The 72,089-nt window shown below is 37.7% G+C and overlaps 3 protein-coding genes and 2 pseudogenes across 3 annotated transcripts; 1 reads left to right on the forward strand and 4 right to left on the reverse strand.

Annotated features, from left to right (window-relative positions):
- The first annotated feature begins 6,028 nt into the window (after positions 1–6,028).
- On the forward strand, positions 6,029–6,998 carry LOC101670458 (annotated as a pseudogene).
- A 3,277-nt stretch (positions 6,999–10,275) lies between these two features.
- Positions 10,276–10,839, reverse strand: LOC101692636 (annotated as a pseudogene).
- Positions 10,840–26,368: 15,529 nt separating this feature from the next.
- LOC101670157 (olfactory receptor 11H7) lies at positions 26,369–27,349 on the reverse strand. Its single transcript, XM_004782197.3, has one exon. The coding sequence runs from the start codon at positions 27,311–27,313 to the stop codon at positions 26,369–26,371; it is 945 nt and encodes a 314-aa protein (XP_004782254.1). The 5' UTR covers positions 27,314–27,349.
- A 5,466-nt stretch (positions 27,350–32,815) lies between these two features.
- On the reverse strand, positions 32,816–46,669 carry LOC101694624 (olfactory receptor 11H6). Its single transcript, XM_013050818.2, has 3 exons — positions 46,634–46,669; positions 36,381–36,453; positions 32,816–33,816 (listed from the first exon to the last, which is right to left on the reverse strand). The coding sequence occupies exons 1-3, from the start codon at positions 46,667–46,669 to the stop codon at positions 32,816–32,818; spliced, it is 1,110 nt and encodes a 369-aa protein (XP_012906272.2).
- Positions 46,670–52,502: 5,833 nt separating this feature from the next.
- On the reverse strand, positions 52,503–53,444 carry LOC101692366 (olfactory receptor 11G2-like). Its single transcript, XM_004782190.3, has one exon. The coding sequence runs from the start codon at positions 53,427–53,429 to the stop codon at positions 52,503–52,505; it is 927 nt and encodes a 308-aa protein (XP_004782247.2). The 5' UTR covers positions 53,430–53,444.
- Between the last annotated feature and the right edge of the window lie 18,645 nt (positions 53,445–72,089).

A 72,089-nucleotide genomic window follows, 5' to 3' on the forward strand; every position in this document is an offset into this window, starting at 1 on the left:
TTTTTTATTGATTCTGTTGCTGGGTGAAATGGGGAGACCATGGGCTCTGGGGCATTGACCCAGCCCATCCCCAGAGATGTCACCAAAGGTTCTTGGTCTTGTCTTGAGAAAGAATTCAAGGACATGCACACAAAACAGTGGATAAGCAACACAAGAGGCAAGGTTTATTAGAGCAAAAAAGTACTCTCTTGAGATATGAGAATGGGCAAATGAGGGGTGGAATATGTATACTCGGGAGGTTTGGTTTCTATTTTTTATTGACAGTTGTTAAGTAGTGGGTGGAATAGTCATTACCTGGGGCAGGGATGCAGGGTTTTGTGGTTTTTCTCCTTAATTTGGTCAGGGGTTTCCTTTTATGGCACTTGGCATCTTGGCCCTGCCTGGTTTGATCTGGCTTTTTGTGGGGTGCTGCCAGGACAGGTCCCTGACTCTCCTGAGAGCTAGCCATAACTTCCTTGTGGCTGGCCTCTAGGTATCCTGCTAGAACCTAGCTTTTTTCTACATAGATAATTTTCTACCTAGATAATCATGTCATTTGTGAAAAACAATAGTTTTATGTCTTCCTTCCCAATCTGTATACACTTTCTTTTCTTGTCTTATTGCATTGACAAGGACTTCCAGTACAACGCTGAAAAGAAGTGGTGAGAGGGGATGTCTTTGCTTTGTATCTGATCTTAATAGAAAACTAAGTTTCTAATGATTAAGTATGATGTTAGCTATTATAGCTTTCTTTCTTGTGTAAGCGTTCTTTCTTTTCTTTCTTTTTTTTTTTTTTTGAAGATTTTATTTATTTATTTGACAGAGAGAGATATCACAAATGGGCAGAGAGGCAGGTAGAGAGAGAGGGGGAAGCAGGCTCCCTGCTAAGCAGAGAGCCCGATGTGGGGGTCAATCCCAGGACCCTGAGATCATGACCTGAGCTGAAGGCAGAGGCTTTAACCCACTGAGCCACCCAGGCGCCCTTGTGTAAGCTTTCTTAAACGTAGGTTTTCTGATACAATTATATCTAAATCTAAATATTCATTTAGATTTAAAGCTTTTGTTTGCATATTTTGTTTGTTTAGTGGAAAAGGCAGAGTATAAATATACATATATATATATGCATGAATTTTTTCTTTCATATATGTAAGAAATTACAAAACAGAATAACAAATATTTCTTCCAGAGAAAATTTTGCATGAAGTTTAATGTAAAAGAAAGGAAAAGGGGAAAACTATCATCTGTTGAATATTTACACATAGTAAGTATTTTACATACATTTTAAAAAAGAGTTTATTTTTTTAATTGGCAGAGGGAGACACAGTGAGAGAGGGAATGCAAGCAGGGGGAGTGGGAGAGGGAGAAGCAGGCTTCCCGCCGAGCAGGGAGCCTGATGCAGGGCTCCATCCCAGGACTCTGGGATCAGGACCCCAGCCAAAGGCAGATGCTTAACAACTGAGCCACCCAGGCACCCTTTTATATACATTATTATTTTTAGTTTTCACAACTGTATCAGGATAGAAGCTAGTATATTTATAGTTAAATATCTGGGGCTTAATGAGGTTAAATAATATACAAAGGATCATATAGTTGAGTATATGACAGAGCTATAATACAAAGAGAGGTCAATCTGAGATATGATCCAATGCTCTTTATATACGGTACTCATATTAATGAATTTAGCATTCTCTTTCAATAGTAATTAGGACCATTTAGTCCCCAATAAATAAGATTTCATTTACTATTTACCTTTCTTATTACTATTATATCACTATTCATTAAAATAAAATGGGGGAATATTTTTTAATGAGTGTGTATTTAACAAGTCTATTTCTTATGAAGAAAATGCAAATCAAAACCACAGTGATGAATAGTCTCATACTTGTTAGAATGGCTAGCAAAAAGACAAGAAATAACAAATGCTGGTGAGAATGTGAAGAAAGAGAAACTTTGTACACTGTTGTGGGAATGTAAATTAGTACAGCCACCATGGACAACAGTACGGAGTTTCCTCAAACAAAAAAATTAATAAGAGAACTACCATATAATCCAGCAATTCCACTTCTGGGTACATATCTAATGGAAATGAAATCAGTATCTATAAGAGATATCTGCACCCCCATGTAAGTGCATCATAATTTACAAGGGCCAGGAAGTGGAAACAACCTAAATGTCCATCAGTGTCTGAAAGGATAAAGAAAACACTGTGTGTATGTAGTAGTGGAATATTATTCAGCCATAACAAGATGGAAATCTTGTCATTTGCAACAACATGGATGAACCTTGAGGGCATTATTCTAAGCAAAACAAATCAGACTGAAAGATAAATATCCTATAACCTCACTTCTATGTGGGACCCCAAATAAAATCAAAACAAAAAAAATCCTGAAACCAAGCTCATAGATACAGAAAAAATACTGATGGTTGCCAGAGGCGAGGGATGGGGGTTGGTGAAATAGGTGAAGGGGACCAAAAGGTTCAAATGTTGAGTTATATAATAAATAAGTCCTGGGATGTAATATACAGCATGGTGACTATTGTTAATAATACTGTATTGCATATTTGGAAACTGCTAGGTAAGAGAGTAGATCTTAAAAGTTCTTACCACAAGGGGTACCTGGGTGGCTCAGTTGTTAAGCATCTGCCTTTTGTTCAGGTCATGATCCCAGGGTCCTCGGGTCGAGCCCTACATCGAGCCCCACATCAGGCTCCCTGCTCTGTAGGAAGCCTGCTTCTCCCTTCTCCCACTCTCCCTGTTTGTGTTCCCTTTCTTGCTGTGTCTCTCTCTGTCAACTAAATAAAAATATAAAAAAAAAAAAAGTTCTTACCACAAGGAAAATATTTTGTAATTATGTATGGTGATAGATGTTAATTAGACTTATTGTAGTGATCATTTTGCAATATATATAAGTATCAAATCATTGTATTCTACACCTGAAGCTAAAATAATGTAGTATGTCAACAACACCCAAAGAAATAAAGAAAGAGAAAAAAGGGGACCCAAAGTTTCAGACACTTCTTTTAATGTCTTGCTTAAAAGAAGCCAGAAAATTTCAGCATTCATATCTGCTTCTTCAGACATCTGCTAAAAATAGTTTGAAATACTTTCAAGGACTAGAATGGGAGGTATCTCTAGAACTTTGGCATTTCATCACATACCCTGTTGTCTCTGCTCCTGAGACCTGTCAAACATGAAATGGAATTTACTTATCAGTGTCCTGCTAGAAATACAGACCTGGTTTGGAGAGCCCGTTACCAGAAAAAGGGAATAACACTCTTCAAGCCATGGAGTGAGACAACAGGAATGAGAATGAGAACTTTTTTTAAAAAAAGATTTTATTTGTTTATTTGACAGACAGAGATCACAAGCAGTCAGAGAGGCAGGCAGAGAGAGAGGAGGAAGCAGGCTCCCCGTGGAGCAGAAAGCCCGACTCAGGACTCGATCCCAGGACACTGGGATCATGACTGGAGCCGAAGGCAGAGGCTTTAACCCACTGAGCTACCCAGGTACCCCGAGAATGAGAACTTTGATGTCATAACTGATATTGACAGATAAGACTGTAAAACTCAAAAAATGACTCAAATATTCAAATAAAACTGAATAAAAAAGAATAAGAAGATAAACAAAAATCTTGCATTTCAGCTAAGCTGGTGATGCTATAGAAATTGCACCATCATAGAAGTAATCTGTTTATACAACAAAGTAAGTAACTGTGTGCTCTAAGAATAGCACGAGAATATCTGATCACCATGGGGAAACTGGAGTCACAAAGGCCAATCAAGGGGCTCTTGAGGGAATATATCTTAGGGATATAACTAACAGTCCTTTCTTATAAATTCTCACTTTTGGAATTCACAGGAGACTATATCCCCTAGGAGGAATCAGATACAGATTTCACAGAAACATAGATAATTCTCTTGTTGTGCAACAAATATGCCAATTTTGCTCTAAATTAGTATTGTGTGTCCAGCAAAGCAAGCACCCTCTCTGGGCTGCTCTCTACCAAGGATGCCATGCCCTCCATCATGCCTCCTTCTGCTGTAGATAAAAAAGAAGATTCAAGTCACACCTGCCAAATCTGTAAGGAGGTAGGTTCAGAAGACCTACAAGTATAGGACAGTTCTTAGATGTGCCTTTTAGCTCTGCCTTCTTTTATGTGATTGTGGAAAAAGCAGCACCTCCCACTACATGAAGAATGTAAGGAGGTTCATCTTTATAACTGAGAGGGCTGGAAGTCAGGGAAGTGAGAGAGGTGAGGATGAGGAAGTATGAAAAGTCTGTCCTTATTAACCCGAAGTGCATCCAGTCAGAACCAGATTTGTGGGGGAAATAGCATGTGAGTGAAGTGACATCTGGAAAGGACTGACAAAGTGGCTGTGCAGAGCAGGGCAGAAAAAGCTTCAGCTCTCTCTGACTTTAGCCGTGTTCGGCTCTGCCACAGAGCAGATGATCAGGTTATCTCGAGGAGGGAGAACATGACTGAATACTCCAGGGTGGTGGGTTCACTCCCACATGGCTTACAAAGCCTTGTAAGTCTCATACAAAATGACCAACAAATACTTCCTCCTTTTACATCTCTTTCCCCATGGTTTCTTTGGCTTCTGCCTTTCTCTGAATTCCTGCTACAGAAGAATTAACTCACAGTTTGGTTTTGCCAAACATGATCTAGTCATAAAGAGGAGACTTACAGTGAAGTGTGATGTGAAAAATTCTGAATGACTCCAATGCTTTATGTCACTAATTGCAATAATCAAAATCATCCTCAAAGCTATAGGCATTACACAACCTGGAAAGTAATGCATTTTATAACTCATACATAAACATTCTCAGCCAGAATATTTTTATTAAAGGCAACTGGATCTCTATTCTGCATTATATTTTATGAATAAATATCACTCAATCATGTCACTTGGGTCATTCAGGCCCAAATGATGACTGCCCCTCATTAATGGAAGGGATCCTAAAATAAATTAATAAGACCAAACTACTAACAACAGAATTGTAGGCAATTTCATAGGCTTTGTTTTGTTTTTCTTACCATGCAACTCACACAACATCTAAGTCTCAGACAAGCAAGTTTTCACAAAGATTCTCCTTCAACTTCCCACAACAACACTAATCTTCCACAGCTAGAGTAGGAGGGGTGTGACAAAGGGGGTGAAGAAGTGGAAGGGGACTCTTTGTCCAGAGGGACAGTTTATGGCTCTCAGCACTGTTCTTGGTTCCCAGAGACCTCTGCTTAGGAGTATCTGATGTTTGTGAGCCTCTGCATCTATCCATAACCAGAAGGACAGAGGCCTTCTAGGACACTGAGTGACACTTTAGGCAAAACCCTCAAAAATCCTTAAATAATAGACCAGATACATTGCTCAGGTTTTCTACCTATAAGTAGAGATTTAACCTAGACCAAGGTTTTACAGAAGTATTTTAATTCAGCAGGTAGAAGATGGAACTGATATGAAAGCCATTTTATGTAGGTGTCTGGGAGTTCAAATTTTCATTGAGTTAACAAACCACAATGAACACTGAAGAATAGATGGTACGTGTGATGCCTTTTGTCCAGCTGTTCAGATGACCTTAAGACACCAACACTGATCCAGAATAACAGTGAAATGCATAAAGATTTGTGTGTTGTTACCTTTATCCCTTTTCTGATGCCTAACATTTGTGTCTCTAATTCCAAAGATTTAAGTAATTGAAATTCTGTATCCACTAACAAGGGTCTATATCTCTTAATTTATAGATAGAAATACTTGAATTTTATACCTAGCTACATTTGTGAGTACTGTCATTTACCTTCTCCAAGCTGCTTCTCACAGAACATGAGGAAATTCTGAAAGAGAAATGAGAGAATATAAAGATTCAAAGTCTGATCATACCAAGAACTCTCCGAAGTTCATAGTCTTCAGCAGTATAGTTATCTTATTATCTAATGGAATAACAGAATCTAAGGGAGCTAGGGATCTCCACAAAGGAAATAATCTTGACGATGAAAGAATAAGACCATCTTTGTCATTGTCACTTTTCTTCTCCACCCCTTAGGAAGCCATGAATAGGTCAGGAGTCAGCACAGTGACTGAATTCATACTTCTGAGTTTTCCATGCTCCAGGGAGGTTCAGGTCATCCTCTTCATGCTGTTCTTGGTGTCCTACATCCTGACCTGATGGGGAATGGGGCCATTGTCTGTGCAGTGAAGCTGGATTGCAGGCTTCACACTCCATGTACATTCTGGGGGCCAACTTTTCATTCCTGGAGATCTGTTACATCAACACAACTATTCCCAATATATTAAAGAACTTTCTATCTGAGACCAAAACCATCTCTTCCACAGCTTGTTTTTTCCAGTTCTACTTCTTCTTCTCCATGGGCACCACTGAGACCTTCTTACTGCCCCTTATCGCTTTTGATCATTACCTGGCCATCTGCCAGCCTCTCCATTATCCTGTCATTATGAACAACCATCTCTGCATGAACCTGGTGGCCCTGTGCTGGGTCACAGCTTTCCTCTGCTATCCGATCCCTATCTATTTTATCACACAACTCCCTTTTTGTGGCCCCAACACCATTGACCACTTTGTACGTGACCCTGGGCCTCTTCTCGCCCTGTCCTGCATCCCTGTGCCTGGAATTGAGATTTTCTGTTCTAGATTGAGCTCTCTTATTATATTCATCACTTTTTTCTTCGTCCTTGGGTCCTATACCCTGGTTCTCAGAGCAGTGTTGTGTGTCCCTTCAGTAGCTGGCCGATGTAAGGCCTTCTCTACCTGTGGTTCCCACCTGGCTGTGGTGTCTCTATTCTATGGATCCATCATGGTGATGTACATTAGCCCAACCTCTGGAGATCCAGGTGGGATACAGAAGATTGTAACCTTGTTGTACTCATTGGTGACCCCACCTATAAACTCACTGATCCTCAGTCTCCAGAATAAGGACATGAAAGCTGCCTTGAGGAAAACTCATATGTGCACAGGAATTAGTCAAGGCAAATGCAAACTCATGAGTGGAAAAAAACCATAAAACTTTTCCTCATTTCTTTCTAAATAAGTGGTCTTCATTTGTACCTAGGGATGCAGACTCAGAGTAGGTCTCTATTCATTTGTGTCTAGAGATGCAGACTGAAATTCATCTATTTATGCCTAGTTAAATATAGGAGAATAGTATGCCCAATTAAACAAGATCTTGCCTTCAAATCAGGGCTTGATAGATGGTTACTTGAATTAAGTGACCTGGGTGTCTTAACTTTGGACTATCCTACCCTCACCTCCAATAACTACTTGCTTGTTATCTGTGGTCATTTATATAGTCCTTAATCTCATAATTTTTTTTTGACTTTTAATACCTGAATCCATTCTTAACACTTAATTTTTCTAGTCAAATGATCTCTACTTCTAGTAAAAGAGCACTCACCTTTTTGCTCATGTTAAAGGAAACTAGTGCCAATCTATAAGTCATAACTGAACCAAATTTTTAAATTTAATTGACTTCTAAAAGACTAAGCATGTGATTATTGATTTCTGCTTAGGTCATGATCTCAGTCTCCTGGGATCAGGCCCCCTGCTAGGCTCTGTGCTTAGTGTGGAGTCTATTTGAGGATCCTCCCTACCTCACCGTCCTTTCTCTCTCTCAAATAAATAAATCTTAAGAAAAAGCAAAGGTTAGGTCTTAGGAGCATTGCAATTTGCGTTAGTTTCATTTGAAGGAAGGTTGAGTTGAAGGTCAGCCCAGAAGAGGTGAAAGTAGACAGAACAAAAGCCAGCAATTCTAAGAGACTGAGGTGAAGATAACAGATGAATCTCATGACAGTTCCAGGTGATTTGGCCCAACTCTTTGATCAAATAATCAGTTGGCATCTGGGGCTGGTACATTTAATCCATCCATTTATTTACCTCTAGGATATTTTTCCTTTGTGAAACTTATGTATTTATGAGAGAGATAGTCAATAAACAGATAAACACAAAGATCTATAATATCAAAGATACTAAGTTATATAAAAGGAAAAATGGAGTATACAAAAATTGCAGTGGTAGGATAAGACATAATTTAGATCAGATGGTCAGAGAGAGTTTTTGTGAGGTGATATTTTAAACTAAGGGAATACACTATGCAGAAACCTACGGGACTTAAATTCCACATAAGTACCGGTATATTATGGAGTTTTCAAAGACAATAAAGGTTACTTTTGGCCATGGTACATGAGGTTGGAGACATAGTCAGTATTAGATATATAGAAGGTTGAGGTCAATGAAGAGTATTTTATCTGAATTCTGGGGAGGCCTGCTCAATAGTATACACTAAAGATAAGGCTTAATAAAATTTCTAATTAAGTAAAGATCCCATCTCAATAAAAAATCATACTCTAAGCAATTCTTAACTTAGGACTACTTATTTACCAAAATGTTTAATTAAAAATGCATTTATTGGGGTGCCTCATGGCTCATGTGATGGAGCATGTGACTCTTGATCTTGGGGTTGTAATATGCAGTCCCATTTAAGTTTAGAAATTACTTAAATATAAAATCTTTTGGGGCACTTGGGTGGCAGTGGGTTAAGTCTCTGTCTTCGGCTCAGGTCATGATCTCAGGGTCCTGGGATTGAGCCCTGCATCAGGCTTTCTGCTCAGCAGGGAGCCTGCTTCCCCCTCTCTCTCTGCCTGCCTCTCTGCCTACTTGTGATCTCTCTGTCAAATAAATAGATTAAAAAAAAAGTTAAAAAAATCTTTTAAAAAATTTATTTAATATATTCCTCTTTGTTCCACCAAGGATTTGATGTATCAACAAAATTGTACAAAAGGAAGGAAGAGAAATATTAAGTTAAAAAGAAAAGAATGAAGAGCCTGGGTGATGCAGTTGGTTGAGCATCTGACTCTTGGTTTTTGGGTCAAGTCGAGATCTCAGTGTCGTGGGATTGGGCCCTGTGTTGGGTTATTTGCCCAGTCCTGAGTTTATTTAGGACCCTCCCTGCCCCTTCACACTGGTTTCTCTCTAGCTCTCAAATAAATCTTTAAAAAACTAAAAACAAAAGAATAAAATGAAGATTTGTGACTCATAAGACCTTGTATTGGTAAAAAGTCAAGTCTCCAGTTATGAATTTCCTTTAAAACAAATTTTACACCTCTCTATTTAAATTGTATTAGATAATATAGTTAAATACCCCAGTTGGTACATAAAAATCAAAGTAATACATAATATACCTGTAAATATGAAACTATATTCCAACTAACACCCATCCTGAGAAAAGTTCTTAGCAAACTGGGGATAGACAGAAACAACTTCTTTGATCTGTAGACATTTTCAAAGATCTGTATCTAAAATCATACTTGTGGAAATGAATGATTTTCCTCTAAAATCAGGAATAAGACAAGATGTCTGCTCTCACCACTTCTATTCAAGTGCTAGTGTAGTTAGGTTAAAGGAAAAAATGGCATCTAGATTGACAGAAATAAGATTGTCTTTCATCAGATATGAAATGATTATGTAGAAATTTGGTGAAATCTGCAAAAAAAGGCTACTAGAAGTATTACATAAGTTTTTTCAAGATTTCAAGATACAAGGTACATAAAGGAAAATTCATTACTTCTATATGCAATTACAAGTAACAATCAGAAGTTGATTAAAAATGCCATTTACAAATCACAGAAACATTAAATAGAGATAAGTCTGATAAAAAAATGTGAAAGACATATGATGAAAACTACAAAACTTTGCCAAAGAAAAATGAAGATGTTAATAAATGTAAATATATAACTTGTTCATGGGTTGAAAACTCTCTATATATTTTAAATTTTAGTTGATACACAATGTTATATAGGTTTTAGGTGTAGAACATAGTGATTCAGCAGCTCTATACATTGTGCTATTCTCACCACAAGTGTAGCTGTCTGTCTGTCATGATATGACACTATTACAATACCATTGACTATCTTCCCTAAAGTGTATTTTTTATTCCTGTGATTTATTAATTCCATAACTGGAAGCCTGTATCTTGCATTCCTTTTCACTCTTCATTTTGCCCAATCTCCCTCCCTTCTGGCAAACATCAGTTTGTTCTCTGTATAGGTGTGATTCTGCTTTTTGTTTGTTTATTCATTTGTTTTTTAGATTCCACATATAAATGAAATCATATGGTGTTTGTCTTTTTCTGTCTGACTTGTTTCACTTAGCATTATACTTTCTAGGTCCATCCATGTTCTCCCAAATGACAAGATCTCTCCTTTTTATGTCTACATAATACTCTGTTTTATGTATATACTAATTCTTCTGTTTTTATTTTTATTTGCATTTATTCTGTGCAGAATTTACTCCTGGGCCATAAGTTTTTGTTTCTTCAGTTTCTTCTGGGATATCTTTCTCTTTTGTGCAACCTCCTTTTTTGTTTTAGGAATAATCTGCTCTTTTGCAGTAAGGATCATCTCAGTGTGGCAGGGAGAGCTTATGTATGGATTAATATGACCATGAGCCCTCCATGAGCCTTGTAAGTTCTGTGCTTCAACTTGGGGGCTTTGTTCACCTGGATATGCTCAATGAACGGAGAATCGACATATAAACCCTTAAGTTCAGCATTACTCTCTCCATTTTTAAGCATGTGCAGTAAAAATTCAACACTCTTCTTGGGCCACTGACCCTTTGTCCAGCCCCACTGTCTGGCCTGGGCACTCCTACCAACTCCAGTTGGTAGTGACAGAATGGCACACACTGCTTCTGCAAAATGACATCTTTCAGATACTTGGTGGATTTTTGTATGTGTATACCCTTGATGGCTTGGGAGTTTGATGTGTGGTGTTAAAGTGAACACATATATTTGAACCTCTTGATTTGCATGATTTTGTAGGGTTTTCTGGATCAAGCAAATAGGGAACCATTTTCAGAGGTCACCTCAGGCCACTTAGGAGAAGAGGAAGAGCAGTGGCTCCTGGGAGTATGCTGATTCTTCTTTATTCAATGGACATTTGAATTGCTTCCATATCTTGGCTAGTATAAATACTGCAAAAAATATAGAGGCACATACACATTTTAGTATTATTTTCATTCACTGGGTAAATGCCCAGCAATGGAATTATTGAATCATGTGGTCTTTCTTTTTTTTTCTTTTTTCTTTTTTGAGGAAACTCCATACTCTTTTTCACAGTGGCTGCACCAGTTTGCATTGCCACCACTTGTGCTCTGCAAAGGTTTTTTATTATGACGTAGTTGCAATAGTTTAATTTAGCTTTTGTTTCCCTTGCCAGAGGAGACATATTTAGAAAAATATTGCTAAGGTCGATGTCAAAGAAATTACTGGCTGTTTTCTTCTAGGAATTTTATATTTTCCCATCTCACACTTAGGTCTTTAATCCATTTTGAGTTTATTTTTGTGTGTAGTGTAAGAAAATCGTCCATTTTGTTCTTTTGCTCTTGGTTGTTTAGATTTCCAAACATCCTTTGTTGAAGATACTGTCTTTTCCCCATCATATATTCTTGCCTCTTTTGTTGTATATTAATTGACCATAAAATTGTGGCTTTATTTCTGGAATCCATTCTGTTCTGTTATGTGTCTATTTTTCTGCCAGTACCATACTGTTTTAATTACTAGCTTTGTAGGATATACTGAAATCTGGAATTGTGGTACCTCCAGCTTTGTTCTTTTCAAGATTGTTTTGGCTAGTTGAGGTATTTTGTGGTTTTATACAAATTTTAGTATTGTGTGTTCTAATTCTGTGAAAAATGTTTTTTTGTATTTTGATGGGAATTGCTTTGAATCTGTAGATTGTTTTGGATAGGGTGGACATTTTGACAATATTGGTTCTTCCAGTACATAAGCATGGAATATCTTCCCATTTGTTTGTATCATCATTAATTTCTTTAATCATTTTGTAGTTTAGGAGTGCAGGTCTTTTACCTCCTTGGTTAAGTTTATTCTTGGGTATTTTATTCCTTTTGGTACACTTTTATTTATTTATTTATTTATTTAGATTTGGTACACTTTTAAATAGGATTGTTTTAACTGCTCTTTCTGCTACCCCATTATTTGTGTATGGAAATGCCGCAGATCTGTGTATTAATTTTGTATCTTGTGAATTTACTGAGTCCATTTATCATGATCCAATGTTTTTTTCTTTCTGTGATTAATATGATGTATCACAATGATTGATTTGTAAATATTGAACCATCCTTGCATCCCTAGAAAAAATTCTACTTGATTATGGTGAGTGATTTTTAAAATTTAACTTGATTTAATTTAATTTTTATTTATTATTATTTTGGGGAGGGCAGAGGGAGAGAGAGAATCTTATGCAGGCTCCACATCAAATGCAAGCTCCACATGGGGCTTGATCTCACGACCCTGAGATCATAACCTGAGCTGAAATCAAGAGTTAGACACTTAACTTAGACATCCAGCGCCCCCCCGACCAAAGCAGTTATTAAATTGCTTATTTTCTCTTCTTTTTGAATGTGGATCTTAACAAAAAGAAAGGGAAAGCTGGAAGTTCCCCCAAGACCAGCAGGTCCACACGGGATTCCACTGTCTTGCTGGTGAGGACTTCAGAAGCATTTGTTGTAACCACCAGATTTCCATGACCCCCCACTCCCTGATGGAGGACCTCTTCTGAATTGCCTCTGATGCTTACATTGATTCATTTGACCAGGTCTTCTCCCACATTTTTAAAATGACAGTCTTATTTGTGGTCCTGCTGAGTCCAGATTAAGCAACCATGGTTTTAGCAGTGTATTGCTCTCTCTCTCTCTCTCTCTGATGTGCTCTGGGAGAGACTTGAGTGCACATTTTACTCTAGGCAAGACACTTTCGACAGAGCAAATGACATTTCTTTGAAATGCCAGGGAGAAAGTGAGTGGTGCTGGTGTTGTGACTTGGAACTTCCACAGAGTACATTGCTATAATCTCACACAAAAGTGGGTCTTAGGAGCTACGTACTTTCTAAATACTTTCAGGGATTTTCTGGTTCTCAGAGGGTTTTTTGGAAGGAAAAAATTTCAAAATTTCAGTGTTATTGAGGAACAATTGACAAATAAAAGTGTAAGATATTTAAAGTATACGTCATGGTGATCTGATCTGTGTGTGGTGAAAGGATTCGTTCCACCTAGTTAAACATAAGTATCACCTCACTTTACAGCTTTCTTATTTTTTGTGAGTACATTTAAATCCTACTACAGTAAATTTCAAGTGCACAATACAGTTTAGCAATTATATACTGCACTATACCTTAGATTCTCAAACCTTATTCATCTTATAGCTGAAGTTTGTACCCTTTTTAAAAATTTTAAAAATTTAATCTCAGTGTAAAAGAATTAATTGTTTATGCACCACACCCAGTGCTCCATAATACCCACCACCTGGCTCCCCCAACCTCCCACCTCCCACCCCTTCATAACCATCAGATTGTTTTTTAGAGTCCATAGTCTCTCATGGTTCATCTCCCCTTCCCCCTCCTCTCCTTACTCTTACTCCTCTCCTTACCCCTCCCCCTCCTCCAATTTCCCTCAATTCCCTTCTCCTCTTCATCTCCCCATGTCCTCCATGTTATTTCTTATGCTCCACAAATAAGTGAAACCATATGATAATTGACTCTCTCTGCTTGGCTTATTTCACTCATCATAATCTCTTCCAGTCCCGTCCATGTTGCTACAAAAGGTGGGTATTCATCCTTACTGATGGAGGCATAATACTCTATAGTATATATGGACCACATCTTCCTTATCCATTCATCCGTTGAAGGGTATATTGGTTCTTTCCACAGTTTGGCGAATGTGGCCATTGCTGCCATGAACAGTGGGGTACAGATGGCCCTTCTTTTCGCTACATCTGTATCTTTGGGGTAAATGCCCAGTAGTGTAATTGAGGGTCATAGGGAAGCTCTATATTTAATTTCTTAAGGAATCTCCACACTGTTGTCCAAATTGGCTACACCAACTTGGATTCCCACCAACGTGTGTTGAAGTTTGTACCCTTTTATCAAACTCCCTATTTTCTCTACTGTCCCTAGCCCCAGACAACCACCATTCTACTGTTTTTGCAAGTTTGAAACTTTTTTAAAAAATAGATTCCATGTATAAGTGACACCAGACAGTATTTGTCTTTCTCTGTCTGACTTATTTCATAATGCTGTCAAAGGTTCATCTATGCTGTTGCAAATGGCAGAATTTCCTTCTTTCTCATGGCTGAGTAATATTCTATTATAAATGTGTACTACACCTTCTTTATATATTCATTCACTGAGGGATACTATACTTCTGTGTCCTGACTATTGTGAATAATCCTGCAATGAACATGGGGATGCAGACATCTCTTTGAGATACTGTTTCATTTCCTATGGGTATATTCCCAGGAATAGAATTACTGGATCATATGGTAGTTATATTTTTAGTTTTTTTTTTCAAAGATTTTATTCACTTATTTGACAGACAGAGATCACAAGTAGGGAGAGAGAGGGAAGCAGGCTCCTTGCTGAGCAGAGAGCCCAATGTGGGGCTCGATTCCAGGACCCCGGGATCATGACCCGAGCTGAAGGCAGAGGCTTTAACCCACTGAGCCACCCAGGTGCCCTATATTTTTAGTTTTTTGAGGAACCTCCATTTTGTTATCCACAGTGGCTGCACCACTTTGCAATCTGACCAACAGTGCATGAGGGTTTTCTCCACATCCTTGCCAACACTTATTTCTTGTTTTTTTTTAAAAAAAAAATTAACATAGAATGTATTACTTGTTTTGGGGGACAGGTCAGTGATTCTTCAGTCTTAACACAATTCTCAGCACTTACCATAGCACATGCCCTCCTTGATGTCCATCACCCAGCCACCCCATCCATCCCACTGCCCTCCACTTCAGCAACCCTCAGTTTGTTTCCCAATATTAAAAGTCTGTTATGATTTGTCTCCTTCTCTGGTTTCATCTTATTTCATTTTTCCCTCCCTTCCACTATGACCCTCTGTCTTTCTTCTTAAATTCCACATATCAATGAGAGAAGATGATAATTGTCTTTCTCTGACTGACTTATTTTGCCCAGCATATTACCCTCTCATTCCAGTCATGTCATTGCAAATGGCAAGATTTCATTTTTTGATGGCTGCATAATATTCCATTGTATATATATACCACATCTTCTTTATCCATTCATCTGTTGTTGGACATATAGGTTCCTTCCATAGTTTGGCTATTGTGGACATTGCTGCTGTATACATTCGGGTGCACATGCCCCTTTGGATCACTACGTTTGTATCTTTAGGGTAAATACCCAGTAGTGCAATTTCTGGGTCATAGGGTAGCTTTATTTTCAACTTTTTGAGGAACCTCCATGCTGTTTTCCAGAGTGTTGCACCAGCTTGTATTCCCACCAACAGTGTAGGAGAGTTCCCCTTTCTCTGCATCCTTGCCAGCATCTGTCATTTTTGGACTTGTTAATTTTAGCCATTCTAACTGGTGTGAGGTGGTATCTCATTGTGGTTTTGATTTGTATTTCCCTGATGCCAAGTGATGTGGATCTGTGCATTGATTTTATATCCTGACACTTTCCTGAATTCTTGTATGAGTTCTAGCAGTTTTGGGGTGGAGTGTTTTGGGTTTTCCTCAAAAACAATCATATCATCTGCAAAGAGTGAGTTTGACTTCTTACTTGTCATTTTGGATGCCTTTTGTTTCTTTTTGTTGTCTGGTTGCTGAAGCTAGGTCTTCTAGTGTTATGCCTAGTAGCAGTGGTGATAGTGGACAGCTGTGCCGTGTTCCTTACCTTAGCAGAAAAACTCTGTTTTCCCCATCGAGAATGATATTTGCTGTGGGTTTTTCATAGATGGCTTTGATGATATTGAGGTATGTATCCTCTATGCCTACACTGATGAATTTTGATCATGGATGCTATACTTTGTCAAATGCTTTTTCTGCATCTATTGAGAGTATCATATAGTTCTTGTTCTTTCTTTTATTAATGTATTATATTGCACTGATTGATTTGCAAATGTTGATCCAAACTTGCAGCTCAGGAATAAATCCCACTTGGTCATGGTAAATAATCCTTTTAATGTACTGTTGGATCCTATTGGCTGGTATTTTGGTGAGAATTTTTGTATCCATGTCCATCAGGGATATTTGTCTATAATTCTCCTTTTTGATGGGGTCTTTGTTGATTTTGGGATCAAGGTAATGCTGGCCTCATAGAAAGAGTTTGGAAGTTTTCCTTCCATTTCTATTTTTTGGAACAGTTTTAGGAGAACATTCAGGAGTTATTATTCAGAAGAATACAAACATTCTCTGAATGTTTGGTAGAATTCCCCTTGGAAGCTGTCCTGCCCTGGGCTCTTGTTGGGAGATTTTGATGACTGCTTCAATTTCTTTACTGGAAATGGGTCTGTTCAGGTTTTCTATTTCTTTCTGGTTTGGTTTTGGTAGTTTGTATGTTTCTATGGATGCATCCATTTCTTCCAGATTGGCTAATTTGTTGGCATATAGTTGCTCATTATATGTTCTTAGAATTGTTTCTATTTCTTTAGTGTTAGTTGTGATAGCTCCTCTTTCATTCATGATTTTATTAATTTGGGCCCTTTCTCTTTTTGATAAGTCTGGCCAGGGGTTTATCAATCTTATTAATTCTTTCAAAGGATCAGCTCCCAGTTTCATTGATGTGTTCTACTGTTCTTTGGTTTCTATTTCATTTATTTCTCTTCTCCTGCTGGGTTTAGGCCTTCTTTGCTCTTCTTTCTCTAGGTCCTTTAGGTGTAGGGTTAGGTTGTGTACTTGAGACCTTGCTTCTTAAGAATGTATTGCTTGTATTCTATATACTTTCCTCTCAGATTTGCCTTTGCTGTGTCCCAAAGATTTTGGACAGTGGTGTTTTCATTATTGTTTGTTTCCGTGATTATTTAAAATTCTTCTTTAATTTCCTGGTTGACCCATTCATTCTTTAGTAGGATGCTCTTTAGCCTCCATGTATTTGAGTTCTTTCCAACTTTCCTCTTTGATTGAGTTCTAGCTTTAGAGCACTGTGGTGTGAGAATATGCAGGGAATAATCCCAGTCTTTTGGTACCAGTTGAGACCTGATTTGTGACCCAGGGTGTGATCTGTTCTGGAGAATGTTCCATGTGCACTAGAGAAGAATGCGTATTCTGTTGCTTTGGGATGGAATGTTCTGAACATATATGTGATGTCCATCTGGTCCAGTGTGTCATTTAAAGTCTTTATTTCCTTGTTGATCTTTCACTTAGATGATCTGTCCATTTCAGTGAGGGTGGGGGTGGTAAAGTTGCTACTATTACTGTATTATTATTATTATTTAAAATTTTTTATTTCTTTTCTTTTTTTATTTAAATTATTTATTTTCAGAAAAGCAGTATTCATTATTATTATTTTAAATTATTTATTTCTTTTCAACGTAACAGTATTCATTGTTTTTGCACCATATCCAGTGCTCCATGCAATCTGTGCCCTCCCTAATACCCACCACCTGGTTCCCCCAACCTCCCCACCCCCCCCCCCCGCCCCTTCAAAACTCTCAGGTTGTTTTTCAGAGTCCATAGTCTCTCATGGTTCACCTCCCCTTCCAGTTTCCCTCAACTTCCTTCTCCTCTCCATCTCCCCTTGTCCTCCATGTTATTTGTTATGCTTCACAAATAAGTGAAGCCATATGATAATTGACTCTTATTATTTTTTATGTGTTTCTTTGATTTTGTTATTAATTGGTTTATATAATTGGGTGCTCCTATGTTAGAGGCATAGATACTTAAAATTGTTAGATCTTCTTGTTGGACAGAACCTTTGAGTATGATATAGTGTCCTTCCTCATCTCTTATTATAGTCTTTGGCTTAAAATCTAATTGATCTGATATAAGGATTGCCACCCAAGCTTTCTTTTGATGTTCACTAGAATGGTAAATTGTTTTCCACCCCCTCACTTTAAATCTGGAGGTGTCTTTGGGTCTAAACTGAGTTTCTTGTAGACAGTATATTTATGTTTTTTTTTTTATCCATTCTGATATGCTGTGTCTTTTAATTGGGGCATTTAGCCCATTTACATTCAAGGTAATTATTGAGAGATATGAATTTAGTGCCATTGTGGTGCCTGTAAAGTGACTCTTAATATATATTGTCTCTGTTCCTTTCTGATGTACTACTTTTAGGCTCTCTCTTTGCTTAGAGGACCCTTTTCAGTATTTCCTGTAGGACTGGTTTGGTGTTTGCAAAATCTTTTAATATTTCTTTGTCCTGGAAGCTTTTTCTATCTCCTTCTATTTTCAATGAAAACTTAGCTGGATATAGTAATCTTGCTGCACATTTTTCTCATTTAGTGCTCTGAATATATCTTTCCAGTCCTTTCTGGTCTACCAGGTCTCTGTGGATAGGTCTACTGCCAATCTATTATTTCTACCATTGTAGGTTACAGATCTCTTGTCCCGAGATGCTTTCAGGATTTTCTCTTTGTCTCAGATTTCTAAGTTTTATTATTAGATGACAGGGTGCGGACCTATTTTTATTGATTTTAATTGGGGTTCTCTGTGCCTCCTGGATAATGATGCCCGTTTCCTTTCCCAAAATTAGGTAATTTCTCCATGATAATTTGCTCCAATAGAACTTCTTCCCCCTCTCTCTTTCTTCTTCTGGGATCCCAGTTATTCTAATATTATTTTGTTTTATGGAGTCACTTATCTCTTGAGTTCTCTCTTTGTGATCCAGTAGTTCTTTATCTCTTTTTTTCTCAGCTTTTTTTTTTCTCAATCATTTAGTCTTCTATATCACTAATTCTCTCTTCTGCCTCATTTATCCTAACCCCATTTATCCTAGTAAAAACCTCCATTTTTTAAAAAAAAATTTAAGTTTCTTTTCAGCATAACAGTATTCATTGTTTAGCAACATGGACAGGACTAGAAGAGATTATGCTGAATGAAAACCTCCATTTTTAAAAATTTTTATTTTTTTAAAAATTTCTTTTATGCATAACACAATTCATTGTTTATGCACCACACCCAGTGATCCATGCAATATGTGCCCTCCATAATACCCATCACCTGGCTCTCCAACCTGCCCCCCCCTGCCCCTTCAAAACCCTCAGATTGTTTTTCAGAGTCCATAGTCTCTCATGGTTCATCTCTCCTTCCAATTACCCTCAACTCCCTTTTCCTCTTCATCTCCCTATGTCCTCCATGTTATTTGTTATGCTCCACAAGTAAGTGAAACCATATGATAATTGACTTTCTCTGCTTGACTTATTTCACTCAGCGTAATCTCTTCCAGTCCTGTCCATGTTGCTACAAAAGCTGGGTATTCATCCTTACTGATGGAGGCATAATACTCCATAGTGTATATGGACCACATCTTCCTTATCCATGCATCTGTTGAAGGGCATCTTGGTTCTTTCCACAGTTTGGCGACCGTGGCCATTGCTGCTATAAACATTGGAGTACAGATGGCCCTTCTTTTCACTACATCTGTATCTTTGGGGTTAATCCCCAGTAGTGCAATTGCAGGCTCATAGGGAAGCTCTATATTTAATTTCTTAAAAAATCTCCACACACTTTTCCAAAGTAGAGCCTCCATTTTTTTTTTAATTGCAACTCATTAATAGCCTTTTTGATTTTGACTTGGTTAGATTTCAGTTCTTTTTTTTCTCCAGAAAGGGATTCTCTAGTATATTCTATTTTTTTGAGTCCAGCTAGTATCTTTATAATCATCATTCTGAACTCTAGTTCTGACATTCTACTAATGTCTGTAGTAATTAGGTCCCTGGCAGTTGGTATTGCCTCGGGTTCTTTCTTTTGAGGTGAGTTTTTCCATTTTGTTATTTGTCCAGAGAAGAATAGATGAATAAGAGAACAAAATGCTAAAAGGGAACAATGACCGCAGAAAAATACACACTAAACAAAACAGAAGAGTCCCAAAACTGGGGGGAAAGAAAGGGAAAAAAATATGAATGTGATCAAGCCAATGAATAGAACAGTGCCACACTCTAGATTTTGGTTATATTTTGGCCTTTTAGAAGAAAGTGCCTCCCAAAATTTTAAAGAAAGAAAAAACAACACACACACACACACACACACACACACACACACACATATACACACACACACACACCACACAACATAAGGTTAAATACAACAAAGGGATAGAATATAATGGTAAAAATGAAAATGAAATAGATTTTAAAAGAAATTGATAAGATGGTAGTTGAAAAATGATAGAAGAAAAATTAAAAAATAGGAGAAAAATAAAGAAATGAAGAAAATTAAAAATTAACTCTGAGGGTCGCCTGTGTGGCTCAGTGGTTAAGCCTCTGCCTTCAGCTCAGGTCATGATCCCAGGGTCCTGGGATTAAGTCCCGCATTGGGCTCTCTGCTCAGCAGGGAGCCTACTCCCCGCCCCCCCACCTGCCTCTCTGCCTATTTGTGATCCCTCTTTCCGTCAAATAAATAAATAAAATCTTAAAAAAAAAAATTAACTCTGAAAGACTAAAGAATCATGGGAAAAAAGCCCATGAATTCTAAGTGCTTTATTACCCTAGCACTGGTGTTTTGCAGTTCTGTTTCATCAGTAAACTTGGTCTTAGCTGAAGGTTCTTGCTGACCTTCTCAGGGAGGGGCCTGTTGCAGTGATTCTCAAATGTGTTTGCCCAAGGTGGAGTTGTACCACCCTTGTCAGGGGCCAGGCTAAGCAATCTGTTCGGGTTTGCTAGGGGTAGCTTTTGTTCCCTGAATGCCTTCTGTACAGCTTTGGAAGATGGGAATGAAAATGGCGGCCTCTCAGTCTCCCACCTGGAGGATCCGAGAACTCGGTACCCTACTCCTCAGTGTACCCTCAGAGGAAAGCAGTCTGTCCTCCTGTTTCCCTGGTCTCCGGCAGTACTCTATGCTCACCCAGACTGTGACCGAGCATTTCTATCTCTGGCACACAGCCCCATTTGGAGTCTCCAAACCCAGCAGATTCCTGCAACACACTCCTACACCACTCCTCCTAGAGGAAGATTGAGGGAGTCTCTTAGATCTGTCACTTGTGGGATCCCTGCTTGAAGAGTAATGGCCCAACTTTGCCTCGGATCATGGTTTATAGCAACCCCAAGCTGTGAACCCACTCCTTGGCTCCATCTTTGCAACTGGCTTCCCCTTCTGATACCTGGGAGCTCTGCCACACTCAGGCACCCCCAATCTTTCTGTGCCACCAAGCGTCCTGAGACCACACTGTCCCAGCGAGGGCTCCAACCCCTGCTTAGCCTCTGGAGTGACATCCCTCAGTGGAGCAGACTTCTAAAATTTCCGAGTTTGTGCTCCATTGTTCTACAGCTTGCTATGGTCTGGCCTCTCTCCCTATGGTCTTTCTTTCCATTTATCACCTCAGATTCACATCTCCATACATCCTACCTTTCAGAAAGTGGTCACTTTTCTGCTCATAGAATTGCTGCTCTTCTGTACTTTGATCTCCTGTTGAGTTCATAGGTGTGCAGAATGATAATTCTAATATATAATGATAATTTGATAATTATTTAACTGAATTCCTGGGATGACAACATTTAGGTCTCCTACTCCACCATCTTGCGCTTCCTGTTGGTGAGTGATTTTTTTTTTTAAATGTGTTGTTGGATTAAGTTTGCTAATACTTTATTGAGGATATTTACATCTATGTTTATCAGAGATATTTAACCAGTTTTGTTTTTTGTGTGTGTCTTTATCTGGTTTTGGTGTAACAGTTATGGGGCCTCATAGAATGTATTTAGAAGCTCTACTTATTCTTCTATATTTCACAACAGTTTGAGAACAATAGGTATTAACTCTTTAAATGTTTACTAGAATTCACTTGTGAAGCTGTCTGATCCTGGACTTTTGTTTGTTGGGAGGTTTTTTTTTTTTTTTTTTTTTATTCATTGGTAGTAATTGGTCTGTTCTAATTTTCAATTTCTTCCCGAGTCAGTTTTGGAAAGTCGTATGGTTCTAGGAATTTATCCATTTCTTCTAGGTTGTCCAATTTGTTGGCATATAATTTTTTTTTGTAATAATCTCTTATCATCTTTTGTATTTCTGTGGTGTCAATCATTATTTCTTCTTGTTCCTTTCTAATTTTATTTATTTGAGTCCTATCTTTTTGATGGATCTGGCTAAAGATCTCTAAATTTTATTGGCCTTTTCAAAGAACTTGCTTCAGTTTTTATCAATCTGTTCTATTGTTTTTTTAGTCTCTATATCAATTATTTCTGCTCCAATATTTATTATTTCCTTCCTTCTGCTGGCCTTGGGCTTTGTTCTTCTTTTTCCAACTCCTTTAGGTGTAAGGTTATGTTGCTTATTTGGTACCCTTCTTGTTGTATTGCCTGCATTGCTAAATCTCTTTCCTTAGATGAGTTTTTGCCTGCATCCCAAAGATTTTGGACCATTGTTTTCATTTCCATTTGTCTCCACGAATTTTCTTATTTCCTTTTTGATTTCTTGGTTTACCCATTCATTGTTTAGGAGCATGATATTCAGCCTCCATGTATTTGTGTTCTTTTCTTATATTTTCCTATGATTGAATTCTAGTTTCATACCATTGTGGTTGGAAAAGATGCATGAAATGATTTAAGTCTTTTTGAATTTATTGAGACTTTTTTGTGGCCCAACACCTGAGTTATTTTGGAGAATGCCCCATGTGCACTTGAAAAAAATGTATTCTATTGTTTTGGGATAGTATGTTCTGTATATATCTCTTATGTCCATCTTGTCTAATGTGTCATTCAAAGGCATTGTTTCCTTATTGATTTTCTTTTTTTGTAGCTCAGTAAATTTTTAATCACCATCTAGTTCAAAGTATAGATCATGTCCAGCATCCCAGAATGTTCCCTTCTGCATTCTTCCCCACCCCGCAAAAGATAACCATTATTTTCTATCACCACGGATGACATTTGCCTGAGTTTGAACTTTTATATGAAGGGAATCATGTGTCCTTATTGATTTTCTGCCTAGATGATCTATCCATTGATGTAAGTGGAGTATTAATAATACTCTAATAATAGAAGATTTTATCATTAGTTTCTCCTTTTATTTTTCTTCATATTTGCTTTATGTATTTAAGTGTCTTAATGTTGGGGGTATATATATATATATATATATATATATATATATTTACAGTTGTTATATCCTGTTGTTGGATTAATCCTTCTATGTAATCCCCTTCTTCGTCTCTTGTTAAGTCTTTGTTTTAAAGTCTGTTTTGTGTGATATAATTATTCCTTTTTTTTTCTTTCTTCCATTTCCAAGGTAAATGTTTTTCCATTCCTTCATTTTCTGTCTGTATGTGTCTTTGGACTCATAAACAGCACATAGATTGGGCCTTTTTTTTTTTTATCCTTTCTGCCACCCTGTGTCTTTTGATTGGAGCATTTAGACCATTTACATATAAAGTAATTATTGCTATTATTACTAATTATATTATTAGTACTAATATAGTACTAATATACTATATAATTATATAATGTAGTATATTATAATATAATATAGTACTATATAATATAGTACTAATATACTAATCATATTATAATAATACTAATTATTATAATGTACTAATATATTAATATATTAGTATACTAATATACTATATAACTATATAATATAGTACTAATATATATAATATAGTATATATTATAATATAATATAGTACTATATAATATAGTACTAATATACTAATTATAATATACTAATTATATTATTACTAATTATTGCTAATTATATAAAGTAATTATTACCATTTTATACTACAAGAAGACAATATTAAAATGAGGGGCGCCTGGGTGGCTCAGTGGGTTAAAGCCTCTGCCTTCGGCTCAGGTCATGATCCCAGGGTCCTGGGATAGAGCCCCGCATCGGGCCCTCTGCTCCGTGGAGAGCCTGCTTCCTCCTGTCTCTCTGCCTGTCTCTCTCCTGCCTCTCTGCCGCCTCTCTGCCTACTTGTCATCTCTATCAAATAAATAAATAAAATCTTAAAAAAACAAGGCATATTTATTTATATTGTACCTGCATAGAAAATTAAAAAATTTTAGAATAGCAACTATGACATAGTCTGTATAATGTAATCATTTTAAAGACATCAAAACCATTATAAGTATGTGCATTTGCTTTTTAAAAATAGATAAGTTCCTTAAATGTTAAAAAATGTAAATAATCAGCTAATGGTTTTGTGACTAAAATATATTTAATACTAGTGAGGACTGATTTAAGAACTAACTCACTCATCCAATTCTAAAAACTCTTCTTTTCTGGGGTGCCTGTCTTGGGTGCATCCAAGTCTTGGTTTTGGCTCAGGTAATGATCTTAGTGTTGTGAGATGGAGCCCTACTGAGCATAGAGTCTACTTGTGACTTTTTCTCCATTTGTCCCTCCCACCATGCTTTCTTTCTCTCTAAAAAACAACAAAACAAAACAAACAACAACAATAACAACAAAACAAACCCCCAAACTCTTCCTTTCTTTACACACTTACTGAAGTCTGTCAATTATCCTGTAACATGCTGGGAATGAAAAGATAAGATCCTCTCCTCATCCTCAAAGGGCTTCCACTCTGGAGGAAGAGACAGACACATAATAGACTCACCTCAAAAAATGTAAGTACAATGATGAAATTTATTTTATTTTTTAGTGTATTTTAGATGCATTATGAAGGACACATAGCAGAGCCTGAAGATGTTTGGAAGGCTTTCTAGTGGAAGTGTTGTCTGAATCAAATCTTAACAAAAGAATAGGTGTTTGACAAGTATAGCTACATAGTCAACCTCTAATACATTGCAGTAGTAAGGTACGTGTGAACTATTTTATACAAAATACTTTTTGTTCCTTCTTTAGGTAATGAGTTCAGTTGAATAACTAAAATATTAGTGCTGAATTAAGACAAAACTGTAGTAGATAGTTCAAACTTGTCCTTAGTAGCCTCCCAAGTAAATTTTATGATTCTTTTCCCACCTTTTTTCAATCCCTCTACTTACCTTGAAGTATAGTCCTATCCAATTGCACAATAACACTTTCAGAGAGATATCTTTTGGTCTTCAGGTGACGGTTTTCTTTTTAGGCTATAGCATTTTAAAAAATATTTTTTACTTTACAATATTTAATTGCTTGTTTTAGACTTGGTAGGGTATAAATACAAAGGAATTTTAATTTTTCTCACCACTTCTACTTCAAATATTTTCTGATGTTCAATTTTCTCCATCTGTGGATAATACCTTGGGCCAATGTGGTAGTTTTCTGATTATCTTTAGCATTAATACAGGGTCTTCTTTATCCAGATCTGGAGGGTCTAAAGCCAAAATTTTAATTTTTTTAAATCCAAATTAAAACTTATTCCTCAAGACTGGGTCTGACTCAGGCTTGATGTACTTTTTTTCCTCTGCCTTTTTACTCCTCTTCTCCCACATGACTACTCTGCCTTTGTTTACTCTAGGTTCCAGGTAGGAGAAAAGTAAAGGTGAAAAGTTTTTCCTTGACTGATATTGTTGCCCTATTATTTGACAGAAATTTGTATGTTGATTTTTCTCTCATGGAGTGCTTTTTTTGGTGGTGGTGTGGGGTGCTCTCTAAACTGTAGTTCTATGGTATAGGTAATGCTTTATTGATTGACTACTTAGGACTTCTTTCATCCCTGGATTCTGGTGATGTATACCATATAGACTCACTTTTGGGGTTGTTTTATTCTCCAAGTAGTGCTTTTGGGTGAAATCCCTTTCAAGATGGTCTAAGATTGTTACTTTCTATAAGCCCTAACTAGGCTAAAGGTGAGTATTCTATATTTGCTCTGTTACAGGTGGGAATTCAGTTTGCTTCTGCTATGGCCCATTTTCTTTGTGGTAATTACATACTAACAACTCACCAAATATATTTTTCCTCATGGATTATTACCAAACTTCCAGTCTCCCCTTGTATACAGTTGATGAGGGTAATGAGTAAGAACTGTGAAACCGAAGTTATCAATAGTGAACCAATATTGTACCAATATTGATGTGTGGGGTGTCTGCCAAAATCCAATAAAAGGTGAAAGATTTGTATGATCTGGAGGGAAACCAGAATATTCTGCCAAAAATCCAGGACAAAAGGCATTTTATGTGTTATGTGTCTTTTTGGCAAAACATTAGACAGCCATATAAGTAAATTACCAACATTATTAATATCTTTTAACAAAGTTGTATGGACAGAAATTGCATACTGAAAAAGTCTAAACTTTCCTGGAAATAAATATTAAGATTTTTAAGAGCTATTTTTTTCTCTGTAAGGGGAGGAAATCTCTTTCCATGGAAACACATTTGTGAAACTATAAGTGCATCAAAATACAGTAAAAAACATGATGAATTTTGCCTTGCAACACAGGACCATCATGGTTATGAATACAGCCAAGTCCATTTGGGTTGAAAGAAGAGGATTACTGTTTGACTTTCAGAAAATGAATCACTGTTTTTGACAAAACCTTTTCACAAAGGTTGGATTATTTTCATTCCACAAATGACCTGACGGAGGGCAAATTTCATGTCCTTGTTGCGTAGGCTATAGATGATGGGGTTTAAGACTGGTGTCACTACAGAGTATATCAGTGTGATGATCTTATGCATAGCAACTGAGTCGCCAGATGTGGGACTCACATACATCACCATTATGGTTCCATAGAACAAAGACACTACAACTAAATGGGATACACAGGTAGAGAAGGCTTTTTGCCGCCCAGCTGAAGAAGGAACCTTAAGGACAGCTCTGAGCACCAGGGCATAGGACCCAAGAATGTACCAAATGGTGGTAATGATGATAAGAGAGCTCACAGAATGGAATACATGCTCTATGATGGGTGCAGGGGCACAGGACAATGCCATCAGTGGGTCCACATCACACAGAAAGTGATCAATAATGTTGGGACCACAAAAGGGTAGTTGAGAAATGAAGAAAATAGTAATTGCATGTCCAAGGAAACCAATGAGCCAACAAAGAGACACCAGAGTGACACAGAGCTGCCCAGTCATAATGGAGGGATAGTGCAATGGATGGCAGATGGCCAGGTACCGATCATAGGCCATGACACAGAGGAAGACGCACTCAGTTGTGCCCAGTGAAAAGAAGAAGTAGAATTGAGTGAAACAACCAGAGAATGATATGGTCTTGGTTTTGGAAAGAAAATTGACCAACATGTTGGGGACTGTGCAAGTCACATACCAGATTTCTAGGAAGGAGAAGTTGGCCAGGAGCACATACATAGGGGTATGGAGCCGATGGTCCCATCTCACTGCACAAATGATGGCTGTATTCCCAGTTAGAGTCAAGATATAGATTAACAAAATCATTGAGAAAAGGGTGATCTGTATGTTCCAGGGACCAGGAAAGCCCAACAAGATAAACTCTGTCACAGTAGATATCCCTGACTTATTCATGGTCTCCAGACTGTGGAGAGAAGACAGATAGATAGTGGTAAGTCACTTTGCTACTGAAACCTTTGAAACTTTTCTTAGGACAGGCAATTTGAATGATCAGACAAATGTATTAAAAATCCTAAAACAAGTCTTGAATAAATCCTGCTCTGTTCTGAGTGAGCTATTTCGTCCTGATTCTTTGTAAATGTACAATTCTAGGCTGCTTGAACTATTTGTCAGTGGGCACAATCAGTTAAATTTCACATTTCTTTTGGTAGAAAGAAATACTTGAGTTAGAGGCAAAAAGGGTTTGTTTTATATTTAATTTTTTTCCATATTGTTCATAAAGTTGTTCATATATAACAGTGCAGTTCACTTCAAAATGTGAGTACACATATGCTATCATTTAAAAATAGGTGTGTATTTGACACATTCTATAGATTTGTATGGTTTAAACTTTCACATTATTACAGTTTCTCTCCCTGTCAACCTCCCCCACGATTTTCTTGAGCTGTTTCCATTACATTTATTTTCTCTCACCTTTTCATGATGCTGGAAGAAAATCAACAAAGATATCCAGATAGTAAACTCTTACTACTATTTCTTAAAGATGTTTACATTGCACTAAAGCTCATTTACAATTTTGTATTTAATCTTTTGTTTTTAGCCATGTAAAGTCACTATAATTCACCTAATGATTAATTTCACACGATAATTTATCATGTTTCATGTCCATTTAAAATATCTCATTAAAAATCAATATAACATTGACAGCATATTGGGGAAGAAAATGAAAATCACCAGGAGATTGTCTTCTAAAGTTCTTCTCATTGCTGTCACAAATCTTTCTTCAAGTTCACTGTTTGGAAGATTTTACTTTAGGTTACAATACTCCCAATTCTGATAGAAAACAAGACTTGCCCTTATTCCCTTTACATAACATCATCACCAAAGATGTCTTTTTTTTTTTTTCAAAGATGTCTTTTTAAGAATCAAATACAACTCAGAAAAGAGTACAATGGTAGATTTCAGAAAATTTTTAACAAGATATTTCCTTAAAATTTTCCTTAAAAACAGTTTTGATAGAAGTGGTGTGTACAGAATATTTATAGTACTCACTGAACATAATCAAATGGAAAAAATCCTTCTATTTAGTGAGGTTATATTAAGTAATATAAATGTACTTATAATGAAGCAGTTGTTGCAGTTTCACTAAATGAATAATGCATAAAGTGAACTATTAACCTATTCATCTAGAAGCAAACATAACCTTCCTACTGGACTGGTTAAGTCAAGAACATTATAGTCTTGAGGACAAGAAACCAAGAGAACGACGTTGAAAGATGGGGATAAATTCTTTTTAATTTTTTGAACTAGGATGATTATGAAGAAGTAAACTAAACTGCATTGATCATTGTTTTGGTTCAGGGTTCCATAGAACACATCATTGTGCAAGAAAGAAATGGTTCCCCACTATGGGAACTCTGAATTTCCAAGCAAGAGAACTCTCTTCTCAACAAGACAAGAAAGCAATGATGCAGCGAGCATCCACTTACTACCTGGAACAATAACAACAATAACTTGAATCAGATTCACAGACTTTGACTAAAAATCTAAATATGTAAGACTTAGGTCTATGTATTTGAGCTATAGACTACTCTTAAAAAAAAAAAAAAGACCTCACAGAATAACTATTAGCTATAGGAAAAGCATGGTAAATAAATTTCACAAATAATTTTCAACATGATTATAAGAGGCAATTCCTAATATATTCACCATTAAATTCTCAGTGAATCTTACTCATTATATACACTGATTTGATTTTGTCCTTAAAAAAATTTTTTTTAATGCCACCTCTTCTGAAGATGGAGATGAGTAATGGAATGGACAAAGAGGGGAGAGCTGAGAGAAGACCAAAACAAAACAAATCCCTGTTTTCTCTTGATTTTGGTCCCAGTGGGTGGAACTAGTTCCATACTGTTTTGTTCAAAATATCTATGTAAATAACATCACTTGTGGTATTCCAGCCACTTCCTGAGAAGGGAAAGATCTTTGGATGACTTTGGCACCATTTAGTGCACTAATCTGGGGGAAGTTCCAGGATGATCTAAATACTCTGAAAATTTCATCTCTTTGAATTGTGAGTAACCAATATTCCTTGATACTCAGTCTCTTGAGCATATTCAATGAACAAATGTGAAAGAGGTGAATAGGCCTACCTGTGGTGCATAATAGTCCATCAGAGATGATGTTTCCTATATACTGGGAAGCTTTCCCAGGTCCTGGGGAGAGTTCATAGGGAGGTCACAAAGATTCTCTCATTCACTGCCCTTGATGTGGAAGCCCTGTGTGAGAGTTTTTTGCATGACTTATTTCTTTTCCCTTGCACTGTAAGATTCTAGTGGCCTATTTACAACAGAGTGTGCTAAAGCTATGTACTAGTTTTAATTTATGTGTCAGTTTAGCCATTGTTGAGAATTCCGAGGTATGTTTTCATATGATCCTAAACTTTCCATTCCTTTCCCTAGGGACCTTCTTTCTTCTTGCCCGGGGATTTCATTAGTATTTCTGATAAGTTGGCCTAAAGTGACTAGTAGGTAATGTGCTACATTGCCTCTCTGGAGACCTCATAATCTCAAGTTTGTGCTTCTCAAACAGAGTATGTGATTCTGTGCCATGGGATACACACAGCCCCTAATTAGATGTCTTCCTGAAGGGACAGTTTCACTTAGAGAAAATTATTTTGTATTACACCAAATATGTACATGGAACAGAAAGTGTAATTAGTGATTATTTTTAAGATAAAACTTTGACTTTAAAAGGAATATTGCCCCAAAATGCCCCATGTTCTCTGCCAAAAACTCTTTGGTGTTAAAAAGGTTTGAGAAATGCTTTATGAGAATATTTAATCACCTAGAACAAGCAAGCCTATCTTCCTGGAACACCTAATTTCATTTCCAGCATGGCCATAACTAAAAGGATATACTTTGATTTTAAGAAGATTGGCCTTTCAGCTAATGGCTTTCCTTTTCAACATGGTGTTTGGGCACAAAGATGGAATTTGTTCTTGGTATAATTTTCTCTTAGTAATTTTCTGACTGAGACTTTGTCCTATAGCTTCCTAAGAGGCATAAAAATATGTTTGACATTATTATTGCATATTACAAGTGGTATTGTCACAGTTGATTTGGGAAAGCTATAAATAAAGATGTGCAGTTGGGAGAACATATAGATTGATTATTATTATTTTTTAATCTTTAAAATTTATTTATTTATTTATTTTTTAGTGTAACAGTATTCATGGTTTTTGCACCACACCTAGTGCTCCATGCAATTCGTGCCCTCTCTAATACCCACCACCTGGTTCCCCCAACCTCCCCGCACCACCCCCCGCCCCTTTGAAACCCTCAGATTGTTTTTCAGAGTCTATAGTCTCTCATGGTTCATTTCTCCTTCCAATTTTCCTCAACTCCCTTCTCTCCATCTCCCCTTGTCCTCCATGTTATTTGTTATGCTTCACAAACAAATGAAGCCATATGATAATTAACTCTCTCTGCTTGACTTATTTTACTCAGCATAATCTCTTCCAGTCCCGTCCATGTTGCTACTAAAGTTGGGTATTCATCCTTGCTGATGGAGGCATAATACTCCATAGTGTATATGGACCACATCTTCCTTATCCATTCGTCCATTGAAGGGCATCTTGGTTCTTTCCACAGTTTGGCGACCGTGGCCATTGCTGCTATAAACATTGGGGTACAGATGGCCCTTCTTTTCACTACATCTGTATTTTTGGAGTAAATCCCCAGTAGTGCAATTGCAGGGTCATAGGGAAGCTCTATTTTTTTTTTTTTTTTTTTTTTAAAGATTTTATTTGTTTATTTGACAGAGAGAGACCACAAGTAGGCAGAGAGGCAGGCAGAGAGAGAGAGGTGGAAGCAGGCTCCCCGCTGAGCAGAGAGCCCGATGCGGGACTCGATCCCAGGACCCTGAGATCATGACCCGAGCCGAAGGCAGCGGCTTTACCCACTGAGCCACCCAGGCGCCCCTGGGAAGCTCTATTTTTAATTTCTTTTTTTTTATAAAGATTTTATTTATTTATTTGACAGAGAGAGATCCCAAGTGGGCAGAGAGGCAAGGCGGAGAGAGAGGAGGAAGCAGACTCCCCACGGAGCAGAGAGCTAGATGTGGGTCTTGATCCCAGGACCCTGGGATCATGACCCAGCTGAAAGCAGAGGCTTTAGCCCACTGAGCCACCCAGGCACCCCTCTATTTTTAATTTCTTGAGGAATCTCCACACTGTTTTCCAAAGTGGCTGCACCAACTTGCATTCCCACCAACAGTGTAAGAGGGTTCCCCTTTCTCCACATCCTCTCCAACACATGTTGTTTCCTGTCTTGCTTATTTTGGCCATTCTAACTGGTGTAAGGTGGTATCTCAATGTGGTTTTAATTTGAATCTCCCTGATGGCTAGTATAATGAACATTTTTTCATGTGTCTGATAGCCATTTGTATGTCTTGATTGGAGAAGTGTCTGTTCATATCTTCTGCCCATTTTTTGATATGATTGTCTGTTTTGTGTGTGTTGAGTTTGAGGAGTTCTTTATAGATCCTGGATTATTGTGAAGTTCAAGGGTTAGGGACTGAATGGGCAGTGTTGTAAATTAGGGATTTGAATGGAGGAAGAGTTTGTACTTTATGTAATGGAAGTATAAAGCCTACTTTGTTTTTGGTGTGAAAGACAGCTTTACACAATGGCAAATGTTTTTACTGGGTGGATTTATTTATTTTTTTGCAGCCTTTTGGTCCATTGTTTTTAAAGAATATTTTCTGAACTTAGATCACGCACCTATTGAAAGGCTCCAGGTATGCATGCATTTCATTCTTTCCACCAGCTAAGATTAAACAAATGAAGAGACATCAAAGACAAATAACATACATATAATAACAGAATGTAATTACTTAGAAAAGTATGCATGTTTACAATATTTTATTTAGCCTTTTTCATTGGTGAGCTGAACTTGAACTGCTAAGGAACTGTGGAAAAAAAGTATCTTCTACTTAAGTATGATCCAGAACATGAATTACTGAAGCCGTTTTTTATTGCTTTTATAAATAATTAAGGTCAGAAGTGACAAATTCTGCTTTTCTTTATTTTTTCTCCATTTTTAATTTAAATTCAATTTAGTAAACATAAAGTATATTATTAGTTTCAAGAATAGATATTAGTGATTCATCAGTTGCGTATAACATCCAGTGCTCATTATGTCACATGCCCTCCTTAATGCCCATCATACAGTTACCCCATCTCCCCACCGACCACCCCTTCAGCAGCCCTCAGTTTGTTTTCTAGAGTTAAGAGTCTCTTATGGTTTACCTCTCTCTGTTTTTATTTTATTTTTCCTTCCCTTCTCCTGTGTTCATCTGTTTTGTTTCTTAAATTCTACATATGAGTGAAATCATAGGGTATTTGTCTTTCTCTGACTGATGTACTTTGCTTAGCATAATACCCTCTAAAACATCTCAGTTTGGATTAGTTCTTAATCCTAGGACTCTCTTTAGGGCATCTTTCATGTCTTTGTTTCGGAGACTATAGATAAGGGGATTTAAGAGTGGAGTCACTGCTGAGTATACCAAAGTGATGATCTTCTGCATTCCTGTTGGGTTCCCTGATGTTGGGCTTACATACATCACCATAAGTGTTCCGTAGAATAGAGAAACCACCATTAGGTGGGACCCACATGTGGAGAAAGCTTTAGTTCGACCAGCACCAGAAGGAACACGAAGCACAGCTCTGAGTACCAGAGTATAAGATCCCAGGATGGAAAGGAAGGGCCCAAAGATAATCAGTGAGTTGAAGGTGTAACAGATGAGCTCAGTGGAAGGAGCAGGGATGCAGGCCAGTGAGAACAGTGGGCCTGGGTCACACACAAAGTGGTCAATGATGTTGGGTCCACAGAAGGGAAGTTGGGAGATGAGGACAATGGGGACTGGATAGCAGAGAAATCCACTCACCCAGCAAACACAGACCAGGATCACACAGAGCTTCCCAGTCATGATGGAGGGGTAATGTAGTGGGCGACAGATGGCAAGGTATCGATCATAGGCCATGACTGATAAGAAGAAACATTCTGTGGTACGCAGTGAAAAAAAGAAATAGAATTGGAGGAAGCAGCCAGTGAAGGAGATGGTCTTGGTCTCAGAGAGGATGTTGACTAGCATGTTTGGGATAGTGGAGGAAATGTACCAGATCTCTAGGAAGGCAAAGTTTCCCAAGAAGATGTACATGGGTGTGTGAAGACGCTTGTCCCATTTCACTATACAGACAATAATCCCGTTCCCCAGTAGGGTGAGGAGATAGACCACCAGGATGAATGAGAAGAAAAAGTTCTGCATCTCCCTTTGACCAGGGAAACCCAGAAGGACAAATTCAGTCACAAAATGCATTGTTGTATTCTGGGATTCCAAAACTGTTAGAGAAACAGAAGTAACTAAGGAGTGAATAATAACATTTTTAGGTTTTGCTAACAATACACTTGTTAATGTACAAAGTGTTTTTATTTTACATTATTTCATTTGGTTTTCCAAATGAAAACTGTAGGGAGGTGTGCTTCATCCTTCTCTTTAACAAATAAAAAAAACTTGAGGTTCAGGGCACCTGGGTGGTTTGGTGATTTGGGCCAATGCCTTTGGCTTAGGTTCTGATCTTGGGGTCCTGGGATTGAGCCCCACGTTGGGCTTTCTACTGGGTGGGGAGCCTGCTTCCTCCTCTCTCTCTGCCTGCCTCTCTGCCTACTTGTGATCTCTCTCTCTGTCAAATAAATAAAATCTTAAAAAAAAAAAGAAAACTGAGGCTCAGAGAAATTTAAGGGGTTTACTTAAACGTGCAAAAATAGGCAGTAGCTCCTAGATACACTCCCCATTTAGAGATTGGTTTAGAGCAGACCTCACTTCGTTTCAAATATTCCTGTAAGCCTGAGTTAGTTAACGTATCATCTTACATGTTAAAATCATTGCCTCTTGGATATCCTACATGTAAGTATACACTTTGGATATATTCTACTTTGAAACAAAATTGAATAGAAATCTGAAGCAAAAAATTGTTTTCTTACTCAGAATTTCACATACTAAAGTCCAATAAAAAGCAGATAAATGGAACTATGTGGTGGGAGTCTTGAGCTCCCTTGCTTTTCTGTTTCTGAGGGAGGTGCTCTAGAAACCTCAGGATTCTGTAAAATGGTGTGAAAATTATTTATGTAGCCCTCTCTAAGTTACATTCTTTTAGGTGGCATCTGGATTTGTAGAACAATTTAGCTCATTCCCTCCTGAGGAAATCTGGTTCTTTCAAAGTACTTAATGTTGCACAAAATCTGTCTCCTTTATTACTTCTATGCATTGATCCTAGTACTCTCCTTTGCTGAAGCTATACAAAATAAGTCTCATTCCTCTTCTATTATGGTGATGATGATGGGGCTTAAATAACAGATGGAAGCTATTATGTGCCATATACATTACTTTTTTTTTTTTTCCTGGATACCACCATTTTTCCTGGCTTGTTTCCCCCTAAGCTGCATTATTCTACATCATGGCTAGAGTTTTGAGGTAACTGGTAGCTGGATATGCCAATTTTGTCTAGTATACAAAACAGTGTACTTCCTTCTCTCTCTCTCTTTTTTTGTCTGGGAATTAAGCCTTAAACACCATAACTTTCCATTCATCATCTTGCTTTTACCTCAATTAAATAACGAATTAGAAAGGTCATCTTAGGATATGCCGAGACCAGAAAGATTGTCCTCATACTGGCTGAGTTAGGAATTGAGACATGAGTATAAATTTGGATGTTGCTAACAACTTCTCTAGAATTATTGATCCAGGCTTATTTCTTTATCTATCTATCTATCTATCTATCATCTATCTATCTATCTATCATCTTCCTATATCATCTATCTATCTAATCTATCTAGCAAGGGATGGGGGGCAAAAAGAGAGAGAGAATTCCCGAGATCATGAACTGAACCAAAATCAAGAGTCAGCCACCTAATTGACTGAGCCACTCAGGTGCCCCATATCCACTCTTATTTCTTTGTCTTAAAGTTTCCTGGTTAAAATTCAAGATATTTGGCTGGGTGAAACCACCATTTTATTTTAAATATTTTAAATTTAGTGATATCTTGACTACATATGTAAGATAATTTGCCATATTATTTATTAATGTTACTGCTAAGATACTCACAAAATTGCATCTTTATGCCATTTAAATAATCTTCAGAGCACATGAGGTCTACTTCTCAGTATTTGATCAAACCTGGAGCAAACTGAGAAGGTAAAGGTTTTATTGCCAAGGCAACTTTGTATATCTGTTTTGATTAACGATATTTTTAAAATGATGAAAATGATGAAAAAAGACTCTGACTAAACATGACTTTCATGAAAGTCTAAATTTTGTCCAGGTAAGTTAGTTCAATAGACTATAGCTATGACTGTATGTATCAAAATTTCTAGGAGAGCTATAATTTCAAATATACCCCCCATAACTATACTTGTATTTGTCAGACCATGTGCTGTCACTTTTGGTCAGAAAATATAGTTACTTGGCTTATAATAAAAAAAAGTTGAATCTTGAATTTAAATCATAGCACATTATTCACTTACTTATTCACTGGCATTAAACACAAGTTTATTCACTGTTATATTCCCAGCAGTGTGCTAAGGCCTGGGGCACAATGGTAAGCATGAAAAATAAAATTCCTCCCCTTTTGAAACTTATGACATAAAAGCAGTCAAGACTGCCACTTACATCTATAGTGTCTTGAACAGTGTTTCATGGCACATACCCAATTACATACTGTGGGCCTCAAAAAGATATTTATTACAGCTCATAATAATTTAGATAAATCAGTGTAATGAGAGGAGTCACATGATTGCCAACTTTGACATAAATGAGATTTTTGGCTTTTCAAGACAGACAGAGACATGAGACATGAATTGATTTACTTTAATCACAAACCAGGAAGTTTTTGTCACCAAGAAACGAAACATAAATCCAGTTCATGATTTTGGACTTGGAACCAGACCTCATAAGTCTTACCTCCTTCCTGGTCCTCTGATTTCATGATATCCAGGATCTTTTGACATTTGTGCTGCCATGAAATTTTAGTTACCTGTGGAATATGGGATCAGAAAAAGGGATAAACGGACTTCTCAGATTATTTGAAATTTTACTGCATCTATTTCTTCTTCCTCCGCATTAAAGTGCACCTATTAGTAGCTCAAAGGGTGAACTTAAATCCACTTCTTTCTACTCACCTCAAGTGATACAACAAAAGAACAGTTGGAGAGGTGAGGAGAAACAAGGAGCATGGAGAGTCCATTCTATTTGAATGGATAAGGAAGCCAGATCCTCCTTCATAACCCCAGCCACTCATTTGAGAGATTTAAGCCTCTTGCCCAGAGAAGTGCAGGGATTCTTTTCCCTTTAAATATTTATATTTTTAAGGTTAATTTGTAAATTTGGTAATTTGATAAATTTGGTAAATGAAAAAGGACAAGATAGTCTGCTTATGACTCTCTTGGTTTCCATTTCCCACTTGTTACTTATTAAGTATTCTGAAAAATAAGAACATCCTGCTTTAGTTGCCCTTGACGAAGGATAGTTGTCAACCAAAACTTTGCTGATCAATATTAGAAACAAAGTGGTACAAGACTCAGGCTCCATTCTGACTGAAGGTTTAGTGGCACCCCAAAACATCCAAGGGATTTGAACCCTATGTTCCCTAAGTGAGTTGTATAGTGGGAACTTTGTGATACTAGAGTGAGTCCTTAATGTGAATATATTACCCCAAACAGAAGTGTGTTAGGAAAAGAGAACTGCAGGACCTAACATGTTCTTAGTAAAGAACAAAGGAACAAAGAGAGGATAGATTTACAAGAGAACCAGCATGCTCTTAGAGTCTGACAGCAGTGGGTATATAGGAGTAGTGACACACTGATGTGGGCAGACTTTCCTTACATACCTGATGGTGTTTCTGGCTCCAAGAGGAAGATGTGAGAGAAATTTCAGCCATAAGAGTACCTCATTTAATAACCTAAAGGCTCATTCATGAGTGGAGAGCAGTATTTGTGGCCCCATAGACTTCCTTTCCTTTAGTATTCTGAACTAAATGAAATGTATCTTTCATGCCAGTCATTATTAAAAATTTACATGTCCTTCCTGAATCGGATTAATCATTCAGCATGTTCACTGGAAAGCATGTGTTCATGTATCTCTGGGCATGCACCCAATTCTGCCTATATTTGTGCATATTTCCCCTAGTGGTTTGATTAGAAAGGCACAGAGGTCAGAATAAACACCCAAGAGAGGCAGAGAAAATTGTCCTCTTGGTGGAATTATCCTTCCTTTAAGGACCCCATCTACCTGAGGGATGAAGGAGGAGAGGAGTGAATGGGACAGGTTAATAGAGAGAGAGAGAGAGAGAGAGAATGACATGGGGGAGGAGGGGGATAGTGGGTTTGGGGCTGGGAGGGTGAGCTCTCTTTCCAAGATAAATCTGTTTTATCTTGGTGCCAAACCTCTAAGCACTTAAATTCTAAAAATTTTCTGTTTATATGTAATTTATTTAATTTTTGTTATATCCAACAAAAGGTAAAGAATTTTCGTTGTCAATTTTAAGTGTAGCTTGAACACATTTGTTTGAAAAACTTAGTCTTCTATAAAAATAGATTTGTAATTTGTTGACTTAACTGATGCAATATTAGTAAAAATGAAGGTTTAGCACTATAAATGGCTCAAGGCAGGAAATAAGAATTCTTTTTTTAAAAAAAGATTTTATTTATTTATTTGCCAGAGAGAGTGAGCACAGGAGGACAGAGTGGCAGGCAGAGGCAGAGGGAGAAGGAGGCTCCCTGCTCAGCAGAGAGCCCGATATGGGACTCGATCCCAAAACGCTGGGATCATGACCTGAGCCAAAGGCAGCTGCTTAACCAACTGAGCCACCCAGGCATCCCAGAAGTAAGAATTCTTACATTGGTATCGGGAGAAGGAGAAAAACAAGATGAGGCAGAGAATCTGAGGGAACAAGAACTCCAGGAGAGAACACTACTGGGTTTAGGAGTGTGGTTGTGTAAGGACAGAGCAGGTTCTCAAGAATGTAGTCCCTGTACCAACAGGGACTTGAAAAGTTGTTAAAATGCAACTTCTGGGGCTCCTCTCTGACTTAGAAACTTGGTGTGGGCCAAGCAATCTGTTTTTAACAAACTTGCCATGTGTTTCTGTTGCATGCTGATGTTTGAGAACCACTGTGTAGAGGATCAAGTCTGGGTTAAGGAGTGGGTGTATGAAATAGCATCTAAGTTTGGGAGGGATTTCAGTAGGATCAGGAATTAATCGATCATGGTTTGGAGACAGAGTTAGGAATATTTGTAGAGATAACTGGCACTAGAAGCTGAATTACAGGTGATTGTATCTCACAAGCAGGACTGCATTTAAGCATCAGGCTTTTGAAAGAGGCCTGGGAGAGGCAGGGAAGTGGTGAAGAAGGTTATTCAGGCATCATATGAAATGGGGTGACCTGGGATAAAAGCAGGGTACTTTTTATGGGTGGGAGCAGATTTGAGCCTAAAGACAAGGTGGTAAAAGAAAACTAAGACACAGAAAATCTTGGTCCTAGCCTGAGTGTTTTCACTTATAGCTGTGGGAGTTTGGTGGGCTCATTTCAAATTTTAAATATTAGACACATAATTTTTCCTTGTGTACTCCATAGGGCTGATATGAAAATGAGATGAGATACTAGATATGAGAATATTTTGTAAATATCTGTATATTCATAATATGATTGATATGGTTCTCCCATCCAAGTACTAACCAGGCCCGACCCTGCTTAGCTTCCGAGATCAGACGAGATCGGGCGCGTTCAGGGTGGTATGGTTCAAGAGCCTCAGGAGTGTATTTGTAATTTTCCACTCTTTTTTAAAATGATTTTTTAAATTTTTAATTTTTTACTCTAATTCTAGCTAGTTAACACACAGTATAATGCTAGTTTCAGGTGTACAACATGATTCAATAACTTTATATGTGAAACTATGCTCACAAGTATAGCTGCCATCTGTCACCATACAATGCTATTACAATACCACTGACTACATTCCCTATGCTGTAACTTTTATTCCCATGACTTATTCATTTCATACTGTATCATCCACCCGTTTGTTCCATCCCTCCCCTTTAGTAACCACCAGTTACCGCATTTATAGGTCTGATTCTGCTTTTCATTTTTTATGCATTTGTTTTGTTTTTTTAGATTCTGCCAAGAAGATCATATGCTATTTGTCTTTCTCTGTCAAGTTAAAACTCTATTACATATAAGATAAATTCCTTTTTTTAAGCTTTGTTTTCTTTTAAAAATTTTTATTTGAATTTTAGTTAGTTAACAGGTAGTGTAATACTGGTTTTATGAATAATTTAGTGATTCATAAATCAAAATTTAATTTAGTGATTCATCACTTACATATAACACCCAGTGCTTATCACAACTGCCCTCCTTAATGCCCATCCTCCATTTAGAACTTCAGCCTGCCCACCTCCCTCCATCAACCCTCAGTTTGTTCTCTGTCATTATGAGTCTTTAATGGTTTGATTCTCTCTCTTTTCCCCTTCCCTGATGTTTATCTGTATTTTTTTTCATTCTTAAATTCCACATGTGGATGAAATCATATGGTAATTGTCTTTCTCTGACTTATCTTTTTTTTAACATAATACATGCTAGTTCCATACACATTTAAAAAATTAACATATAATGTATTATTTGCCCCAGGGGCACAGGTCTGTGAATCATCAGACTTACACATTTCATAGAACTCACCATAGCACATATGCTCCCCAATGGCCATAACCCAGCCACCCTAACCCTACCTGCTAACCCCCTAGAAACCCTAAGTTTGTTTCATGAGATTAAGAGCCTCTTATGGTTTGTCACCCTCCCAATCCCATCTTGTTTCATTTTTCCCTCCATACTCCCAGCGAACCCCCGCCCTTTCTCTGAAATTCCTGATATCAGAGAGATCATATGATAATTGTCTTTCTCTGATTGACTTATTAAGCATGATACCCTCTAGTTCCATCCACATCATTGAAAATGGCAAGATTTTGTTACATTTGATGGCTGCATAGTATTCCATTGCATATATATACCACATCTTATTTATCCATTCATCTGGTGGTGGACATCTAGGTTCTTTTCATAGTTTGGCTATTGTGGACATTGCTGCTGTAAACATTCGGGTGCACGTGCCCCTTTGGATCACTACATTTGTACCTTTAGTGTAAATACCCAGTATTGCGATTGCTGGGTCCTAGGGTAGCTCTATTTTCCACTTTTCGAGGAACTCCATGCTGTTTTCCAGAGTGGCTGCACCAGCTTGCATTCCCACCAACAGTGTGGAAGGGTTCCCCTTTCTCCGCATCCTTGCCAGCATCTGTCATTTCCTGACTTGTTAATTTTAGCCATTCTGACTGGTGTGAGGTGGTATCTCATTGTGGTTTTGATTTGTATTTTCTTGATGCCAAGTGATATTGAGCAGTTTTCATGTGTCTGTTGACCATTTGGGTGTGTTCTATGCAGAAATGTCTGTTCATGTTCATGTCTTCTGCCCATTTCTTTTTTTTTTCTTTCTGCCCATTTCTTGATTGGATTATTTTTTCTCTGGATGTTGAGTCTGTTAAGTTTTTTTTTTTCCTTTTTAAAGATTTTATTTTTTTGACAGAGAGACACAGTGAGAGAGAGAACAGAAGCAGGGAGAATGGGAGAGAGAGAAGCAGGCTTCCCACTGAGCAGAAAGCCTGATGCAGGGCTAGATCCCAGGTGGTGGGATCAGGACCCAAGCTGAAGGCAGATGCTTAACGACTGAAAAACCCAGTTGCCCCTGATAAGTTCTTTATAAATTTTTGATACTAGCCCTTTATCTGATATGTCATTTGTGAATATCTTCTCTCAGTGTTCCAGTTGTCTTTTGGTTTTGATGACTGATTCCTTTGCTGTGCAAAAGCTTTTTATCTTTTTTTTTAAAATTTCTTTCCAGGGTAACAGTATTCATTGTTTTTGCACCACACCCAGTGCTCCATGCAACCCGTGCCCTTTCTAATACCCACCACCTGGTTCCCCCAACCTCCCACCCCCTGCCCCTTCAAAACCCTCAGATTGTTTTTCAGTGTCCATAGTCTCTCATGGTTCAAAAGCTTTTTATCTTGATGAAATCCCAATAGTTCATTTTTGCCCTTGCTTTCCTTGCCTTTGGTGATGTTTCTAGGAAGAAGTTGCTGTGGCTGAGGTTGAAGAGGTTGCTGCCTGTGTTTTCCTCCAGGATTTTGCTGGATTCCTGTTTCACATTGAGGTCTTTCATCCATTTTGAGTCTATTATTGTGTGTGGTGTAAGGAAATGGTCCAGTTTCATTTTTCTGCATGTGGCTGTCCAATTTTCCCAACACCATTTGTTGAAGAGACTTTTTTCCATTGGACATTCTTTCCTGCTCTGTTGAAGGTTAGTTGACTATACAGTTGAGGATCCATTTCTGGGCTCCCTATTCTATTCCATTGATCTATGTGTCTGTTATTGTGCCAGTACCATACTGTCTTGATGATTATAGCATTTTAATAGACCTTGAAGTCTGGAATTGTGATGCCACCAATTTTGGCTTTTTTTTCCCTCAAGATTCCTCTGGCTATTGGGGATCTTTTATGGTTCCATATAAATTTTAGGATTATTTGTCCCATTTCTTTGTAAAAAAATTTATGGTATATTGATAGGGATTGCATTAAATGTGTAGATTGCTTTAGGTAGCATAGACATTTTCACAGTACTTGTTCTTCCAATCCATGAGCATGGAACGTTTTTTCCATTTCTTTGTGTCTTCCTCAATTTCTTTCATGAGTATTCTATAGTTTTCTGACCATATTCTTTGCATCTTTGGTTAGGTTTATTTTAGGAGTCTTATGGTTTTGGGTGCAATTGTAAATGGGATTGACTCCTTAATTTTTCTTTCTTCTGTCTTGCTGTTGGTGTATAGGAATGAAACTGATTTCTGTGCATTGATTTTATATCCTGATACTTTCCTGAATTCCTGTATGAGTTCTAGAAGTTTTGGGGTGGAGTCATTTGGGTTTTCCACTTAAAGTATCATATCATCTGCAAAGAGTGAAAGTTAGATTTCTTTGCTGATTTGGATGCCTTTAATTTCTTTTTGTTGTCTGATTACTGAGGCCAGGACTTCTAGTACTATGTAGAATAGCAGTGGTGATAATGGACATCCATGCCGTGTTCCTGACCTTAGCAGAAAAGCTCTCAGTTTTTCTCCAATAAGAATGATATTTGCTGTGGGTTTTTCATAGATGGCTTTGATGATATTGAGATATGTTCCCTCTATCCCTACACTTTGAAGAGTTTTGATCATGAAAGGATCAAAACTGTACTTTGTCAAATGCTTTTTCAGCATCTATTGAGAGTAACATGTGGTTCTTGTTCTTTCTTTTATTAATGCATTGTATCACATCAAATGATTAGCAGATGTTGAACCAACCTTGCAACCCAGGAATAAATCCCACTTGGTCGTGGTGAATGATCTTTTTAATGACCTGTTGAAGCCTATTGGTTAGTATTTTGGTGAGAATTTTTGCATCTGTGTTCATCAAGGATATTGTCTGTAATTCTCTTTTTTGATGGGGTCTTTGTCTGGTTTTGGGATGAAGGTAATGCTGGCCTCATAAAAGGAGTTTGGCAGTTTTCCTTCCATTTATATTTCTTTGAACAGTTTCAGGAGAATAGGAATTAATTCTTCTTTAAATGTTTCATAGAATTCCCCTGGGAAGCCGTCTGACCATGGACTCTTGTTTGTTGGGAGTTTTTGATGACTGCTTCAATCTCCTTACTAGTTATGGGTCTTTTCAGGTTTTCTGTTTCTTCCTGGTTCAGTTTTGGTAGTTTGTATGTTTCTAGGAATGCATTCATTTCTTCCAGATTATCAAATTCGCTGGCATATAATTGCTCATAATATGTTCTTATAATTGTTTCTATTTCTTTGATTTTGGTTGTGAGCACTCCTCTTTCATTCATGATTTTATTAATTTGGGCCCTTTCTCTTTTTGGTAAGTTTGGCCAGGGGTTTATCAATCTTATTAATTCTTTCAAAGGACCAGCTCCCAGTTTCATTGACGTGTTCTACTGTTCTTTGGTTTCTATTTCATTGATCTCTCTTCTCCTGCTGGGTTTAGGCCTTTTTTTCTCTTCTTTCTCTAGGTCCTTTAGGTATAGGGTTAGGTTGTGTACTTGAGACCTTGCTTCTTGAGAATGTATTGCTTGTATTGCTATATACTTTCCTCTCAGGATTGCTTTGCTGTGTCTCAAAGATTTCGAACTGTGGTGTTTTCATTATCATTTGTTTCCATGAATATTTAAAATTCTTCTTCAATTTCCTGGTTGACCCACCCATTCATTCTTTAGTAGGATGCTTTTTAGCCTCCATGTATTTGAGTTCTTTCCAACTTTCCTCTTTGATTGAGTTCTAGCTTCAGAGCACTGTGGTGTGAAAATATGCAGGGAATGATCCTAAGCTTGGTACCCAATCTTGGTACCAGTTGAGACCTGATTTGTGACCCATGGTATGATCTGTTCTGGAGAATGTTCCATATGCATCAGAGAAGAATGTGTATTCTGTTGCTTTGGGATGGAATGTTCTGAATATATCTGTGATGTCCATATGGTCCAGTGTGTCTTTTAAAACCTTTATTTCCTTGTTGATCTTTCGCTTGGATGATCTGTCCATTTCAGTGAGGGTGGGGGTGTTAAAGTCCACTACTATTATTGTATTATTTTTGATGTGTTTCTTTGATTTTGTTTTTAATTGATTTATATAATTGGCTGCTCCTATGTTAGAGGCAGAGATATTTAAAATTGTTAGATCTTCTTGTTGGACAGACCCTTTTATTATGATATAGTGCCCTTCCTTATCTCTTATTATAATCTCTGGCTTAATATCTAATTTATCTGATATAAGGATTGCCACCCCATCTTTCTTGATGTCCATTAGCATGGTAAATTGTTTTCCACCCCCTCACTTTAAATATGGAGGTGTCTTTGGGTCTAAACTGAGTTTCTTGTAGACAGCATATTGATGTTTTTTTTTTTTTTTATCCATTCTGATATGCTGTGTCTTTTGATTGGGGCATTTAGGCCATTTAAATTCTGGGTAACTATTGAAAGATATGAATTTAGTGCCATTGTATTGGCTGTAAAGTGACCGTTACTGTATATTGTCTCGTATTCCTTTCTGTTCTACTACTTTTAGGATCTCTCTTTACTTAGAGGACCCTTTTCAGTGTTTCCTTTGGAGCTGGTTTGGTGTTTACAAACTCTTTTAGTTTTTGTTTGTCCTGGAAGTTTTTTCTCTCCTATTTTCAGTAATAGCCTAGCTGGATATAGTAATCTTGGTTGCATATTTTTCACACTTAGTGCTCTGAATATATTAGGCCAGCTCCTTCTGGTCTGCTAGGTCTCTGTGGCTAAGTCTGCTGACAATCCAATATATCTACCATTTTATGTTACAGATTTCTTGTCCTGAGCTGCTTTCAGGATTTTCTCCTTGTCATTACGACTGTGAGTTTTACTATTAGGTGACTGGGTGTGGAACTATTTTTATTGATTTTGAGGGGGTTCTTTGTGCCTTCTGGATTTTCGATGCTTGTTCCCTTTGCCATATTAGGGAAATTATCTATTGTAATTTGCTTCAATATACCTTCACGCCCCTCCTTCTTCTGGGATCCCAAATATTCTAATATTGTTTCATTTTATGGTATCACTTATCTCTCAAATTCTCCCCTTGTGGTCCAGAAATTGTCTCTCTTTTGCTCAGCTTCTTTATTCTCAATCATTTGTTTTCTATATCACTAATTCTCTCTTCTGCCTCATTTTTCCTAGCAGTAAGAGACTCCATTCTTGATTGTACCTCATTAATAGCTTTTTTGATTTCAACTTGGTTAGGTTTTAGTTATTTTATTTCTCCAGAAAGGGATTCTCTAATATTTTCCATGCCTTTTTGAGCCCAGCTAGTACCTTGATAATTATCATTCTGAACTTTAGTTCTGACGTATTACCAATGTCCATACTGCTTATGTCCCTAGCCATTGGTACTCCTTCTTGTTCTTTTCTTGTGGTGAGTTTTTCTGCCTTGTCATTTTATCCAGATAAGAATATATGAATGGGAGAATAAAATACTAAAAGGGTGGCAAATATCCCAGAAAAATATATGCTAACCAAATCAAAGGGGACCCGAATTTGGGGAGCAAAGAAAGGGGAAAAAATAAAAATAAAAAAATATACATTAGGCTGTTGAATAGAAGAGAGCCATCCACTTGATTTTGTGTGTATTCTGGTATCTTAGAGGAAATTATCTCCCATCATCTTAAAGAAAAAAATATGTCTGTGTGTGTATATATATATGTACACATACATATACACACAGACATATATGTATATATATACATACATATACACACAACACACACACACACAAACAAGGATAAACATGATGAAGGGATGGATATGACTGTAAAGATGTAAATTTTAAAAAGATTTTTAAAAAGGAATTGATAAGTTGGTTGGAAAAAGAAGCAAAAAAGGGAGAGAATGTGATTAGGCTGGAGACTAGAACACAGCCATGTGCAAGATTTAGGGTATATTTTGATCTATTAAAAGAAATTTTATCCCAATGTTTTTAAAAAAGAAACCTATATGTTTACAAAAAATAAGGTTAAATATGACTTTTAACATAATACATAATACATAAATACATAACATAATACATAAATATGACTTTTAAAATAATATGACTATTAACAATGAAAATTTAAAAAGATTTTTTAAAAAGGTATTGTTAAGATAAAATAGTTAAAAATATTAAAAGAGGAAAGAGGAAAAGTTAAAAAAATAGAATAAGAACAAAATAAAATAAAAAAAAATTAACTTTGTAAGACTAAAGGGTCATGAGAGAAAAGCCATGAATTCTATGTGTTGCTTTCCCGCGGTTCTTGTTGATAGTGAACTTGGTCTTGGCTTGATGTTCTTGCTGATCTCCTGGGAGAGGGTCCTGTTGCAGTGGTTCTCAAATATCTTTGCCTGAGGCGGAATTGTACCACCCTTTCCAGGGTACGGGCTAAGTAATCTGCTCAGGCTTGCTCTCAGGAGCTTTAGTTCCCTGAATGCTTTTCGTAGAGCTTTGGGGGACAGGAATGATGATGGAGAAGCCAAGAGCTTGGGGCCCCACTTCTCAGTGTGCCCTCAGAGAATAGCAGTCAATACCTTCCATCCTGGTCTCCAGCCACACTCCATGCTCATCCGGCCTGTGACCGAGTGTTTCTATCTCTAGTGCACATTCCCCCTTGGAATCTCTAAACCCAGCAGATTTCTGCTGCACATTCCTGAGCTGCTGCTTCTGGAGGGAGAAGGTGAGTCTCCCCGGATCTGCCACCTGTGGGGTCCCTGCTTGAAGACCTGTGGCTTGATTGTGCCTTGGATCATGGTTTAAGGTAACCTCGAGCTGAGAGCTCACTCCTTGACTCTGTAGCTGGCTTCCCTACTTTGATACCTGGGGTCTCTGCCACACTTAGACACCCCTGGTCTTCCTGTGACCCCGTGGGTCCTGCGACCACACTGTCCCCATGAGGACTCTACCACCTACTTAGCCTCTGGAGGAACATCCCGCAGTGCAGCAGACTTTTAAAAGTTCTAATTTTGTGCTCTGCAGCTCCACTGCTTGCCACTAGCCAGCCCCTCCCCCTACGGTCTACCTTCCTGTAGCTTCAGATTCACTTCTCTGCATGTCCTACCTTCCAGAAAGTGGCCAATTTTCCATTCCTAGAATTACTGCTCTTCTTCTCTTCTATCTACCATTGGGTTTGTAGCTGTTTGGAATGGTTTGGTAACTATCTAACTGAACTCCTGGGACCTAATGATATTTCAGTATGGTACTCCTCCACCATCTTGCTTCCTCCCCCAGGACCATAATGTTTTGATTACTACAGCTTTATGCTCTATCTTGAAGTCAGGAATTATGATACCTCCTTGTTTTTCTTTCTTAGGATTGCTTTTACTATTTGGAGTCTTTTGTGATTCCATACAAACTTCAGGATTATTTTTTCTAGTTCTGTGAAAAATGCTGTTGGTATTTTGATAGAAATTGAATCTATAGATTGCTTTGGTTAGTATGGACATTTTAACAATATCAGTTCTTCCAAAACGTGAGGATGGAATATCTCTCCATTTATTTTGTTTGTTTATTTTTTAAAAAATTTCAATTTTTATTTATTTGTCAGAGAGAGAGAGAGCACACAAGCAGGGGAGCAGCAGACAGAGGGAGAAACAGTCTCTCCACCGAGAAGGGAGCCTGATGTGGGACTTGATCCCAGGACCTTGGGATCATAACCTGAGCTGAAGGCAGATGCCTAACTAACTGAGCCACCTAGGTGCCCCTATATTTCCATTTATTTGTGTCATCTTCAATTTCTTTCATGAATGTTTTATAATTTTCAAAGTACAGGTCTTTCACCTCCTTAGTGATGTTTAATTCTAGGTATTTTGTTCCTTTTGGTGTCACTGTAAGTGGGATTGCTTTCTTAATATTCCTATTACTTCATTTTTAGTATATAGAAACACAGTAGGTTCCTCAGTTCTGTGTCCTGAAAATTTACTGAATTCATTTATTATAATAATTTTTTGGTGGAGTCTTTAAGGTTTTCAGTGCATTGTATCATGTCATCTGCAAACACTGACAGTTTATCTTCTTCCTTACCAGTATGGATGCCTTTTATTAGAAACACTTTTGTTTTGTAACCTGAGGTGTGCTCTTAAAAAGAAAATGCCCTATGATTAGCTATGCTTTAATCTTCTTTTACATGACACAAATCCATGTTTTCACACATGCTACTTCTCATGATCTTTAAAAGTATTAGTTTTTCCCCATTATTGCACTTGTACCATTTAACAAAAAGAAAACACTTGCAATTTTATTATGCATCTGTACTATGACACTGTGAGCCCTATGATGGAAAAAAATGTCTCTTATGTACTTTTGTATCAAATTTATTTCCTGGTTCAATATCTGGTATTGTAAGTGCTCAACAACAAAAACAAGAGTATATAGTTGAATAATGGGAGGGGGGGTGTCTAAATATAAATATGATACAGTAGTTACAGAGTTTGTCACAGTATATTTGTAGAAGCTCTAAGAGGAAAAAAACACATCTCAGATTTTCTATGAAGTGCCAAAAAGTCAGTGAAAAAATGTGAAGATGTTCTTTGGACCTAACTTCTACTTTTTAATACATGGATAGGCTCCTATGGATTCCTAGAGTTGTTGAGGAGGTATTGGGGGAATAATTTTCTAGATCATATTATTAGAAAATTCCTCTAGAAAGTTTTTTTTGTTTAAAACAACTGTATTATTATTTATTTAAAATTTTAAAAAAATATTATTTAAATGAATTAAATAAATTTTAAATAAATATGTAATATTTAATAATAAAATTTAAGTAAATTTTCAAATTTATTTTTAAATAAATAACAGGCAGTATACCAAAGAATTTAAAGAGTTCAAAAGAAGTTATGAAGTAAACACTTCCTTCACTCTCTTGTTCCTCAGACATCAAATTCTCCTCCCCTGAAGCAACCCCTGTTACCAGTTTTGGGATCTCTTTCAGGAGATAGTCTATACATTTACATGAAAGATAGTTACACTTAGCTACCCGCCTTGTGTTCTTCACTCAACAGTATATCTGGGATGTCAGCTATCCTTCAGAAATAATAATAAGTCACAAGATAAAATATATCTTGGAGATATATATAATATTACATATAAAACTACTTCACATTCTATAAGACTGAAGACAATATTCTATTGTATGACTGAATCATAGCTTATTTAACTAGTTGTCTTTTAATAGGAACTGACATTTTTCTCAACATTTTGCTATTATAGCAATACTGGAATGAATATTCTTATACTTTCATCATTTCCTATATGTGTGAGAATATCTGTACACCGAGCACCTTAGAAGTTGGATTGCTGGCTTATAGGGTGTATGTCTTCTAAATTTCGATCAAAGTTGCCCAATTGTCCTGTATAAAGCTTGTAAAATTTATTCTCCTACAAGAGTGAGGGAAGTCATTTCACTATCCTCAACCACACAGTGGTTATCAAAATGCTTGATCTTTATTACTCCTGTGGGTTAAAAATGAGATAACATTATAGGCTTATTCTACTTGTATCTTTTTATGAATGAATTAGTGCTCTTTCTATATGTTTAAGAATATTTTCTACATGTTGTCTATATCCTTTTGCTTATTTTCCTATTAGGATATTGTTCTGTCCTCCTACTGTTCATAGAGTTTTATGTATCTTAAGGAAACAAATATTGTTTAACTGCCAGATGATTGAGACTTACTAAATTATTGATGGGAAAATAATTGAAATGTACTAAAGATAGAAATACAGTATTAGTTTGTAGCAAAAAAGCAACTTGGGCTAGTGAAATGGGTGGTGGATAGAAAATTTTTGTGTTTTACCATTAAACATCAACATGCCACTCCTGATTCCCAACCTTTATTTTCTTCATTTGCAGATCAGGTCTTTGAATTGCTAAAGACATTTCAATATTAAGATGACCTTTCATTTAAGACCTAGGAGGGAGTGCAAGGAGAACTAGCCCAAGTGACTAATATAACTCCTGGTACATGTATTTACTGATCTACAATTGCTGAGTGCCTCCTATACAGGGAAAGGAAAAAAAAAAAAAAAAAGCCTGAATCTGTTCTCTGTGGGCATTACTGCTCATTTATTATTATTTTTTTAAATTTTATTTTATTTTATTTTTTTCAGTGTTCCAAAATTCATTGTTTATACACCACACCCAGTGCTCCATGCAATTCATGCCATCCACAATACCCATCACCCAGCTCCACCCCCTTCCCCCAAACCTTCAGTTTGTCTCTCAGAGTCCACAGTCTCTCGTGGTTTGTTTCCCTCTCCAATTTTACCACTTATTTTAATGTAACTATTTTGGGAATCTGGAGCTGCTTGCAATAAGAAAAAAAGCAGGTCTGTATCTCAAACTTGTGTTTATGCCAGTCCCTATATCCACTTGTCTCTGATTTGTCTCTGCATTTTTGCATGGTTTTGTTATAGGGTCATCTTAGGAAAGCGAAGGAAGTAAGACCATGTGGAATTTAGATGCACCAGAAATAATAGAAAAGAATTTCTGGCTTTCTCCTGACTAAGCAGCTTGTATTAAACTAACCTTTCCACCAGAAGTAACCATAGAATCTGGACAGAATACCTAACAGCATCATTTGAAGGCTCTGGAAGATGGTCAACACAGGTGACTTCAGGGGTTACAGTTCCAAGAAGGGAGGGACAAGGAAAAGAGTTCTATATTCACCTTGAGTGCTGTTTTCCTGAGGATGTTTGACAGTTCACTTGGTGTGGGCAATATGGGGATATCGAGGCATGTGGGAAAGAATGGGAGGAAGGAAGAATAAAGTCTCAGCAGAAAACAGTAGTATCACTGATAGGAGAATATAAAGGCTTTGGTGTTTGTGGCCGCTAGAGAAGCTGGAGTTTGAGCAACAAATCCTGGAGAGAGGAGAACCACAGAGAAGTGAGGCTCAAAATATGATGCAATATCCTTTTCAGGCATTTGTTGATTTCTAGTCCATTAATGTGCAAGATGAGATTTCAAGAAATCTAGAGAAAGCAAAACTGGGAGTCTAAAGAGCTGAGCAGAGCTTTCAGGAGCATGGCGTTCAAGGAGTGCAGAATTAGGAAACTAGAGTGCACTAAAATGGAGGGACCCTGAAAACAGTCCAGCCTTGCAGATGAGACTCAGAGGACTATTCTTGGAGTATACATTTCAGGAATAAAGGCAAAACTAATCTAGGCTATTTTTATACTTAAATTATAGTCCTTAAATGAAATAAAAATGATCTGCCTCCACTTTCTCTACTGCTACAAGAAAACTTAACTTTTGTTGATTTACTACACCTGCTGTCTTCACAAATTTTGAAATAAAATATTTAGCTTCAATTTAAAAAATTGCATGGTAACAAACAGGACAAATGATCAAGAACCAGGGTAAGAAGTAAACAATAGACACATGCTTAAGGTTTTTGGTCAGTACTATGGTGAATAATTTTCGAAAAAAAGTAGTTTTTTAAATTATTTTTAAAATTTTCAACATCTCTAATCATCAAGAACAGTGTAAGTAAAAAAACCACAATGAGATATCACCTCACATCAGTCAGAATGGCTAAAATAAAAAAACACAAGAAACAAGAAGTGTTGACAAGGTTGTGAAGAAAAGGAACCCTCATGCACTGTTGGCAGGAATGCAAAGTGGTGCACCCACTGTGGAAAAGACTATGGAGGTTCCTCAAAAAATTAAAAATAGAAATACCATATGATCCAGTAATTCCACTACTGGATATTTAACCAGGGGAAACAAAAACACTAACTCAAAAAGATATGCACATCCCTGTGTTTATTGCAGCATTATTTATAACAACTAAGACATGGAAACAACACAGTGACCAGCCACAGACAAATGGATAAGGAAAATATGCACAATGGAATATTGCTCAGCCACAGAAAAGGGTGAGAGCTTGCCCTGTGAGACAACATGGATGGACCTAGAGGGTATTTTGCTAAGTGAAATATGTCAGAGAAAGACAAAATGCCATAGGATTCCACTTGTAAATAGTATTTAAAAAATGAATAAACAAAAAGAAGAACCAAACTTATAAATACAGAGAACAAACTAATGGCTGCCAGTGGGGAGTAGTGTGGGTTGGGCAAAATGGGTGAAGAGGAAGGGGACAAGGTTTCCAATTATGTATTAAGTAACATGCATAAAAAACCAGAGCATAAGAAATGCAATCAATGATAATGTAATAGCTATATAATGAAACAGATGGTAGCTATACAGTGGTGAATGTAGCATAATATGTAAGCTTGCCAAATTGCTAAGTTGTATACCTGAAACTAGGGTAATATTGTGTGTCAATTATACTAAAAAAAAAACCTTTTTAAACCTGAAAATAAGTTAAATACAATTTTTGTAAATAAGTTAAATGTAATATTGAACTCTAATTTCTCAAGAGCCGTTTTGATTAACACTTTTTATATTCCCAGAAGTTTCTTCAGGGCATTTTTCATATCTTTGTTCCTAAGACTATATATCACAGGATTAAGGAGGGGGGTCACAACAGAATAAAACAGAGTCACAATCTTTTGTGTTCCAGCTTCATGCTCAGATGTTGGGCTTCCATACATGACAAGTACTGAGCCATAGAACAGTGAAACCACAGCCAGATGAGACCCACAGGTGGAGAAAGCCTTTCTTTTCCCAGCTGCTGAAGGGACTTTCAGTACTGCTCTTAGGACCAGAGCATAGGACCCCGTGATGAAGAGAAAGGGAATGATGAGGGGCAGAGGACTTAAAGTGGAGAAGACAAGCTCTATCACAGGAGCTTTTTCGCACATGAGTGCTAGAAGAGGACCTGGATCACACAAAAAGTGGTCAATGATCCTGGATCCACAGAATGACATTTGGGAGATGATTACGATGGGAATCAAGAACCAGAAAAAACCAAGTATCCAGCAAGTGACCACAAGATTGGTGCACAGATGTCTTGTCATCATGGTTGGATAGTGTAGAGGTCGGCAGATGGCAAGGTACCGATCAAATGCCATAATAGCCAAGAAAAAGCATTCTGTAGAACCCAAGGAGAAGAAAAAGTAGAACTGGAGAAAGCACCCAGAGAAGGAGATGACCTTGGTGTCAGAGAGGAAGTTGGCCAACATGTTGGGGACAGTGGAGGTGACATAGCAGATCTCTAGGAAGGAGAAGTTGGCGAGCAAGATGTACATGGGGGTATGGAGTCTCTGATCCCAGCGCATGGCCCAGATGATAGACCCATTGCCCATGAGGGTCAGGAGGTAAAGAAGGGTGAAGAGCAGAAAGAGGAGGATCTGCCCTTGCCTGGGGCAAGGGAACCCCAGGAGGATGAAGCCAGTGATGGTGCTGGAGCTGTTGGAGATTATCATGTGTCTGGGAACTGTAAAAAAGCCATCAAATTATTGAATGACAGTGTATAAAGACAGATGGGGACCCAGAGTTTATTTAAAACATCTTGGGAATGAAAATAGAGAACTATGTGTTTATAGTTACTTTTTTTTCTTAGAAAACAAAATATTGACCTGGGTTACTTTTTATTCTCATTGACATTTTCACGGTGGACTCAAGATAACTCTGGTTAGAATTGATAAGGTCTTGAAGGAGAGTGTTGTAGAGGTGTTTTAAGATTAGATTAGACCTTATATTTAATAGAGTTTCTGTCTACCTACCTGTTCTCACAAAAGTGGAATTTTTTCCATTTTCAGAAGTGGTGACATTTGCAGTTGTGGCAGAAATTGCATCAAACTCTTTATTATGTAACAAACTTGGAACTTTTTGGAATGACTTCTTTTACATGATTTTTGAAATTGGCCTTATTAAAAACTAAATGATTACCTTAATTTGATAATATTACACACCAGTTTTATGTGTAAAACAGTCAAGCCAATTGGAGAGAATTAGCTTCAGTTTCTGTTGTGTTAAAACAGTAATTGTAGCCATCCATGGTTGACCAAGGTGAAAGAATTATTAATGGGCCATGTAGAAACAGGTCTGTGCTTACCTAAAAAAGAGATATGAATTTTTTAGTTTATAGCTATAAATATAATTCTATTCCAACAATATATACTATGGTAATTATTAATAATATGGAATTCTAAATAGTGGTGGATTTGTAGGGGATGCAAAGCTAAAACTTTACTCCATCCTTCAGTAACTCCTTAGGACGATCTCAAGGCAGAGTGACTTTTAAAGGTTGAATATTACATACAATGGTTTTCTTTTGTTCTAAATAAGTTAGAATAACTTTGTTAAGCAATTATGTACTCAGGCCTTGGAATCAATTAGAACCCTCTGTAAATAAATGTATAAATAAGCAACAGAAAATCTATGTCCCCCACCCCTCATTTCATGTTAAGTCCATATTTTGCTTTTTGAAAATTTGAAAATCGAATAATTTCTTATTGTGAGTAATCAAGTTCTGAGAAAACTGTAGGACCAAGAGCAAAAGGTGACAGCAACCAGCTGATACTCCATCTCAAGTATTAGGTTTGGGGGCTTAAAGAGTTGCACTGGAGGAAGAACAATCGTGTAAAGGGGGGTAAGGCGGGGTAAGACTGGAACAGTTACAGCATAACTTTTAAAACCGTTTCTCGGTCATTTGAAACTAAGGATCCCCTGATTCTGATAGCGTGGGGTTTCTTGGGGCCGATAAAATCTCCACAGATCTGCCTGACTCTATTTAGCATGTATAAACTGGAATAGGGTTTAATGGACTCTGGTCTTGGTGGAGGAAAAGTGAGCTAGATTCTTTTGGTATCTGCATTATGAACTTCCATTTCCTAGATGTCTTTTCCTTTTCTGCTTTTAAACTCATTTGTGTAGGGGACTAGTAAATTTCTGAGACCACACATTTATCTTTTAAAAAGGGTAGTTGGAAGCAGACAACAGAAGAATGTATTTTTAAAAAGTCACTCTGTACCAGCTTCGTTCATGATTAAGGACCTTAAGCATTTAGCCTTTTTTTTTGCAGCATGCCCTGCAGTGTTTTCAAAGTTACATTGGAGTAACATGAGCCTGCTGATTGCTAAAGAATTAAAACAGGGACATGGGAAAGATTTTGCTATGTGGAAATCCTTGATGGATTCTAAAAAAAAGATTAAGTCTATAAGTCTAGTGCTAATTCAGAGGAAGTTAACTTAATTATGAGCAATTAAAAACAAAGATTACTAATAGTGATTAGTATTTTTGACCAGGATTGTTTTGCTGGTATTTGTGAAATTTCATTTTAGGAGTAAACATCTGCTAGTAAACAGTCTAATAATTGGTCCTTGGATTAAATGTTTAAGAATTCTGCCCCCTCGCATCACGTTACCTGATTTCAAGCTTTATTACAAAGCTGTGATCACCAAGACAGCATGGTACTGGCATAAAAACAGACACATAGACCAGTGGAACAGAGTAGAGAGCCCAGATATGGGCCCTCAACTCTATGGTCAATTAATCTTTGACAAAACAGGAAAAAATATACAGTGGAAAAATGACAGTCTCTTCAATAAATGGTGCTGGGAAAACTGGACAGCTGTAGAAGGATGAAACTCGACCATTCTCTTACACCGTACACAAAGATAAACTCAAAATGGATAAAAGACCTCAACGTGAGACAGGAATCCATCAGAATCCTAGAGGAGAACATAGGCAGTAACCTCTTCGATATCAGCCACAGCAACTTCTTTCAAGATACGTCTCCAAAGGCAAAGTAAACAAAAGCGAAATAAACTTTTGGGACTTCATCAAAATCAAAAGCTTCTGCACAGCAAAGGAAACAGTCAAGAAAACAAAGAGGCAACCCACGGAATGGGAGAAGATATTTGCAAATGACAGTACAGACAAAAGGTTGATATCCAGGATCTATAATGAACTCCTCAAACTCAACACACATGAAACAGGCAAACATATCAAAAAATGGGCAGAAGAAATGAACAGACACTTCTCCAATCAAGACATACAAATGGCTATCAGACACATGAAAAAATGTTCATCATCATTAGCCCTCAGGGAGATTCAAATTAAAACTAAATTGTGATATCACCTTACACCAGTTAAATGGCCAAAATTAACAAAACAGGAAACAACATGTGTTGGAGAGGATGTGGAGAAAGGTGAACCCTCTTCCACTGTTGGTGGGAATGCAAGTTGGTGCAGCCTCTTTGCAGAACAGTGTGGAGATTCCTCAAATTAAAAATAGAGCTTTCCTATGACCCCGCAATTGCACTTCTGGGTATTTACCCCAAAGATACAGATGTCGTGAAAAGAAGGGCCATCTGTACCCCAATGTTTATAGCAGCAATGGCCACGGTCACCAAACTATGGAAAGAACAAAGATGCCCTTCAATGGACGGATGGATAAGGAAAATGTGGTCCATATACACTATGGAGTATTATGCCTCCATCAGAAAGGATGAATACCCAACTTTTGTAGCAACATGGATGGGACTGGAAGAGATTATGCTGAGTGAAATAAGTCAAGCAGAGAGAGTCAATATATATGGTTTCACTTATTTGTGGAGCATAACAAATATCATGGAGGACAAAGGGGTGTTAGAGAGGAGAAGGGAGTTGGGGTCAATTGGAAGGGGAGGTGAATCACGAGAGACTATCGACTCTGAAAAACAATCTGAGGGTTTTGAAGTGGCGGGGGGCGGGTGGGAGGTTGGGGTACCAGGTGGTGGGTATTATAGAGGGCACAGATTGCATGGAGCACCGGGTGTGGTGAAAAAATAATGTGGTGAAAAAATAATGAATGTTTTTCTGAAAATAAATAAATTGAAAAAATTAAAAAAAAAAACAACAAAAAAAGATTTCTGCCCCCTCCCTGCCATAAAACTTATTTCAGAGTGGTATTTCTTCCCTTTCTCTTACCCTCACATCTCATTCGTCAACAATTTCTGTTCATTTGTCTCCAAAATAAGTCTCTGGTCCACCTACTTCTCTGTAGCTTAAGCTCTCATCTTTTCTCTGCTGGACTTCTGTGATGCTGTTCTGACTGCTTCTTGCTTCCACCCTTCCCCTCTATAACCTGCTATCCATGCCACAGCCAGAGTGACTATTTAAAAAAGGAAAATCAGATCAGTCCTTGTTCTTGCATGCAGATTTCAATTAACTTCCCAAAGCATTTACAGTAAATAAAATCTCCACACCAGGGTCTTTGATTTGACCCTGCTTAATATTTCTAACTTCACCACATGATTCTGTTAATCAAACACACACACACACATACATACTTTGTCTCTCATACACACATGCCCCGTCCCCCAACATACACTGTTGTGCAAAGGAGGTGAACACATAAGGACTTCAGATATAAAATAGGGTTCAACAAGCAGAGGGGTTGTAGAATGTGCCCTTCTCTGTGCTGATCTCACTGGAAGGTGTACATATTTGAACTATACCCACACTAGCCAGCATTTCAGTAGAGACCGACCCATTTATGTAATGCTTTACACCAAGGGCCAGCAAATTTTGTCTTAAAAATTTTGGGTTGTAGGGGCATCTGGGTGGCTCAGTTAAGTCTCTGCCTTAGGCTCAGGTCATGATCCCAGAGTCCTGGGATCAAGCCCCATGTCAGACTCTCTACTTAGCACGGAGTCTTCTTCTCCCTCTCACTCTCCCTCTTTGCTCTTCCTATCTCTCAAATAAGTAAATAAATATCTTAAAAAATTTTTTTGGCTTGTAGGCCACGTAGTCTCTGTCACAACTACTCACCTCTGCTGTTGTGTGAAAGCAGCTACAGACATTATCTAACTGAATGCACATGGCTGTATTCCAATAAAATGTTATTTATGTCCACTGAAATTTGGATTTCATGTAACTTTCATGTGTCACAGAATGTTATTCTTACATATTGATTTTAATATTTAAGTTAAAAATGTCAGAATTATTAGTCCATTGGCCATACAAAAACAGACAGCAGGCTAGATTTGTTCCATTGGTTATAGTTTACTGACTCCTGCTCTTTCGTATTTATAAGCAGGAAGGCAAGCACCATCCATTTGACTGTGGAATGATGGCAACTTGGTCCAACAATAATGACCTTTTAAGAAAAAGAGGGGACAGCTGTTGGGATCTACCTGTTCTGCTTAGCAGATCTGTTAGGACAGCTTTCCATTAAATTACAAAAATGAATTAAAAAAACTATCTGGATTTGCCCTAATTTCTCTGTCTCTGCACACACATGCACAGATGTATATGTGCACACAATAGTTCAGAAATACGACACTGGCTGCCTTCTAGTTTCTAGAAGTGAATACTTCCCCCACTCAGGCTCTTTGTTTTTGTCCTTCAAGTTCACTCTTTATCCCCGGTGCCCAGGACAGTCTGAAGAAAATAGTATTTTGTAAATATTTGTCAAAGAAATTATCTACATTGTTACAGAGAATATAGCTAGGTGATAGATACATAAATATTTATGAATTACTTCACTTGAACTTTAAAAATCCTGTGAGATGAAATTTTAGGAATGAAATGTAGAAGACTCCAAATGACCTGGGGCTACAGAGCATTGGCCCATACTTGAGAGGAATTCCATTCAAAGGAAGCAATGCAAGATGGAATGTTCTGGATAGTAGGGCGTGTTACACCCAAACCCAGAGGTTTCCTGTCTGACTGCTAAAGATAGTTGTGGTCCCACAGCTTTTGGATGTTGAAGTAGGAAAGAGTGGGATAGAAATTCTAGATTCAGTGCTGCGATGGAGTTGCTCAGTGGCTCTAGTGGGTGTTTCTGTTTTGTTTTCTTTTTTTAATCTTTATAAGCTTTGATTTCTTTATGTGAAAAGGGAGTAGCAGCATATGAGTTTTATCACTTTTAATTATAAAATGCTTTATATGAAAAGGGAGTAGCAACATATGATCTTTATCACTTTTAATTATAAAATGCTTACTCTCATTCCAAGTACAGCAAAAGTGCACATCCTCTGGAGACTTTATAGATCTACAGGCAATATTTTAGTCACATTTATGTCTCAGATCAAACATCACTTGGATAGATTGTTGCTTATATGTGAAAACCAAAAGATCCAGGCCAACTATCTTTCAGGGCAATTCTCCTATGTTGAGTGTCTGACAGAGTTGCCCTAGAAAACAAGAAGGGTGTGAGAAATGATAATTTGTGTGCCATCACGATTTCATGCTTGACCTAACTAAATTGACAGTGGTTAAAAAAAAAAAAGATATATCTAACAAGACCGCATTCTTCCTCTCCTTTTATTAGTTGGCCTCTCTATACAGAGAGTGGCAGTATTTACCTGGTATGGGGCTTTGGACAATGGCAGGAAGATTTTCCAGGCTCAGTTTTAGAAAGTGCTGTGTAGATGTAGTGCATATATGGATACAGTGCTGTCAAAGCTGTGGTAGGTATTCAGGATGCATAGACTGAGTTAATTGAGAAGTCAGACAAAATAAACTACACTCTCACCTTCATTATATCTTGGAAATTTGGGTAGACCCAATCTAGGACAACCAGGTCCTGAGCTGTCAGATGAGAGAAAGATGTTTCTCTGATATTTCCTTTTTTCCTAAGGCAGGTCTGAGAAGACAGGATGGTATGGAAATATTATTAACCTGCTCTCTTAACAGCACATCCTTTTACTTCATTTGGTTGGGACAGATTATCACACCTGTCCCTGTCTGCAAAGCACTTGAAAATAGGAACAGTGTTCTCATTTACGAGAAGTGATTGGTAGTTAAGCCTAGTAGAAAAGCAAAGTATTTGGGGTAAGGAGCCTAGCGTTTGAATTACAAATCATATTTTACCAATTATATGAACTTTGTCAAGTCAGTTATGTAATACCATTTCCCAATCTTTTCATCTGCAAAATGGGCAGAGTAACACTTTCACCAAGGGGTGGGAGACTCTGAGATAACCTGTGGAAGAGCCTTATCTAGGGCCTCACACAAAAATGCTTAGGAATTGTTAACTATATCATATACACCTGAAGCAAAGTGAAAGGGAGCCTTATTTAGGGGGTGGTAGTTTTTCTATTGCTTTTATGTTTATTTTCTCCTCTAAGCTTTGTGTCATTGCTTTCAAGGGGACAAACAGGGAATCCAAACCTGAAGATTCTCTTACAGTATCTGGTCTTCCTGGAGAGGAGAGCGGGTCTCTTCCACAATAACCCTCAATGAGTGAAGGTGTAGAAATAGGGTGATCTCTTTGTATTTGCTGGAGGTCAGAGGGATTATAAGCAGAGCCCCTAGGGAGTGGGCCCTGCTCCATGAGGATCACCTTTCCATTTCTAGAAAGAGAACTGTGTCAAGAGACTGTTCTGTGCCAGTTCTTTTCTTCCCCAGAGACCTGCTTTCTCTGGAGACCCCGATGCCTTCCACCTTTGTTTTCTAGTAGAGGAGAAAATATTACCTTTTCCAGCCCTAAAGTTCTGATGACCTGAGATCTAGTCAACCTCCAAACCGACTCAGAGCACCTGCTGGCTGCCCAAAGGAAAGTCTATCCAAGTAGTAGGGTGTGGTGACTGCATGCAGGAGGCAACTCACTAGGCCTCTAGTGAGTGGTATGAATCATGGGTTTTAGGGACAGAACCTCTTCTGACTTTCCAGAAAGGAGAGATGGGGGAAGGTGTGATGAGATCTCAGGCAAAGAGGGCTGTGCAGCTGCAGCTGGAATCAATCTTCCTGGCTCCTACCTGGTTTCTTTATAGCTCTTTCATTTCTTGTTTATGGTTGGGCCCTGTGAGCCTCAAGCAGCTGAATTTTAGGGCACACCACCCAAGTCCAGGAGAGGCCAGAGCAGGGCATTTCACAGTTCCTCTCCAGCAGTTGCATCTGGAAGCTGGGTTCTCCTCTCTGATGGAGTGCAGGTTTTTTGTTTTTTTTAAGCACAACTCATTTTCTGTCCTTCTGCTTCCAACTATGGAAGAAGGTTCATCTTAAAGACTTAATTAGTTCATTTTGCTTCCTTGTTTGAACAGCTTTAATATTTCCCTCAGTCACAACACAAGATTCAAAACTGACAAACAAGAACACCTGCAATTCATCTCTAAAATTATTATTATTTTTAAAATGTTTTATTTATTTATTTGACAGACAGAGATCACAAATAGGCATAGAGGCAGAGGGGGAAGCAGGCTCCCCACTGATCAGAGAGCCCAATGCAGGGCTCGATCCCATGACTCCGAGATCATGACCTGAGCCGAAGGCAGAGGCTTACCCCACTGAGTCACCCAGGCACCCCTCATCTCTAACATTGTTATTCCTGTTGTTGTTATTTTACTTTTCCCCACTGTTTCTTACAGATGTTCTTATTGTCACAGCCACATCAAGCTACTTAGCATGAAATGGAAGGTCATATATTTTCATGGAATAAATAATTTCACCCTCTGAAAAGTAGACAAGAACACTGCATTAATGACTGGCAGTGGGAGAGCTAAGCCCTGTAGTGTGAGGGACCTGGGGAGATTAATTTACTCATGCAGATAATGAGAGCTAATTTATGATGTGTCCTCTTTGTATTCTTTGTATTCCTTTTCTTGTTTTGTGTTTTGTCAGCATCTTCTCTTACTGATCCCGTCAGCCTAGATATTTTCTCACAGAATTCTTGGAGGTGGTATTAGTACAGTGTAACAGAGGTCATTGGTTCTCCGTGAATATTCCCTCCATATTTCCTCCTCTGTTCACTTTAGTGTACCTGCCAACCTCCACGTTTATTTCCCAAAGACTTTTTTGTTGTTGATTTTGTTTTGTTTTCTGACTGGGAAACCTGCTTTGCTTGCCTTTTCTTCATTCTTTCACACCACAAGTTCTGGGAAGTTAATGACCTCTGTGCTCCCTAGAAGCCCTCAACTATGAACAGATGAGAACTGGGATATCAAAATTCCAGCTTCCTTGCTCCTATAGTGAAGCAACTCTGGGATGTCTATGGGACTTCTCTGGGGTTCTCCAGAGGGATTAGCTCCAGTTACCCACAGTGGTAGCTGGCTTGACAATGTACCTTTTCTACTGGAATACTTCCTTGTTTCACTCTTCTGTCAATGTTCCATTCATTACCCAAATAAACTAGTTTCACTGGAATCCTTCTCAGGATTTTTTTTTTCTGGGGAGACCAGAAGAGACATAGGGGCAGGTACATTGTGACCCTACCACTATTTGTAACTGTTTAGATGAGCAAAGTTGTTTCAAGTTTCAAACAACCAGTAAACATTTTTTTCCAAATAAACTTTTTGACAATTTAAATAGTTAGATGGTGCTATTCTTTATAATGGTTTCTCTAAGAGTATTACTAATTTTGTTTGGAAACATGAATTATAAAAGTTATGAAATAAAAACATCAATAATTTACCGTTAAAATTCATCTATAGTTTTTGTGGATCAAGAAGATGTGGTATATATACACAATGGAATACTATGCAGCCATCAAAAGAAATGAAATCTTGCCATTTGCGACAACATGGATGGAACTAGAGCATATCATGCTTAGCGAAATAAGTCAAGCAGAGAAAGACAACTATCATATGATCTCCCTGATATGAGGAAGTGGAGATGCAACATGGGTGGTTAAGTGGGTAGGAGAAGAATAAATGAAACAAGATGGGATTGGGAGGGAGACAAACCATAAGTGACTCTTAATCTCATGAAACAAACTGAGGGTTGCTGGGGGGAGGGGATTTGGGAGAAGGGGATGGGATTATGGACATTGGGGAGGGTATGTGCTTTGGTGAGTGCTGTGAAGTGTGTAAACCTGGTGATTCACACACCTGTACCCCTGGGGATAAAAACTATATGTTTATAAAAAATAAAAAATAATTAAAAAAAAGTAAAAAAAAATTCATCTATAAATAGCTTTTTTTCCATATTACTCACTCTACAAGTTTTTAGGAGAAAGAACAAAACATTTTTGCTTTACCTAATTCTGTCATCTCCATTTCATTGGTCATAATTGCTGGATAAGATTAGATTTTGAACAAGTTTTCTGCTTTTATGATAATTATGAAACTAAACTAGCATAACCACTCAGCTTAATTTGCACCAGTAAACTTGGTTAAAATTGAATTTTTTTTTTTTGCTTTTGAGTTGTAGAAATTCTTTATGTATTTGGGTTTTAACCTGTTGTCAAATATATGGTTTGCAAACACTTTGTCATTCTGCAGGTTCCCTTTTCATTTAGTGTATTATCTCTTTTGCTGTGCAGAAGCTTTTAAGTTTGATTTACCAGCTGTTGCTTTTTGCTTTTCTTTTATGGGCTTTGGTGTCATATCCAAAAAATAATTGTGCAGACCAGAGACTTTTCTGAGTGTTTAAGAAGCTTTCCCCTTATGGTATCTTCTAAGAGTTTTACAATTTTTAGATCTTATGTTCATCTATTTGAGTTTATTTTTTGTGTATGATGTAGGATATGGTTCCAATTTCATTCTTTTGCATGTGGGTATTCAGTTTCTCAACACCATTTATTAAGGAGACTATCCTTTCCCCATTTGGTGTTCTTGGTCCTTTTGCCAAAGAGTAGTTGATCTTATATGCATAGGCTTATTATATGTGTCTTCTTTCAACTTTGTAAACTTACTGTTATAATTTTGAAGCTTGCTACACATTGGGATGTGCTGTGCTGTCTCATTGCTTATTTTCTCATCTGTGGGCTGAACGGGAGAAGAGCATGCTGTACTTTCTTTTCCAAAGCAGTCACTTACACAGTCAAAACAGAAGCTGTGTTCACATCCTCCTCAGCTTGTAGATTCCTTCAAGATATTGCTATAATCCAAATATTTCAGGTTCTTATCCAGTTGATTGTATCAGTTTCTTATTGCTGCTTCAACAAATGCCAAAAATTTAGTGGCTGAAAACATGCAACTGTATTACCTTAGGGTTCTAGAAGATAGAGTCCAAAATAGGTCCACTGGATTAAAATCAAGATGTCAGCAGGACAGAGTTCCTTATGGAGGCTGTAAGGGAGAATAATTTCTTTGCCTTTTTTTTTTTTATAGCTTTCAGATGTCTTCTGCATTATTTGGCTCATGGCTTCCTCTTCCATTTTCAAAGACATCTTCAAACCTTGCTCAGACTCTAGTCTCTACTTCCATTGTCTTATTTCCCTCTTTACTCTTTTCTCCTTCTTTCCTCTTACACTTATAAGGAAGTTTTAAGTGTCATATGTTTTGTTCTCCATATTCTATAAAGAATAGCACCCATCTAACAATATTTAAATTGTCAAAAAGTTTATTTGAAAAAAAAATGTTTACTGGTTGTTTGAAACTTGAAAGAACATTTCTCATCTAAACATAGGATAATTGTCTTTCTCTGATTGAATTATTTTGCTCAGCATAATACCCTCTAGTTCCATTCACGTCGTTGCAAATGGCAAGATTTCATTTCTTTTGATGTCTGCATAGTATTCCATTGTATATATATATACCATGTCTTCTTTATCCATCCATCTGTTGATGGACATCTAAGTTCTTTCCATAGTTTGTGGACATTGCTGCTGTAAACATTGAGGTGCACGTGCCCCTTTGGATCACTACATTTGTATCTTTAGGGTACAATACCCAATACTTTAGGGTAAGTACCCAGTAGTGTAATTTCTAGGTCATAGGGTAGCTCTATTACCAACTTTCTGAGGAACCTCCATGCTGTTTCCAGAGTGGCTGCACCAGCTTACATTCCCACCAACAGCGTAGAAGGGTTTGCCTTTCTCTGCATCCACACCAGCATCTGTCATTTCCTGACTTGTTAATTTTAGTCATTTGGACTGGTGTGAGGTGGTATCTCATTGTGGTTTTGATTTGTACTTCCCTGATGGCAAGTGATATGGAACACTTTTTCAGGTGTCTGTTGGCCATTTGGATGTGTTCTTTGCAGAAATGTCTGTTCATGTCTTCTGCCCATTTCTTGATTGGATTATTTGTTCTTTGGGTGTTGAGTTTGAGAAGTTATTTATAGATTTTGGACACTAGCCCTTTATCTGATATGTCATTTGTGACTATCTTCTCCCATTCTGTGAGTTTTCTTTTGGTTTTGTTGACTGTTTCTTTTGCTTTGCAAAAACTTTTGATCTTGATGAAGTCCCAATAGCTCATTTTTGCCATTCCTTCCCTCACCTTTGGCGATGGTTCTAGGAAGAAGTTGCTGTGGCTGAGGTTGAAGAGGTTGCTGCCTGTGTTCTCTAGTGTTTTGCTGGATTCCTGTTTCACATTGAGGTCTTTCGTCCATTTTGAGTCTATTATTGGGTGTGGTGTAAGGAAATGGTCCAGTTTCATTCTTCTGTATGTGGCTGTCCAATTTTCCCAACATCATTTGTTGATGAGACTGTATTTTTTCCCATTGGACACTCTCCCTGCTCTGTTGAAGATTAGTTGACCATAGAGTTGAGGGTCTATTTCTGGGTTCTCTATTCTGTTCCATTCATCTATGTGTCTGTTTTTGTGCCAGTACCACATGATTACATTACTTGATGATTACAGCTTTGTAAGAGAGCTTGAAGTCTGAAATTGTGATGCCACCAACTTTGGTTGGCTTTCTTGCTTTCTATCTATCTATCTATCTATCTATTTATTTATATTTATTTTCAGCATAACAGTATTCATTGTTTTTGCACCACACCCAGTGCTCCATGTAATCTGTGCCCTCTCTAATACCCACAAACTGGTTCCCCGAACCTCCCACCCCACTGTCCCTTCAAAACCCTCAGATTGTTGTTGAGTCCATAGTCTCTCATGGTTCACCTCTACTTCCAATTTTCCCCAACTCCTTTCTCCTCTCTAACTCCCCTTGTCCTCCATGCTATTTGTTATGCTCCACAAATAAGTGAAACCATATGATAATTGACTCTCTCTGCTTGACTTATTTCACTCAGCATGATCTCTTTCAGTCACGTCCATGTGGCTACAAAAGTTGGGTATTCATCATTTCTGATGGAGACATAATACTCCATAGTGTATATGGACCACATCTTCTTTATCCATTCATCCATTGAAGGGCATCTTGGTTCTTTCCACAGTTTGGCGACCATGGCCATTGCTTCTATAAACATTGGGGTACAGATGGCCCTTCTTTTCACTACATCTGTATCGTTGGGGTAAATCCCCAGTAGTGCAATTGCAGGGTCACAGGGAAGCTCTATTTTTAATTTATTGAGGAATCTCCACACTGTTTTACAAAGTGGCTGCACCAACTTGCATTCCCAACCACAGTGTAAGAGGGTTTCCCTTTCTGCACATCCCCTTCAACATATGTTGTTTCCTGTTTTGTTAATTTTGGCCATTCTAACTGGTGTAAGGTGATATCACAATTTAGTTTTAATTTGAATCTCCCTGATGGCTAGTGATGATGAATATTTTTTCATGTGTCTGATAGCCATTTGTATGTCTTCATTAGAGAAGTGTCTGTTCATATCTTCTGCCCATTTTTTGATATGATTGTCTGTTTTGTGTGTGTTGAATTTGAGGAGTTCTTTATAGATCTTGGATATCAACCTTTTGTCTGTACTGTCATTTGCAAATATCTTCTACCATTCCGTGGGTTGCCTCTTTGTTTTCTTGACTGTTTCCTTTGCTGTGCAGAAGCTTTTGATTTTGATGAAGTCCCAAAAGTTTATTTTCGCTTTTGTTTACTTTGCCTTTGGAGACATATCTTGAAAGAAGTTGCTGTGGCTGATATCGAAGAGGTTACTGCCTATGTTCTCCTCTAGGATTCTGATGGATTCCTGTCTCACATTGAGGTCTTTTATCCATTTTGAGTTTATCTTTGTGTACAGTGTAAGAGAATGGTCCAGTTTAATTCTTCTGCATATAGCTGTCCAGTTTTCCCAGCACCATTTATTGAGGAGACTGTCCTTTTACCACTGTATATTTTTTCCTGTTTTGTTGAAGATTATTTGCCCGTAGAGTTGAAGGTCCATATCTGGGCTCTCTACTCTGTTCCACTGGTCTATGTGTCTGTCTTTATGCCAGTACCATGCTGTCTTGGTGATCACAGCTTTGTAGTAAAGCTTGAAATCAGGTAACGTGATGCTGCCTGTTTTATTTTTTGTTTTTTAACATTTCCTTAGCAATTCGGGGTCTCTTCTGATTCCATACAGATTTGTGGATTATTTCCTCCAGCTCTTTGAAGAATACTGGTGGAATTTTGATTGGAATGGCATTAAAATTATAGATTGCTCTAGGCAGTATAGACATTTTAACAATGTTTATTCTTCTGATCCAGGAGCATGGAATGGTCTTCCATCTTTTTGTGTCTTCTTCAATTTCTTTCATGAGTGTTCTGTAGTTCCTCGAGTACAGATCCTTACCTCTTTGGTTAGGTTTATTCCCAGGTATCTTATGGTTCTTGGTGCTATAGTAAATGGAATCGATTCTCTAATTTCCCTTTCTGTATTTTCATTGTTAGTGTATAAGAAAACCACTGATTTCTGTACATTGACTTTGTATCCTGCCACGTTACTGAATTTTTGTATGAGTTTTAGTAGTGTGGGGGTGGAGTCTTTTGGGTTTCCATATAAAGAATCATGTCATCTGTGAAGAGAGAGGGTTTGACTTCTTTATTGCCAATTTGGATACCTTTTATTTCTCTTTGTTGTCTGATTGCTGTTGCTAGGACTTCTAATACTATGTTGAACAAGAGTGGTGGAATGGGCATCCTTGTCATGTTCCTGATCTCAACGGGAAGGCTGTGAGCTTTTTCCCATTGAGGATGATATTCGCTGTGGGTCTTTCATAGATAGATTTGATGAAGTTCAGGAATGTTCCCTCTATCCTTATACATTGAAGCGTTTTAATCAAGAATGGATGCTGGATTTTGTCAAATGCTTTTTCTGCATCAATTGAGAGGACAATGTGGTTCTTCTCTCTTCTCATATTGATTTGTTCTATCACATTGATAGATTTGTTAATGTTGAACCATCCTTGTAGCCCAGGAATGAATCCCACCTGGTCATGGTGGATAATCTTTTTAATGTGCTGTTGGATCCTGTTTGCTAGGATCTTGTTATTTATTTATTTATTTATTTTAGATTTTGTATTTTTTTTTCCAGTGTTCCAAAATTCATTGTTTTTATATCACATCCAGTGCTCCAGGGAATATTGCCCTCCGTAATACCCACCCCCAGGCTTTCTTTTTTCAACATTCCTCTGGCTATTGGGGGTCTTTTCTGGTTCCATATAAATTTAGGATTATTTTTTCCATTTCTTTGAAAAAAAATTGATGGTATTTTGATAGGGATTGCATTAAATGTGTAGGTTGTTTTAGGTAGAATAGACCTTTTCACACTATTTTTTCTTCCAATACATGAGAATGTAATGTTTTTCCATTTCTTTATGTCTTCCTCAATTTCTTTCATGACTTTTCTATAGTTTTCTGACTACATATCTTTGCCTCTTTGGTTAGTTTTATCCCTAGGTGCCACTTCCATTTGGCTACAGGAGAAGAATTAGGCACAAACAAGTCAGCTGCAAGAGATTGGGAGCAGGGGACAACAGTCGAAAAGACTGCTGCCACGAGCAACTCCACAGTCTCACTTTTATTAGATAGAAACAATAGCCAACAGAAGGACTGATGAAAGTCAAATGTTAGTTGCACGTCCTGTGGACAAGCAAGAAGGACAAAGTTTATAGTTAACCAAGCAAATTCAAAGGAGTCATCTAAAAAACAACGGGTGCTTCTGGGAAGAGAAAGAAGCGGTAAGGGAAAAGGGAAGCAGGCGGTATTTTGTTCCACCCTGAGCTGACCAGGCATTCCCTGGTACTCGGCTTCCCTGAAGCAGGCGGTGTTCCACCCTGGGCAGGCCGGGCTTCCCAGCTGCCTGGCTTCTGTGAAGGGGCGGCCTTCCGCCCTGAGTGAGCCAGGCATCCCCAGCTGCCCAGCTTCACGGTCGTATATCGTCCTTCTCCTCAAAGACCTATTGCCAGTATATGTTTTTCATAAGGCCATATCTAAATGTGCTTGGCAACTAGTAAAATCCTCCAGGGGTTATAGTTTAAGTAACAAATTGTTCCGAGGGGCAGTAGCACCTAGGTGTCTTATGCTTTTGGGTATAATTGTACATGAGATTGACTCCTTAATTTCTCTTTCTTCTGTCCTGCTGTTGGTGTATAGAAATGCAACTGATTTCTGTGCATTGATTTTATATCCTGACACTTTACTGAATTCCTGTACAAGTTCAAGCAGTTTTGGAGTGGAGTCTTTTGGGTTTTCTACATATAGTATCATATCATCTGCAAAGAGTGATAGTTTGACTTTTTCCTTGCTGATTCAGATGCCTTTAATTTATTTTTGTTGTCTGATTGCTGAGGCTAGGACTTCTAGTACTATTTTTTAAAAAGATTTTATTATTTATTTGTTTGACAGACAGAAATCACAAGTAGGCAGAGAGATAGGCAGAGAGAGAGGAGGAAGCAGGCTCCCTGCTGAGCAGTGAGCCTGACACAGGGCTCAATCCCAGGACTCTGAGCCGAAGGCAGAGGCTTTAACCTACTGAGCCACCCAGGCGCCCCACTTCTAGTACTATTTTGAATAGCAGTGGTGATAATGGACATCCCTGCCATGTTCCTTACCTTAGCAGAAAAGCTTTCAGGTTTTCCCCATTTAGATGATATTTGATGTGTTTTTCATAGATATCTTTTTTAAATTTATTTTTTTACTAATTTACTTATTTTCAGCATAATAGTATTCATTATTTTTTCACCACACCCAGTGCTCCATGCAATCCGTGCCCTCTCTAATACCCACCACCTGGTACCCCAACCTCCCACCCCCCCGCCACTTCAAACCCCTCAGATTGTTTTTCAGAGTCCATAGTCTCTCATGATTCACCTCCTCTTCCAATTTCCCCCAACTCCTTTCTTCTCTCTAACTCCCCATGTCCTCCATGCTATTTGTTATGCTCCACAAATAAGTGAAACCATATGATAATTGACTCTCTCTGCTTGACTTTTTCATAGATATATTTGATGATATTAAGGTATGTACCCTCTATGCCTACACTGTGAAGAGTTTTTATCATGAAAGGATGTTGTACTTTGTCAAATGCTTTTTCAGCATATATTGAAAGTAGCATATGGTTCTTGTTCTTTCTTTTTTTAATGTATTGCATCACATTGACTGATTTGCAGTTGTTGAACCAACCTTGCAGCCCAGGAATATATCCTACTTGGCCATGGTGAATAATCCTTTTAATGTACTTTTGGATCCTATTGGCTAGTATTTTGGTGAGAATAGTTCATTCAGGGAACACAACTGAAGAGACCCTAATGAAGAGAATTTTTATAGAGGCACAGACAGAGTTAAGGTAATCCAGAATGGATATTGAGCCACTCAGAGCCTAGTAACACAGAGAAACTATTATTACCTGAGACCTCACAAGGTCAGAAGAGGAAATAGTGTTACAGGAGCCCCATACAGGTATCATCTGAGAGAGCCTATATTCCTAGAGAGATGTAGCCATTGCTAGAACCTAGTAGTGAACACAGAAGATATATACCATCCAGGTTGAGCCATAACATTCATAGGGCCCAGGGCAAAAATACAAGTGGACTCCCATATGCAATATGTCTAAATATTTAAAAGATAAAAATCAACCTAACAGTGTTCTGTAAAATATGTCCTTTCTTTCTATTTTCAGGTGTACTTTGTATGGACTTAGAAAACTAGGTTCAGAAGTAGAATTCTGAGATTCCTGAGAGTTTCATGCAGAACTGTGGTGCAGAGAGAGCTGACCTCTTACTCCAGGCTCTTTCTCTTGTGGCTCACTCCTTTCTCTTTCTACCCCTGAATCAGTTTGACAATGTGAGAGGCCCTCGTATACTCACATAAAAGGACACCTAGCTTGTATATCCAGGATCTGTCCATACCCCTTCAAATAACCCCGTTGTCACCTCTGTGATCCAGGGATGTACACACAGACTGCCATTCAGATGATAGACTAAGGGAAAATGTTCACACAGGCCAGGGAAGTGGGCTTGGGGCCATTAGAGAAGGAAATTCCAGAGACCTGAGTACTCAGAGCTTGATCTAGAAAAAGAGAGGGTGAGGCCCTCTGTGGGAAATTTTGTTGGTCGCATGGTCAGTCACCATACCGGTAGGAAACAAAGTGAGCAGAGGGAGGCACTCTAAAGCATAGAAATAATGGGATCCATTTTCCTGGGTCTATGGGCTGTGTTGAAGCTAACTTCTCTTTCTTCCCTCTGATCTCCTGATGGTGTCTCCCATTAGTTTTATTTAGCAGGAAGCCATGCACAATGGAGCTTGTGGGATGTAGTGCTTTTAGTGGACAAATAGGGAAGAGCACAAAGAGAAGGATCCAAAACTCCTTGGGGTGAGAGGAGTCAGAATGTTAGCATTTTGGACGTGTTAAAATGTTCATGTATCTGTGAAATGTAGAAAGGCCATCAGTTAGTGAATGTTAATGGAATGACTTAGGGTTGTCATTTCTGTCATCCCATTTATATAAAGCTAGGTGTTGCAACAAGACTCTACTGCCTCTTTTGAGTGATGTAGTAGGGAATGACATTTCACTTCCTAACATTTTCTATACTCATATATTCATATTTTATTGAGAGATAGTTAACATACAAGGTTATATTTCAGTTATACAATGTAAAGATTTGATATATGTGCATATTGGAAAATCATCACCACAATAAATCTAATTAAAATCACCACACATGATTACAAAATTTCTTTCCTCCCTCATTCTTAATTATACTACTATGACTAACTGGAATTATATGTTTATCTGATTATTATTGGTCTCCCTCACTAGACTGTAAATTTCACAAATGCAGGGACTTTCTTTTCTACATTGATGTAGTTCATTAAATTTTTTAAAGATTAATATATTTGATTTTGAGAGGGTGTGTGAGTGGGAAGAGGGGCAGATGGAGAGAAGCAGAGTCCCAGCTGAGTTCAGAGCCTCACACAAGATTTGACCTGAGCCAAAATCAAGAGTCAGACAATTTAACCAATTGAGCCACCTAGGCATCCCTCATTAAATGTTTTTACTGAATGAGTAAGCAATAAAGAATATAAATATATTAGTTCTGAAAAGAGTCTGGTTATAATTTTAATGCAGTTTATTTCCTCCCACAAGTTCTCAG

The sequence above is a fragment of the Mustela putorius genome, unplaced genomic scaffold (assembly GCF_011764305.1).
Source record: "Mustela putorius furo isolate JIRA1106 unplaced genomic scaffold, ASM1176430v1.1 tig00003896_pilon_pilon_pilon, whole genome shotgun sequence".
NCBI classification, from domain to species: domain Eukaryota; kingdom Metazoa; phylum Chordata; class Mammalia; order Carnivora; family Mustelidae; genus Mustela; species Mustela putorius.

What these genes read in the sequence shown, in the direction of transcription:
- LOC101670157 (XM_004782197.3), bottom strand. Translation starts at nt 27,313, where the DNA reads ATGAATAAGTCAGGGATATCTACTGTGACAGAGTTTATCTTGTTGGGC.
- LOC101694624 (XM_013050818.2), bottom strand. Translation starts at nt 46,669, where the DNA reads ATGAGCATGGAGTGTGGCTGGAGACCAGGATGGAAG. An exon ending in GCTGGAGACCAGGATGGAAG is followed by an intron (nt 36,454 to 46,633) that starts GTATTGACTGCT and finishes CATATTCCACAG; the next exon opens with GTAACTAAAATTTCATGGCA. An exon ending in ATCAGAGGACCAGGAAGGAG is followed by an intron (nt 33,817 to 36,380) that starts GTAAGACTTATG and finishes GTGTATTGTTAG; the next exon opens with CAAAACCTAAAAATGTTATT.
- LOC101692366 (XM_004782190.3), bottom strand. Translation starts at nt 53,429, where the DNA reads ATGATAATCTCCAACAGCTCCAGCACCATCACTGGCTTCATCCTCCTG.